This window comes from Lepidochelys kempii, chromosome 19 (assembly GCF_965140285.1).
Source record: "Lepidochelys kempii isolate rLepKem1 chromosome 19, rLepKem1.hap1, whole genome shotgun sequence".
NCBI classification, from domain to species: Eukaryota; Metazoa; Chordata; order Testudines; family Cheloniidae; genus Lepidochelys; species Lepidochelys kempii.
Window position 1 is genome coordinate 9,049,418 of NC_136398.1, and position 72,089 is coordinate 9,121,506.

The 72,089-nt window shown below is 41.5% G+C and overlaps 1 protein-coding gene across 1 annotated transcript; it reads left to right on the plus strand.

Moving 5' to 3' along the window:
- Positions 1-527: 527 nt before the first annotated feature.
- On the plus strand, positions 528-52,102 carry MACO1 (macoilin 1). The gene is made up of 11 exons (XM_073317250.2): positions 528-720; positions 17,678-17,819; positions 19,897-20,023; positions 22,360-22,483; positions 25,802-25,980; positions 29,036-29,534; positions 41,592-41,750; positions 42,888-43,070; positions 46,424-46,544; positions 48,735-48,909; positions 50,281-52,102. The coding sequence occupies exons 1-11, from the start codon at positions 641-643 to the stop codon at positions 50,481-50,483; spliced, it is 1,992 nt and encodes a 663-aa protein (XP_073173351.1). The 5' UTR covers positions 528-640; the 3' UTR covers positions 50,484-52,102.
- The last annotated feature ends 19,987 nt before the right edge of the window (positions 52,103-72,089 follow it).

Genomic DNA, 72,089 nt, shown 5'->3' on the forward strand with positions numbered 1-72,089 from the left:
CTGGGTTTGCGCTCTCGCGTTCCTGATAGCCTATTGGTCAGTGAGGCTGTTAATCAAAACTTGGGGGGTGGGAATCTGTCAGTCAAAGAATAAGGCCTCTTTTTGTCCGTTTCCGAATGGTAAAGTCCCGCCCACTCTTGCTTTTCTCTCTGATTGGTCAACCTTGCTATCACTCATAATGTGGGGCGCGTGCCTGGTGCGAACGCCCGGGTGGGTGGGGTGAGAACAAAATCCCTTCAAGGAATTGGAGGGTGTGCTGTCAATTCACCTTTCTTTCTCTCTTCGAGACGTCACTCAGAGTGTGGGGCGGGCCTGTGACCTGAACGTCATATAAGGGGCGGGATAAACCTTTTGATTGGCTCTGTGGCCCGTCCGTCCGACTCTCGCTGTCGTTGATTGGTTTGACCTCCCGTCGATCCCATTCTGTCAGCCTCGGATTGGGTGTCGTCCGCCGAGGCGGGGCGGGGGCGCGGCGTCTGCGCGCGGGGACGCGGCGGGGAGGGACGGACCTGAAATTATTTTTATTTCTTTGTTTCCAAGAGGGGGGGGGGAGAGAAAAGCGGAAAAAAAAAAAATCTGCCCGGCCTCGACTGGTGGCGCCGTGAGCCGGGCGGGTCCGAGCCAGCGCGGGGCCGGGAGGATGAAGCGGCGGAGCGCGGACTGCAGCAAACTCCGGCGGCCGCTAAAGCGGAACCGCATCACCGAGGGCATCTACGGCAGGTACCGGCCGGGCCCCCGCCGCCCTGCCTCGGCCGGCCCCTCGTCCCCTCCCCCTGCCGCGGGTCCTCCTACCCGCCGTCCCTCCCCGCCCCCTCCCGCCGGGCGCCGGCTCCGCTCCGCTCCGGCTGGCCCCTGCGCTTGCCCCGGCAGGACCCTTCCCCCGGCCCGGCTGCCTCCGGCCCCAGCGCCGCTCGCCCCCCCTCCCCCTCCCCGTGCCCCGCCTCGGGCTCCCCATTCCCGGCCTGTCAGTGGCCGCCCCTCCCCCCGGCAGCTCGCTCCCCACCCGAGGGACGCGGCCTGTCAGGGCGCAGCACCCCCGCCCGCAGCCCGGCTCGCGGCGCCTCGCGCCCCCCTCCCCGGCCTCACCGCGGGCAGCGGGGTCCCGGCCGGCTCGGCAACCGCCGCTAGGCCGCACTCTGGGCCCGGGCGGGTCGGCTCCCCGGCGCTCCTGCCCGGGGCCGAGCCCGAACGGCGCCGCCTCGCGCCCCAGCGCTGAGCCCTCCTGCCCCGTGTCTCCTGCGAGCCCCCCATCGCCGCCTCCCTTCAGCCTCCCCCCAGCCCCCCATCGCCGCCTCCCTTCAGCCTCCCCCCAGCCCCCCATCGCCGCCTCCCTTCAGCCTCCCCCCAGCCCTCCATCACCACCTCCTCCGAGCCTCCCCTACTGCCTTCAGCCTCCCATCGCCTCCCTTCAGCCTCCCCCAGCTCTCCATCATCGCCTCCCTTCAGCCTCCCCCCAGCCCTGCACCACCACCACCTCCCCCCAGCCCCCCATCGCCGCCTCCCTTCAGCCTCCCCCCAGCCCCCCATCGCCGCCTCCCTTCAGCCTCCCCCCAGCCCCCCATCGCCGCCTCCCTTCAGCCTCCCCCCAGCCCTCCATCACCACCTCCTCCGAGCCTCCCCTACTGCCTTCAGCCTCCCATCGCCTCCCTTCAGCCTCCCCCAGCTCTCCATCATCGCCTCCCTTCAGCCTCCCCCCAGCCCTGCACCACCACCACCTCCCCCCAGCCTCCATCACCGCCTCCTCCCAGCCCCCCCTACTGCCTTCAGTCTCCCATCACCTCCCTTCAGCCTCCCCCAGCCCTCCATCACCACCTCCCCCCAGCCTCCCATTGCCTCCCTTCAGCCTCCCCCCAGCCCTGCACCACCACCACCTCCCCCCAGCCCTCCATCACCGCCTCCCTTCAGCCTCCCCCCAGCCTCCCATTGCCTCCCTTCAGCCTCCCCCTAGCCCTGCACCACCACCACCTCCCCCCAGCCTCCATCACCGCCTCCCTTCAGCCTCCCCCCAGCCCTCCATCACCGCCTCCTCCCAGCCCCCCCTACTGCCTTCAGCCTCCCATCACCTCCCTTCAGCCTCCCCCAGCCCTCCATCACCACCTCCCCCCAGCCTCCCATTGCCTCCCTTCAGCCTCCCCCCAGCCCTGCACCACCACCACCTCCCCCCAGCCTCCATCATCTCCCTTCAGCCTCCCCCCAGCCTCCATCATCTCCCTTCAGCCTCCCCCCAGCCCTCCATCACCGCCTCCCTTCAGCCTCCCCCCAGCCCTCCATCACCGCCTCCCTTCAGCCTCCCCCCAGCCTCCATCGCCTCCCTTCAGCCTCCCCCCAGCCCTCCATCACCACCTCCCCCCAGCCTCCCATCGCCTCCCTTCAGCCTCCCCCCAGCCCTCCATCACCACCTCCTCCCAGCCCCCCCTACTGCCTTCAGCCTCCCATCACCTCCCTTCAGCCTCCCCCAGCCCTCCATCACCGCCTCCCTTCAGCCTCCCCCAGCCCTCCATCACCGCCTCCCTTCAGCCTCCCCCCAGCCCTCCATCACCGCCTCCCTTCAGCCTCCCCCCAGCCCTCCATCACTGCCTCCCTTCAGCCTCCCCCCAGTCCTCCGTCACCACCTCCCCCCAGCCCCCCCTACTGCCTTCAGCCTCCCATCACCTCCCTTCAGCCTCCTCCCAGCCCTGCACCACCACCTCCTCCCAGCCTCCATCGCCTCCCTTCAGCCACCCCCCAGCCCTCCATCACCACCTCCCCCCAGCCCCCCTACTGCCTTCAGCCTCCCAGCCTCCATCGCCTCCCTTCAGCCTTCTCCCAGCCCTCCATCACCACCTCCTCCGAGCCCCCCCTACTGCTTTCAGCCTCCCATCACCTCCCTTCAGCCTCCCTCCCCCCTACTGCCTTCAGCCTCCCATCACCTCTCTTCAGCCTCCTCCCAGCCCTCCACCACCACCTTCCCCCAGCCCCCCCTACTGCCTTCAGGCTCCCAGCCTCCATGGCCTCCCTTCAGCCTCCTCCCAGCTCTCCACCCCCAGCCCCCCATTGCCTCCCTTCAGCCTCCCCCCAGCCCCCCATTGCCTCCCTTCAGCCTCCCCCCAGCCCCCCATTGCCTCCCTTCAGCCTCCCCCCAGCCCCCCATTGCCTCCCTTCAGCCTCCCCCCAGCCCCCCATTGCCTCCCTTCAGCCTCCCCCCAGCCCCCCATTGCCTCCCTTCAGCCTCCCCCCAGCCCCCCATTGCCTCCCTTCAGCCTCCCCCCAGCCCCCCATTGCCTCCCTTCAGCCTCCCCCCAGCCCCCCATCGCCTCCCTTCAGCCTCCTCCTAGTTCCCCTCCACTGCCTCCCTTCAGCCCCTTTCCAGCCCCGCATCCCCTCCCTTCAGCCCCCCCATCCATCACCTCCTTCCAGCCATCGCCTCCTCCCTTCAGCCTCCTCTCCCATCACCTCCCTTCAGCCTCCTCCCAGCCCTTTCCCATCACCTCCCTTCAGCCCCCGGTCTTCTCCCAGCCCTTCCCCATCGCCTCCCTTCAGCCCCCCCACTCCCCCAACTGCCTCCTCCCCCATCGCCTCTCTTCAGCCTCCTCCCAGCCCTTCCCCATCACCTCCCTTTAGCCCCGCCACTCCCTTCTCCCAGCCCTCCCCCATCACCTCCCTTTAGGCCCCCCCCAGGTCTTCTCCCAGCCCTCCCCCATCACCTCCCTTTAGGCCCTCCCCACTTCCTTTCAGGTGCAACCATACTTCCTCCCCACCCCCCCCCACTGCCTCCTCCCAGCCCTCCCCCATCGTCTCCCTTTAGCCCCCCCCCTCCTTTCAGGGGCTCCCATACTTCTTCTCTCCCCCCATCTTCTCCCAGCCCTCCCCCATTGCCTCTCTTCAGGGCTGCGCCCCCCTCCCTTCTCGCAGCCCTCCCCCATCACCTCCCTGCAGGGGTTCCCATACTTAGCCTCCTCCCAGCTCCCACACATGCACATTGTCTCCTCATGCCCACCTCCTTCACACATTGTCTCCTCTCAGAGCCACACTCCTCCCTTCAGGACCCCACTCTCTATTCAATTGTCCCCTTGCCTCTCATAACTCCCCCCCCCCACCCCCACACATAGACCCTTCTTAGAGCACCCCCAGTGCCTCCTCTCAAACGTTCCCTTCCCCTCGCATTGCCTCGTCTTCCTGCTCAGGGCCTGACCCCCTTTCCCTTCCTCAACAACTGCCCGAGACCTTTACCCTCCTCCTGTCCTTTTTACAGACTTAGTTGGGACGCTGTTTTGTTTCTATGTAGTGGTTTTCCCCCACCCTATCCTTTTTATATGAACCGGGGTGAGGGTGATTGCGGTGGGTGGGAGCTGCTGGCTAGGGTCCTGTTGGTGCTAATTGAAGGAAGCAACTTGGGGAAGGGGATTTGTTCAGAGTTTTTGCACTCCTTTCCCCCACATTTATCCTTCTGGACCATTACATCTGTGGTTCTCAAACTTTTGTACTGGTGAACCCTTTCACATAGCAAGCCTCTGAGTGTGACTCCCCCTTATAAATTAAACACATTTTTATATATTTAACACCATTATAAATGCTGGAGGCAAAGCGGGGTTTGGAGTGGAGGCTGACAGTTCGCAACCCCCCATGTAATAACCTCATGATCCCCTGAGGGGTCCTGCCCCCCAGTTTGAGAACACCTGCATTACATGGTGTAGTGAGGGGTTTAGTATAATGTGCATATTTCGGGGGGCTGTCCGGTTCAAAACTGACAATTGGGTAGAGTTGTCCACATACCTCAAACAGAGCAGAATAATGTGACTTCAAGAGGTGTAATGTTGTAGATAACTTTCCATAGTGGTTTGACAGCATGAATTTGCATGAGTGGCATTGTGGATGCAAAGTTTTGACGGACGGCAGCATCTAACATGTTAGCAAGGTTAAGGAGTTATTGTTTTTCTGTAGGGTATAAAACCTCTGCTAGAAAGAAGTGAAATTGACATATCACTTACTATGATGATCTTATACTCAGAGAAGTTTATAGGACTTATAAAGAAGCATTTTGAAGAGTAAATTGGCTTACTTTAATCAGAATTAGTGCAAATTGTTTTCTTTAAAGGGACTGTCAATTTAAAAACATAATTCTATATAAAATCTTATAAGAAACATCTAAGTTTAGTGTACCTGAAAAAGATGAGAGGAATACTTGTTTCTTTTTCAGTTTATTTATTTTGTGCTTTTGACAAGCTTTTATAGTCAGTTTCACTGTTTCTCCTGTTTGTGTGGGGATTTTTTAACAACAGAGGAGATGGACATTTTTAAAATATAAGAAGGTATGATTGGGTAAATAAAAAAAAAATGGTAGCAGCCTCAGGTGCAGTCCATGAAACTGACTTAACTCATTTTAAATTTTTTTTACTAGATTACAAGTTCATGTGTCCCTTTTAAACTTGTAGAGTTTTTTGGTGATAAACATGAGTCATACATTAAAACTAGAGTAAGAAAATCTCAGATCGAGAGACCTGTTGACGGTGCTTTACTGTAAACAGTAACATATTTTGGCTTGTGTTCATTAGTGTGTGTGTGTGTGTGTGTGTGCTAGAAATATGATTTTTACAGAGAGAATGGTGAATAGGTAGAATGGGTTTCCCCTTGAGGTAGAGTCAAGTACTACCAATATATTTGGGCAAAAACTGAATGACCATAGAATTTGGTTAGAGTATTAGATATTTTGGTGCTTGGGAGTGACTGATGACACTCTCTTTTGAGGGTGAGGGGATTGTCAGGAGGTATTTTTTGCACATGATACTTCCCCCTTCCTCCCTGATAAGGGTGTATTTGCCCTCCTTTGTCATAATCCTAATATACTAAAGAGCTGTGTCTGCACAGAACTTTTTTATTAACATTTTTATTAAAATTGTGGAGCTGCACCACTAGTAGAAAACATTGGAACGTTTTTCATATGAAGTCATATGTCATTACTGCTCAGAGTAAATCTAGATGACTTGGTGGTAAAAAATGCCAGCAGCTGCCAGCACCTTGTCCACGTTAGAACTTTTGGCTGTGGAGCTGAAACAGTGAGAAACTTTAAGAAACAAGACTTGCTAGACAAATAAGGTAGATAATTTGGTCAAGAACAGTTCTGAATATGCTTGCATTCCATATAATGGCATGAGTCTTGACTTGTTAAATAAATAGCACTAGTTTTATTTTAAACTTTAACTTTAAATAATAATTCATTTGTAAAGATGGAAATTACAAGAATATCTGTACTACTTAGATGGCAAAAGGCACCTGACTCTTATGTGGTGTGAAATAACTGCATGGAACTGACGTGTTCCATATATGATACACATCAAAAAACCATAGAACGTTTTTTTGAACAGCTGTTTTGTAAAAACATGTTTTAATCTTAAGAGTATTTTAAAGAGCACAGTTAATTTAAGTTATACTTTATTTGCGTATTAAACTTGGTAGCTTTCTTAAGTGGACAAGACACTGTCAACTAAAGCCCTAAACAATTAGGAGAAAACAACATTTTTGAGCTAGTGAGAGAGGGATGTCAAATTCAGGTACACAGCAATTATATAATTCTTGACTAAGAGAGAAAATGATCGTCTTGAAACACTTATTGTTGAAAATCATGAGCTGTGATAATATCTCATTTCTATTTATAGTTCAGTTGAGGTCTGTATGTGCAGTAGGTTGAAGATCTGAGCAAATGTGCATAATATCAACATTAGCTTTACAAAAGGGAACCAATTCAAAGTGAACTCTGATATCATGAAATTCCCACAGAGTTTTGCTTCACTTCAGTATGCAAATTGTGATTATTCTGGTTATAGTGACCCTCTGCTTAAAAGAAAGTCGTTCTGTGAGAAATAGCGTCACTATAAAAGGGTTCCTTTGTATTTCTATATTTGGCTGATATCTGAAATCCCTTATCTATAAATCTTATTTACAAATAATATACTGGCACTTGTTTGCTAGTTTAAGAATTTCTTAAACACATTTTTCAGAAAAATATAGATTTTTTACTGCTTACTTCATTGGATTCTTTTGATCCATTCTCTGTTTAGTCTCTTGTTGAGGTCAAATTGACTGAAAATCTAAGGACAATGTTAAATGTAGTAGAATAACAAAATACTTTATTAATTGTTTCAGAGTGTCTATTCTTGAGCAAAATACCATTTGGAAGTTACAAAGTAATTTCATCTTCTGTTTATAGATAATATTTAGGGAGCACCGTCAATTGGAAAATAGTTTATATATAGGCAGACCCTTCTAGAATCCTACGATCAGTTGCTTTTAAACAGAGAATCAACATTATATACCTTCTCTTACATCGGAACAGATTTGGGAGGCAGGGAGGTGGGATGGAATATTGGGTGGGTGGTTGCTTTTTTAAAAGAATCATACACAACTATGCTAGCTGTAGGTGTATCTCCAATACAGAGCATCACATTTCTTGTAATAATTGTTTCTCGTGGAATTCTTTGTTTTACACTTAGTGTTTTCATTTCATATTGATATCTTCTGTTCTGAAAATTCAGACAGCTTCAAAGTACTATTCCAGGAAGAATAGTAGGCTAAGCTAGTATGGAGGATTTGCTGCTTTGGTAACCTAATCAGCAAGAAGTGCTTTATATGGAATGTTCTTTCCTTTTTCCTCATCCCTTCTCTTGTTTCCCTTCCCTCTTACCATTTTCACTCATAGTTCAGTATATCCTGATATTATGTAAGTAGTCTCTGATGTGACTTGACAGAGTTCTTTAACTTTCAAGATTGGTAAGCAGTATCTGTGACCCGCCTAAAAAATGGCAATAATCATTTTATAATATCCGGATGATAACTTAATAGGTTTTAGAGTAGCAGCCATGTTAGTCTGTATCCGCAAGAAGAAAAGGAGGACTTGTGGCACCTTAGAGACTAACAAATTTATTTGAGCATAAGCTTTCGTGAGCTACAGCTCACTTCATCGGATGCATGCATTTGTTAGTCTCTAAGGTGCCACAAGTACTCCTTTTCTTAATAGGTTTTGTGTTTGGTGAAATGGAGCCCCCAAAGCTGATAAGTGAAACAAACAGACCATTGAATACATCCTGACTCTATTAAAAACAAAAAACCTCCATAACGCAATGTTGTCTCCTCGATTTTGTACAGCAACCAAGTGTCATTTATAAGACTCCTGCTCACCCAAGTGCTCAAAGCAGCGATTTTGGTAAAGTGAAGTTTACCCTTGTATGCAAAAAGAACATACTCACACAAAGGAAGAAGAGGGGCCATTCTTGTTCAAAAGGCAAATTGTTGCTTTTAATCTATGTATGACTATGTCTACACCATTTCAGCAACCCAAGATTTTGCAAAATTATTAATGAATTTAGCAATTGTTGCATACTACGAATATTTCTCCATTTGGCTCCTGTTCATGGTTTAACCTCTCTGAGCTCATTGGCAAGACCCCTTACTGTGTTCACACTTAAGTTCCCCTTAAAGACACTTCTGCCCTGCTGCCTATGCAGAATCTAGTTGACTTTTATTAAGAATCTCTATTTGTTTTTCCCCTTCCACTAACCACTGTCTGTATCTGGTAGACTGAGTTCTTTGAGACAGGATTCTGTCGTCTTGGTTGTTTGGAATGTGCCTTACACTATTATTAATATTTTAATTTGTTATACCAGTGGCATCTGAAGGCTCCCAACCAGGGTCAGGATCCCTTGGTGCTAGATATTACCAAAAACAAACAATGATAGCCTATGGTTATTCTTGGATTTGGTGGCTGAACACTAATAATAATATCTAATTGTTAAATATCTGGGATGAAATTGGAGAAGAGAAAACTAAAATTAAGTAATGGTCAAATGGAAAGGACTGTAAGATAGTTTTGAGGAGATGGGTACAATGGTCCCTATGTTTGTTTTTATAAAGATATTCAGATAAACCCAACCTTTATGATAACACTCAGACAGGTATTAGATTTCAATATGAAATTTAATCTGGAATGCATTTGAATTTTTGTTAAAAATTTAACATGAAATTATACTATTTATCTTTCCAAATTTCTGAAGAGGACATGGTGGTTAGTACTTATACGTACCTAAATTTCAGGTAGTTTAAGGTACTCATTGGAAGCTGTATAGTTTAGTGAGTACATGCTAGACAGTTGGAACAAATAAAATTTGGTGATTCTCTCATCTCTCTGCAGTGACTGTTTCTCAGTTTTACGGATGTTGTGGAGCCCCACAATCAATATATTTTCGGCAACAGAAAAGGAATTTATTTCTGCATAAATACCTTGTAGAACAGACCCTCAGAATTGTCTAATCGTAATTTACATGTGAAAATGTGAACTTCCTGTCTCATTGACTGAATACTATATTTGCACACTAACACTTGTGCAATATTTTTACTTAACTAATTAGTTTAAATGTTTAAGGCCTTTAAAATATGGAATTAGCGATATGTAACTGTACTACATACAGTGCTTTTTCTATTGTTCATTCCATACATTAAATCAGCTATTTATGCCTCAGGCCTTCAAGAAAGGGCCATTAAACTCTCAGTCTTTGGGCTGGTCTCCTCTTGTTTTTTTCCCTCTCTGCAATTTTCAGCAGTTGCTCTCCTGCTTCTTCCTTTCTACTGTCCTTTCTTTTCCTTTTTTTCCCCATTTACTCTGGTTCTTCATGTCCGATTTGAAGCTACTTCGGGCCATGATTAAGTGCTGTGTAGCATGGTATGCTGGCACAGTTGCTGACAGCTTTGTGCTTGTGTACTGCAACGGAAGCTTCAGATGCCAGTGGTGCAATCTCACAGTTTAAAATGATCATTGCTTCTGAAGTATTGTGATAATCTGGACAGGCTAAAACTCCATCAATACTATGTGCAAATGTGATAGTTCTGTGCTGTATTGCAGGATTTACTGTACATTTGAAAAGAACTTCACTACAATTTAAGCATACTGTGTTCCCCTAAATCTTCCGGTCAACTTTCTAGACAAGCACTTGCTCTTTTATTTTTCTATGAAATACAGTCAAAAGTCTGCATTTCCATTCTTTAATTACCTATTCCCTATTCCACAATCTTTCTTGAATGGATCAGGTCTTTTACCATTTGTACCGCACATATATTAAAATCTTCTTTATTAATCAAAGTACTCATTGCAATTTGACACTAACTCTTTTTACCTCTCAAGTTTTTTTTCTGTTAGCTTGCTGTTTCTTGGTTTTTAGTAGTCCTCCCAAGCCTCATTCTTTCTTGATCTGTTTAAAATCTTTCAGCTTTGTTGCTGATACTGCTCATTATATCCCTACTTAATCATGTTGACGCTCGATGCCAGTTTTATAGCTGGTTAAGATTTGAGATGAATTCCGAATGTACTCTACAACTGGTTTAACTTCCTCTTCAGCTGACTTTCCTTATATATCGTGGAATTCCAAACAACTTTCCCTAAAGCATTTTGTATGCATTCAATGTTGTTTTTTTTTAATACCATATATTGCCCTCAATCACAGGCATTTCCCTGGGCTGCCAGCCACAGGAATGTTTAGGAGGATGTGTATATGTCTGAAATCTTCAAGTGGGTAGTGAGAGCGCCACATGTGAAGAGGGGACAATATGTGCCTCTGATTGTCCAATACTTTTGTGCTGCTTTTCTTGGTGGCACTTTTTGATAAAATATTCACTATATTCTGTGTTCTGCCTAACTTCTAATTTGGCTTATATCCAAGAGTTAAGCCTTTGACTATGCTGGCAGCTCAATAAACTGTAAGGAAAAACGGTACGTTCTAACTCAAGGAATATGGTCTCATTTTAGGCTTTTTTTAATACATAAAGATTCTTCCCAATGATGATTTAATCTGGCACTTTTTAATAATCATCCTTTAACAGGAAAAACATTTCCTGCTCACCCTTCTCAAACTGCCCTGGAGGTCTGTAACAAGCCAACAGGACTACGTTTTTTGACCTTAACTTAAATCCAGATCTCAAATACAATTGGGCTTAAATTTAAATGTTCTACTATGTCATCCCCAGTATTACAGGTGGTAATGCTTCCCTCTGCATATGTGTCTCATTCTGCACACATTGCAGTTCCTCTACCTGCTTTACTTTTACCTGTTCTGTACTTTGATATTTTCAGCTAAGTTATTTTGTGGGTCTGGGTGTGTCTATTTTTCCAATAATATCATACTCATTGCTGAATGCATTCCTCCAGTTCAGCCATCGTATAACATTTGCTTCCAGAATTTCTGTAAAAGAGATGTAACTTTTCCATTTCATCTTCCCTTACTCTCATTCTTCTTATACACAGATTTTCTCCATCTGATGCACTGATTTAGTACCAGGGCAGATCCCTCTCTGGATTCTTCAAATACCTCTTCCGTATTGTAAAACATTTTCCTTACACATTGCCATATTAGCCTCATTCTGTTTACTTCATGCCATTTGTATGTATTCTATCCTGTATTCTTGTTTACCTGCTGTTCTCCTTATACGCATCTTGTCCCTCCCCATTCTGTATCCCTTCTCTCCCCAAATCACCTTTGCACATATAAAGAATCTTTTTCATCTGAGAATCTCCATTCATATTTTCTAACTATGCAAAGTATTTTGGCTAGACTCGGCTAGACAGGCTTGAGATCTTGCTGACTGACTCTGTGATCTCTGTAGTAATTCTGCATAGGTGCTGCACTTCACCTCTCTGAAGCCTACCTCTGCATTTGGCATTTTGCCAGTTTCAAGATGCCTTCCAGTCCATTGTGATGTGTGAGTCAGACTGCAAAATGAAACATGCCATCAATTCTGGTAAGATTCACTTTGCCGCCTTGGGGACTCACAGATCATGAAGGAATAGAGTGGACCAGTGTAGCTTGCTATTGCTTTGGATTTTGTGTGCACTGCAGATTGTAATATAGTTCTCACCAATTATTTTGGACATTTTTTTACCTTGCAGCACCCACACAATGCAGTGGTGTAGAATAGTCAGGAGAAAATGAAGAATGAGCAAATAAGGGAGCAGCTCCGGCACTTAGGAAAAAATTCAGAAGAATTAACCTTTCGAAAATCTAAAGGGAGAGAGACAATTAATGTGGGGTTTGGAGTAAAACTGCATGTTCATTGTATGAGTATACTAGTAATCAACCTTTTTACTGGGTTTGCTATACTGGATCAAGTCACTGGTCCTTTATGGTCAACACTTCCATCTTTTGTCTTTACCCCCTCCGGCCTTCCATTGTATAATTAGACCCTATGTCACTTTTATAGGGAAAGCCCTGCTCTTGTCAGTTCTTGGGCAGATCGCTGATTTCAGCTTTTTGTATGATGTAACAGACCAGAAAATTGAATATCTAAAATGCAGGGTAATTATCTACAACCAACTTGAGCATGAGAGTTCTTAATATAGAAGAGAAAAAACTACTTGGGGAATTAAAATGGGTGCAGGGTGATGCATTTGAGTCTAAGGTTAGAGAGCATTTTTCTATGTGATAAATATCTGTAAGCGAGGATACTGACACAGCAGCTATCAAAATTGGAGAGACGTGTGGATGTGCTTAGAAAGATCAATGAATATGAGAGGGTCATAGATAATAAATGGCTGATGCTAGACACCAAAGGAATACCAGCTGTTTGACTTGCAGGATGTGCATATTGGAGATGAGGCACAGTAGGGATAGTGACTAAAACAGTGAGAGAATGTAAAGAAGAATAGTGTCCAGAAAATATCAGAGCTTGAAGAGTACAAACGTTAAGGCAGTAGAGGGAAATAGTACAAAGCCAAGGAAAGGAAAGCAGCAATTGAGAAATATTGTTAATAACGCCATAATGGAATATTATTTTTGCATTTTTGTCATAAAGCTAACAAAATTGTGATTCGCCTACCAGAACAAGAGGTCATAGCATATTTTTTTCTAACAGAGCTTAATTTTACATGTACATCCATAGCTATTTGAGACATTTAAAGCGTACGGGCACACCAGCATAGGGGAGAGCACTGTTTGTCTACTTAGCCCCTCTGATTTGGGTGACAAAAACTGTTAAGTAGACAATACAATTTGTCAGGAATAGCAAACATAGGTACACCATATCTGGGTGGAACAAGGGCATGCAAGGGTTCAGGTACTCTCTTTTTACTCCTAAGGATCACTACCATCTGACCTACTAACTGGAAGAAATCACCAGTATCAAAAACAGGATTAGTTTTCTGTCACTCTTTTTAACCCCCAGGTAGGATCATCAGAATGTGCATGTATGCCTCTAATGTATATTGTGTGTGTGTCATGCATATTTAGAATATATTGTACAATGATACTTCTGCTTTCAAAGGCAGGTATTTCTTGAGGCCCATACAAGTGTATAGCATCCCCTTTTTAAAAGAATAACCCCTTTGCATTCCAGTCTTATTTGATGAAGCTCTTAATTATCTTGAGTCCTTGAACAACAATATACATCTGAAAAAATAGACTTTTTAATATTGGTGTGAGCAACCTTATTGTATATGTTACATTGTAAGAGGTCCTCTTAAAAAGATGGGGAAAGTCAGCATGACTTTCAAGAGTTAAATGAGTTTTAATGGCTGTAGTCCAAAGCTCTGCATCAGAAAGAGTTTTAACTCAGAGACACTAAATAATTAGTAGATTTGCATTACATTTGGCAAAACTAATTTGTTAGAGAACATGTCCATTATTATGGACTTCAGCTGCTGAAAAGTGTGCACTGTTTCAAATGTCTTTGTTTCCCAAACAGTGCTATGATGGGGCAGTCAGGTACATTTGGATTGGCAAAGGATATTTTTGTATGTCATTCTCTTTCTTGACTGAAACATTAAAGTATCTAGGAATGGAATTCTCAAATAACACACCTAACCTGAGCAATTACGCTTGTGTCCACCCTGCACATTCAGGTCACCCCCCCCCAGCCTAACCCCAAGTGCAGTGCATGCCCTCCACAGCTGTTTTTTCCAGCCTAGTAGCTATAATAGCATCTGCATGAGGGTTCCTGGCTGTTGGATCTGCTTACGTGCAAATCCAGTGATGTATTCAGAACTGCCATGGATGGTATCTGCTTCCCTGGCACATAAAGTTTCGAGGTTCTACTACAAAACCACAACACCTGTCTCCCCTCGTACCTGAGTATTGCAGAGGTTCCGTGTCATGGAGGGCCTTTGTATAGGTCCTATGTCAAAGGCTGAATTTAACCCCAAAAGAATACAACATAGTGTACAGCCAAAACCCACCTTAGACACTTTTTTAAAAGAAAAAAGTTGAAGTTATGAGATTTTTACAGTCATGCTGCTGCTCTGCTATCCTCTGAGGGCATTATTTGAGTGCAACGCTATTAGCAATGCTGCAGTCACCTAAGAAATGTTAATCTCCTAGGTTAATGCCCTAGCATTTCTGATTACTTTATTAGGGTCATTTTATAGTTGTATTTAAAATGTATGGAAATATTTTCATTCTGTTGTGTAAACGCTTCAACCATAGATACAGGAAAATGTTTTTGAAATTGCTTTTAAAATATTGTTTTTATAGTAAAAAGTTGCATTGCAAATTGACTTAGTCCAGGGGTAGACAATGTTTCGGGTCATGAAGCTTCTTACCTCATTGCCTATTAGATTTCTTATATATCTTGTTTATAAATCTCTTGTTAATTCATTTGAATGGGACTAGTCGCAGTGAGTAAGAGTTGCAGAACTGGACCTTTAGTAGGTAATCTAATAACCTATTAGGTGAGAAGGGAATATCCACAGTTCCTCTGCTCTCCAAGGACAGTGGAGTGAAACAGAAAAGACCATGAGGGTTCAAAAATGTCACTTTCGCATCCCATATAGTAATTTGATTTAACCATATGAACCCAACCATTACAAGAAATTAAGGTGGAGGAAGTATGGTGTTTTCCTAGTCTTAAATCTTGGAATCTGACCTAATTGTAGAGATAAATTGTATGATGCATCACAGGAATGCACAATGTACCTATCCATGCCTGACACCTTTCACTTTAGCTCAGAAGTGGGCAAACTTTTTGGCCTGAGGGCCACATCTGGACATGGACATTGTATGGCAGGCCATACATGCTCACATAATTAACAATTCAGAGATATTCAAATAAAACATATTTAATAAAGATACATTTTAGTGGAAATAAACATAAAACCTTACATTGTTATGAAGGTATATTTATAATAGTAAGTATTACAATAATTACATCAAATTAGCCCCCTTTCCACACTTGGATGTTTCAGGGTGTGAGGTGCATTTGGGTTATGCAGCTGGAGTAACATGCGTGCCCTCACGCCCATCACGCAGGTCCTGAACACGTGGGAGCGCCAGGTGGAGCGGGGCAAGCCCCCAACCCTGCTCCCCGGCGAGAGCACCGGAGAAGGGCAATGGAGCTTGAGGGCCAGATTAAAAGGTCTGATGGGTTGGATGTGGCCCATGGGCTGTAGTTTGCCCACCCCTGCTTTAACTCAGATGCACCCATGGTGTTCAAAGGGAATATTCCTCTTGTAACTTAACTAACTTACTACTGGAGTATCTTCACGCTCATTCATAGTGCAGAGAATCCATCTCTTCATTCATATGAAAGGGGATGAATTACATAATGTATTTCTTCGTATAGTACCAGCTGACTACTAGGCACTTTACAGACAAGTGTGCGTGTATGGGTGTGGGAATCTGATGACTGTATACCTGTGTGCAAGCTTGCATTTCCTACTGACACCACTATAATCACTTCCAAAATACTTTAGCATTTTTGTTGTGGTTAGTAGATTAAAAAGAAAGTGCCACTCTTCCTCCACACCACAGTCATTCCATGGCTGCATACATTTGAAACTTCAGCGTTGCTATTTAAAGAATTGCTGAAATGGTTACAGGTTGTAGGTTTCTGAGATGCACGGAGGGTTGTCTTGTTTAAAATAGTTGCTAATAGAGGCTCTCCAGGGCGTCATCATCTTTGATGTACATAGCAAAAAGATGGGCAATTGCTCAGTAATTAGCCCAGTAAAAACTGTAGGTGGTGCACTTGTGGCACCTTAGAGACTAACAAATTTATTTGAGCATAAACTTTCGTGAGCTACAGCTCACTTCATTGGACACATGCATCCGATGAAGTGAGCTGTAGCGCTCAAAAGCTTATGCTCAAATAAATTTTAGTCTCTAAGGTGCCACAAGTATTCCTTTTTTTTTTTTTTTTTTTTTTTTTGCGGATACAAACTAACATGGCTGCTACTCTGAAACCTGTAGGTGGTGCCTTGCTCTAGAAAAGAATAGTTCTCAGAGACCTGGTAAGCAATAATGGCTTCTCTTTCTGTGATGATTTGCTTCATCACCCTGAGATAAGAACACTGTTGAATTTTAATGAAATGGAATGAAGTGATCTACCTGATAGGCAACAAGCTCAGTAATTTCCACCACTAGCTCTTCAGGGCTAACCGGTATTCAGTTGCTTGTAACCCACTGCTTATGTGTAAATTTGTTCTTCACAGAAGATTTCTTCTCTGTATCTTTTATCAAGACTTATGTAACTTCCCAGATAATATGAATGGCTATGCACAGTACAGAAACTTGAGACAGACAGTCCTACACAACATCGCATGTGTTAATTCTTGGCTGTTTTTCAGTAGACATCCCAGGGCAAAGTCCCATTGAGCTTCCTGACAGTGTGATACAGAGAAAGTGACTGCTTGAGGATATCATGGTAGAGCAGCTCTCTGTTTAAAAAAATTATTTATTTTATGTATATTTATACAAACAACTTATTATACAAGTTAACATAATGCAGTAAGAGGTCAATTTTGAGGTAATGAAGCAAGATAATGGAGCTCTGATTTTCATTGCCTCTGGTACTCTTCACCTTTCCTTCTGCCAGCTTCATTGATGTAGCAGAACATATTAATTAATATGGTAACACTTGTAAGAATGACCTAAATAAGCACTTGAGAGACCACTCAGTGTTTGTCTCAATATCTTGAGACCTGTATTGTCCAGTGGTTAAAGTGTTGGACTGAGAGTCAGGAAATATGGTTTCTTTTTCTGGCTCTTTCAAAGCCTGTGTGATTGTGCCTCCATATTCCCATTTTTTAAATAGACATCTTTACTTTAAAGAGTATTATGAAAAACAATACTTTGGCAGTTTGAAATTGCAACAGAATTCCTTATTGGTTGCCTGTCTTTAATTCGTATGATGCCATGTGAGTTCTAAGTTGTTAACATCGTAACTGTGTGTGCACACATGAGAGAAAGAGAGGATCAAACTTCTGCAGCACTTTCTTGGGGAAAACACAGAAAACTACATGTCCTTTGCAAGCAAATATGAGAGAGAGAAATAGAAAAAATGTGGAGCCTTTCAGCCATGACAGCATTCATTTGAATGATATCCAGCTGCTTACAGAACTTCACTTTTATAAAAAAAAATGATAGAGTGGTAAAGAAAGACGTTGGCCTAAAGCATTTTGTAACAGCAATAAAAGTTTCCTTTTCCACCACTTTGTAAAAACAAAAATTCAAAAGCATTTTTTGTAATTTTAAAGATTCCATTAGCCCAGGCCAGCTTGTGTTTGAACAAACCTCTATTTTGTGTTATAGGTGATCAATCTCATTACAAGAAAACCATTATAAGAAAAAAGCATATGGTACATTTCTTTTGGTCAGAACAATGTTCTCTTGTTGGCATCCCACTCTTCACCAGAAGTGTTGAAATTAATATCAGTTGTCTTTTTTCTTTACAGTACGTTTCTGTACCTGAAATTCCTGGTGGTGTGGGCACTAGTATTGCTGGCAGACTTTGTCCTGGAGTTCAGATTTGAATATCTGTGGCCCTTTTGGCTTTTCATCCGGAGCGTTTACGATTCGTTCAGATACCAGGGTTTGGTAAGTATAAAAGAAAAAACTGATTTTTCTGGTTGTGATAGCAAATACCTTGTAACAGTGGAGGAGTTCTAGGTCTCATAGCAATGGAAAAGTTCCATGAACCCTCATACAACCAACTCAGCATGTGTTTACTGATCATTGCTCTTGAGAGAAACAGTGGTCTAGCAGGGAGGGCACTAGCATAAGACTTCAGAGACCTGGGTTCAAGTTCCTTCTTTGCCACAGACTTTGTATTTTGCCTTGGGCAAATCATTTAGCCTCTCTGTGCCTCAGTTTCCCATCAGTACAATGGGAATAATAGTGCTTTCCTACCACACAGGGGTGTTGCGATTATAAATGCATTATAAAGATCGTGAGGCCCTCCGGTACCATGGCAATGGGGGCCATGTAAGTACCAAAAAAATAAACTGTTGTTATCCTCTTGTCTTTTAAAAAGCTTACTCTTTTGGGAATAGCTTTTAGGTCCTGGTAGTAGATTGAAAGTTAGCTTTGTGTTAAAATGATATTTAGATTGAATGTGTGGCTAGTCTTTTGTTTTGTACTTTCTGTGTGTGTCTGTCTGTCTGTCTCTCTCCTCCCTATCCCCTACTTGAAAAGTTGCAGGCCTTGTAATTGTGCTGCAATTGCCTCAAGTTGATTCCTTTGTTGTAGGAATCTGGCAGCCCTTTAAAAATTGAAAATAAATAGTGAAATCTAAATTCTGTGTTTAAATAATCTGTGATGTTCCTTACATGTGTAAGGAACGTGGTGTTTAAAAATATGGGCTAGGGTTTTACAAGATGCCTTAGGGAGCTAAGTGCCCAGCTCTAATGAATTCCAATAAAATTTGGGCTCTAACTCCCTGGGAAATCCCAGTCATGGCTCCTAACTTGACACTGTCCCTTTAAGTTAAATTGGCTCAAAATCCACGTTTTACTTTACTTGACCTTCCCTAACAGGAAAAGGATAACAATATGTAGGATTTTAATCACAATTATTAAAAATAAATAATAGCCATCCACTAATATTAACTCATAGTTGAAAGTAAGGGAAATAATTATAAAGTATAATTTGTTTTTATGTGAACAAAAGTTATAAAGGTTGGTGGCTTTTTTTTTTACTGAGGATTATATATTTTAAAAGTAGCTGAAAACTATTCTTTTAATGCAAATTGTTACTCAACACTGGTTAATCTTTATCTCAAAAACCTTAGGAGTATATTTCACCGTTTTAAATGCCCACAGCACCTGTTAAAGGGGCAGTTATGCCCATGGGAAGAGAATATATTCCTTTAAATTATAATTTGGTATTTATAAATCACTTAATGGCTTTAACATTTTTATTTCCCAAAGTGCTAAGAAGGGTTTTTGCTGGTTCATGTGAGAAACAAAATCTTGCTGGCCTTTCAGTTGTAGTCAAATAACTGCACACCTCAACTGTAATGAGGCATGAAGTCAAAAGCCAAGTGTCTCCAGCATCTCAGAATAGGAATGATCTCACAATTCTGAGCTCCAGAACCTGGGAAGCATCATACCATATTAGACTAGTGGTCCATCTAGGCGAGTGTCCTATCTAGCAGTGGAAACAAGGAAAGTTTTTTCAGAACTGCTGTTAGTGATTTGGCTTATGTGCTGAAGCATCAGGATTTATATCCTTATATATTTTTATCCCATTAATATAATCTGGATGTTCTCATCCGTTTACATACCTAATCCTTTTTTGTAAGTGTGGTATCACAAAATGGCATTGTTGACATCAAGAGGATAATATAGTAATGCCAAGGCCTGTCAACAGCACAGTTGAAGTCCTACCTGCAGCTGTGTTCACACACACTGATTTTGTTTGAAGACCTGCTGGCAGAGTGGATAGGACGTACACGGTTCTGAGTTGTGTGCTGTTTGTCACATAAATGTATCAGTTAGAACCTTCATTAGCCAATCAGATTGCTCTGTCCCACGTTATAAATAGTAGTAACCTTTTAATGTTGAAATAAGCCGGATGTCATCTACGCTGTACTTCATATTTAGCATATAAAGCAGTAGTTTTCTCTGGATTATAATTGAACCATTAAGATGCTTTCTTTTTTCCCTTTTCTCAGGCCTTTTCAGTATTTTTTGTTTGTGTAGCATTCACATCAAATATAATATGTCTGCTCTTCATACCAATACAATGGCTATTTTTTGCTGCCAGCACGTATGTATGGGTACAGTATGTCTGGCACACAGGTAGGTCAACATTCTTTTAGTTACAACTTATTAGTTAAATATAAATCTTACCATTGCATTGCAAAGTTCAGAAATATAGTTTCTGTGATTTATTAAACTTATTTTTTCAGCTAGAGTTGTGCCTTCCACTTGTTTCACAGATCTGTTTTGTGTCCCTTTTTTATGGGAATGAATTAATTTAGTTTCAAAAGAACCTTAACCCAGTGACTTGTGTTTAAGATTTCTTTGTATGCACTTTTTTTTGTAAATAGTAAGACACCTTAACTAGGGGCTTGAAAAGTGTATCTAGAGGAGTCCCCAGAACAGCAAAAACTAGCTGTGAATGCCTGACCTTGCTGCATAACTGTTTGAACTCAAGAAATTTGGAGCACTAATAAAAAACAAACAAACTGGAGTTTAGTGAAACAATACTAGCACTGTTCTTGCTATTTGGATTAGAGCTGTTTAACTGAGAGATTAACGATGAAGCAAATGTTGTTTCTTTCCCCCCCCTTCACTGGTAAATATAAAATGCTTACCAGAACATGCTGTGTACCTTTTTATTTAAAAGATTACTTTAGCTAGCATCATGGATATTTGCAGGTTAAAGCACTTGTCGCAATAACTATTTTTATTGCAAGGACAGTGTTGCTGACTCCAAGCATTTAAAAAAAGAGTCAGAGTGCAAAAAATCATGATTGGTTTAAAAATCCTCTGAATATTTTAAAAATATATTTGGGGGGGGGGGTTATTTGGCTTCTAAGCCTTTAGGGTGCACTCTAAAGTTTTCAAAATTTTCTCTACAACCATGAGGGCTAGAAACTTTTTTTAATGAAAGTGGAGATTCTCACCTAATCACATACAGTACCTCAAAAAGCTGGGGCTTTAAGAAAAACATCAAATAGCACAAGATGTCAGAAAATCACAAGAGTTAGCAACACTGCAGTGGTCATTTCTCAGCCCACTGGTGGAGGCAGCATCTTGCCAACAATTTTAATCATTTGTAATAATAGCATGTGGGAGCGCAGTGGAAGAAACTGAGAACCAGTTGCTGCCCATTTTTAATAGTGTTTTAAACAATCCTAAAATAACTCTAGGATTTAAAAAAAATATTTAAAATGATTGCCCAAAGTTTTTCTCGTCAAATGATGTCCGTTTTCAGGAAGATGGTTGCCTCTGCCAGTAGACTTGGGAACCCTAAAGCAGTAACTTAAAGGATAGCGTGAGCTTTCCCTATTGAGATCATTTAAAATGTTCCAAGAGTTGCATGGAATTAATCCATAAAACACTTGCAAAGTCAATAGCGGTTCTGTGGTTAAATGCAAATTCTTACTGGTGATTGCTGAGTCAGACTGTCCATCAAATATTGCTGTATTCAGCATGTCGGGATAACCCTAAAGTAGTGGCTCTTCCCTGTTGAAATCTAGCTGGAACTCCCTTCCCATTTAGCAGTTGTGGGCAGGGAGGATGGTGACAACTCCCCTGGAAGTTCATGACCTCCAGGTTGAGAATCCATGCTCTAAAGTTGCATCCATGTAGATGGAAAGCTGTGTAGTAAACTACTGCTGGAGGATATGGATGGTCGACAAAGAACAAAGCGTATTTAAGGTAACAGATTACAATTTAAATTGGCCTATAGTATAATCGCTATATATCAGATTAATAACATTTACAAGTGGCAAATTCTGTTTTCTACTGGCCAAGGAAAGTTATCTCCCTCACTTTGTATGACTCCTAATTGCACTAATGAAAGAGTAAAATGTGAGAGTAGTGCAGAAAAAAGTCATCATGGGCTCCCAAATGCTCAGCCAGTCTGAAATGTGTGTCAAGGAGACTGCTGCCTGCATTTGGGGAAGGAGCTTGGTCTATTGGGTAACCAGTGTTCTGCTTACCCACTCATGTCTTCTCAGCAACCAAATTTGCTCACATGTATTATTTTAGCCATATTTACATCAGGTACTAAGAGGTACCTAAATGGGTATTCAGTCTAATTTAATAACCTTGATATGAAGATCATAAACTATAACATGGCCCCAAAGTTCTGCAGTGTTTCTCATTTGGGCTCACCCATATTGTAGGGGTTTGGGCAAAGGTATCTCATCAGATATGTCTTTCTGTTTTATTTTTCTGAGATACCTAACATTTGAGTCTAGATGATAAAGCAGAGCTTTAGAGCTAAAATCTTAATTAAAACATCTTTTTAGTTTTTTGTTTTGCAAGAGCTAGTCTTTATTTAATTCCATATTTACATCTGGCTTGACTAACTTCCTTTTATTTGAGTCTTCTAAAAGAATAACTTAAAAGTACTGGCTGTCTTTAATGTATTGCTGATGCTTGCATTCCTCTTTTCTCCGTAGAGAGGGGTGTGTGTTTGCCAACAGTATCGCTGTGGATACTTTTTGTTTATATTGAAGCAGCAATTAGATTTAAAGATCTCAAAAACTTTCATGTAGACCTTTGTCGTCCTTTTGCTGCACACTGGTAAGTGTTCCTTCCCTTCTCTTATTTGTAATGAATTTTTATATAACTGCACAATATTAATAAAACTAGCTAAATGTTACAGCCAAAATTACCATCAAGAGGAAAAAACTATCAAGCACGTTAACGACACAGAGATGAAGTACAGATGACTTAAAAGGCAATAAAAATAGAGAATAAGCAGATGCAGGAAATAAACAGAGGACTGGATTCACTCTAGGACTTAGACACCTAACTGTCACTTTCGGCACCTGAATCTCAGAATCAGGTCCCACTGGGATTCACAAAGACCCTGCTCAGCTGCCACTCAACCTTGTAGGTACCTAAACTTGCTCAGCACCTAATTTTTTTCCAATGAAAGCTCCCTAGGCGACTGATGGTTTCCTTCTCTCAGTATGTGCACTGCAGCCCCTCTCCAAGCATCAGGATGCCTAAGCCGCAGTGTAGTGCCTGAACCAGGGCAATGTAGGCATTTGGCTGTCTAACTTGTCGATGTGGCCCAATCCAGTAGGTGTGCTCAGATGAGAGAAGAAGGGGAGGGGAGACAGCACCAGAAGATCCTTCTCTTAGTAGTAAACTTGGTGCCATCGTACAAATTCATGGTAAAATTTCTCACCATTAACTGTCATTAAATATTTTAGACATGAAGTGAGATGAAACTTTATCCAGATGCAACAAACACATTTGGAGACAGTTTGCTTGTGAGATGGAGAGAATTACAATATTTCAAAGAGATCTATACCATTTCTTGAAACTTTTTCATAAACGTACCGTTAAGGTTCCTTCCCCACTCTGAACTCTAGGGTACAGATGTGGGGACCTGCATGAAAGACCCCCTAAGCTTATTCTTACCAGCTTAGGTTAAAAACTTCCCCAATGTACAAACTTTGCCTTGTCCTTGAACTGTAAGCTGCCACCACCAAGCGTTTTAAACAAAGACCTGGGAAAGAGCCCACTTGGAGATGTCTTCCCTGAAAATATCCCCCCAAGCCCTACACCCCCTTTCCTGGGGAAGGCTTGATACGAATCCTCACCAATTTGTACAGGTGAACACAGACCCAAACCCTTGGATCTTAAGAACAATGAAAAATCAATCAGGTTCTTAAAAGAAGAATTTTAATTAAAGAAAAGGTAAAAGAATCACCTCTGTAAAATCAGGATGGTAAATACCTTACAGGGTAATCCGATTCAAAACATGGAGAATCCCTCTAGGCAAAACCTTAAGTTACAAAAAGACACAAAAACAGGAATATACATTCCATCCCGCACATCTTATTTTACCAGCCATTAAACAAAAGGAAATCTAACGCATTTCTAGCTAGATTACTTACTAACTTAACAGGAGTTGTAAGGCTGCATTCCTGATCTGTTCCTGGCAAAAGCATCACACAGACAGACAAACCCTTTGTTCTCTCCCCCGCTTCAGATTTGAAAGTATCTTGTCCCCTCATAGGTCATTTTGGGTCAGGTGGCAGCAAGGTTATCTTAGCTTCTTAACCCTTTACAGGTGAAAGGGTTTTGCTTCTGGCCAGGAGGGATTTTATAGCACTGTATACAGAAAGGTGGTTACCCTTCCCTTTATATTTATAACACATACAATATACATATTTACAGAAAGAGCATATTGGAAAAATTTGTACGGAAATTTTAGCTTGATGTGGGCAAAAGTTTATTGGTGTTACTTGGTTAATTAATACATTTTTCCCTTTGTGAATATCCTGAAGTATCTTTGTGCACAAATAAGGTCTTCAGCTTCTTCCAGGAACAAGGAAGTAAATTTAAATTAAACCAAATTAAGGCCCCTTTAATTCAGAATGAGTTTCCACACACAGATTTAATGCAGTTTAATCTACTTTAAATTCACACCTTTAGTTGATTTGGATTAATTTTCCTGAGTGTCCCCATGAAGACAAGCCCTAACTATATATTGTCCACACTCTGCAATAAATTTCAGGGGTGCTGGAACAAGGGGCCCATGGTCCCATCACTTTTTGCCAGCCATAAGGGTGAGCAACAGGTGTTTAGGGGGCAGAGAGGAGCGAGCAGGGGGGCAGGGCCTCGGGAGGAAGGGGCAGCATGGGGGTGGGGGCCATGATTCAGGTGCTGGTGGCCCCCCTCTCCCCACACACACACACTTTTAGGGAGCTTCCACCACTTCTGGGTTACAGAAGCTCTTGAGAGGTTTTTTGCCTTGTAAATTGGATTAAAACATTCCAGCATGTCATCAGAGTTTTAGAACTGTAGCTACAGGTAGCTTTACACAGTGTCGCAAAGATAACATCAGATATTTATGCAAATAATCTTTGCATCTGGCAGTATGTTTGCAACTCAAATTTATTTACATAGTATATCATTACTAAACAGAAAATAAAAATATTGTATAATGGTTAACCTGCTGCAACTGAGTTTGTTTCTGATCTAGGACACCTGAAGTATGTAAAAAGCTGAGTTCCTAGTGAATGTATGTTTAATCCTAGAAAGTCATCAGTGCCATATCATTGCTGTAGCTTTATTTTAGGGTCTGTTAAGTACTTATATTGGGATAAAGAAACTGATGGGAAGCCTAAAACAAATATTATAAATCCTATAAATATAAAAACTTGCATGAATCTAGTTTATCAGCCTTGATCAGCAGAGTTATACTTTCTGGAAGCAAAGCTATAGATACGGGCATGCCTCTGCGCATTCTTCAAGACCTCTGTTTGGCAGATTATTAGCCTAAATCAATTTAATATGGTTTTATTTGCTAGCAGGTTTCTTTTTTTGCTAGTGGATGAGACTTCTTTCCATTCTCAAATTAAAATAAACACATTTGACATACTCTTATCAAGGGACAGTTTCCCACTGGTTAAGTGTCCTTGTTAGCACAATTAATGGCATGATCTGCTAGCATTCTGTATTGCTCAAATTCCTGTTACTAATAACAATATGTAGGTCTTACATGCTTTACCCCAAGGATATGTAAGTAGTAGTATCCCCATTTTACTGATGTGTGCACTGAAGCGTGAAATAATTTGCCAAAGCCCATATATAAAGTAAGTGGAGAGCTAGGTTTAGAAATCTGAAGTTCCTGGCTCATAGCCCCAGGCTCAAATCTATAGGCCATGTTGTCTCTGTTATCTCCTTAGGTGATGTATGTTGCCCAGTCTGACAGTTAAAAGCTGCCTTTGCTTACCAAAATAAATAAGTCACTACATCTTTAATGATGAATATCAGTATAACAAAAGATCTTTTACCGCTGTAGACCATGTCTTTTGTAACCAGATATATTTATAGCATGCTGTCCATCTTATTAACTTGGTAATATGGTCTTCTTTCTAGTATTGGCTATCCTGTTGTGACTTTGGGCTTTGGCTTCAAAAGTTATGTCAGCTACAAAATGCGATTAAGAAAACAAAAAGAAGTGCAGAAAGAGAATGAATTTTACATGCAGCTTCTCCAGCAAGCTCTCCCCCCAGAGCAACAGATGCTACAAAGGCAAGAGAGAGAGGCAGAGGAAGGTAGGTTATACTGACTACATAGTATTTTGCTGCCACCGTCAGTAATTAAAAGAAATGCTGTGTGTTGTCGGTTGTTGGCTGCGTGTGTGTGCTCTCTGTATGTTGCACTGGCTCAGCTTCAATCAAACTTCCCAAGAAGACCACAGACTCAGTTTAGTGGGGAAGGCACTTGGCCAGGTTTATTGCCAACAAAGCACAGTATTAGTCCTCTGTGTGTGCTACAGGTACACTTAATACAGGTATGCCTGTGACAATGGATCAGCTCAGTGAGTGGTGGGACTTTCTGTTCCTTCCCTCCGCCCCCCACCCCAGGGCCAGAAAAGGACACTTGTCCTGCTTACTCCTCTTTTATACACTGAAACAAACAAGTTACGTATTGCCCCTCTGACATGGTTAGTTACCACCCTATAGCTTGCACCTGCTTGTTCGATCAAAACATCTCCATCCATTACCCTGTTTTCCTGACGTTATCTTTAGGAGGGATCAGTGTGTCCCTATATCATCTTTGGGGAGTGTGTTTATACCATAACTTTGTATCGGGGTGTTCTGGTATTACCCTTCTGGATCTGCTTACATGAATACATAATGCCTAGTACCTGTTATGAGTGTCTGTGTTTTTGCAACACCAGCATGTTCTTGCCAAGTTTATATACCAGACAGTGAACCTGCAAGCCGGCATTTGTTTTGTAACAGGGCCTGATTCTTGCTCATAGCCTGATTCTTGCTGATTCTGCTTTGTTTGAGCAGGGCCTGATTTTAGTTTGGGCCTTAAGCCTTATACCAGGCCCCTCATGTCTAACGCTTTCTTTCTATTCCACTGTGCATGCTAAAGCAGACCTTCACTAATCCACATCGTTTCTATAATTAACACCAAAAATTCCAGACTCTTCCCACTTCAGATTTAATAACAATATGCTGTAGTGAGTGTATTACTCAGATTTCATTATTTTTACCAAAGAGACTATAATACAAATACTAGTACAATATGAAGAACTATTAATTACAATTGAAAAAAGGTGAAATAAAGTACATTTTGTGACAATTATCCTTGCTTTTTTTTAATTTACTTGCTATTTCCCCAAAGAGAGTTGTTTTTTTTAAACAGGTCTCTCAGACATTAATAAGAACTAGCAAAGTCTTTCTGTGTTTATTGAAAACACTTGCATCATTGCCTTGTAGAGGAAAAAAGGGGTCTCAGTTTTAGAAATAGTTAAATAATATTTCTCATATACCTGGTCTTTTCTGTTCTGATAAATGTAGAAGTTTAAAACTTGGCCTTTCCTCTCTGATTAGCTTGCTTAGAATAACTTTACAATGGCAACAGTTAGTTACTTTTTTATTATGTTTTTAAACAAATGTTCATGACAAAACAGCAGGTGAAATGTACCAAATTCATGGTCCATATTGGTCAATTTCATGGTCGTAGGATTTTAAAAATCATAAATTTTTATGATTTCAGCTACTTAAATCTGAAATGTCACGGTGTTGAAATTGTAAGGGTCTTGACCCAAAAAGAAGTTGTGGAGGGGTCAGAAGGTTACTGTAGGGGGGGTTGCGGTACCTCTACCCTTACTTCTGTGCTGCTGCTAGCGGGGTGCTGCCTTCAGAGCTGGGCAGGTGGAGAGCAGCGGCTGCTGGCCGGGATCCCAGCTCTGAAGCCAAAGTTGCTGCCAGCAGCAGCGCAGGAGTAAGGATGGCCTGGTATGGGATTGCCACCCTTACTTCTGCACTGCTGCTAGCGGGGTGCTGCCTTCAGAGCTGGGAGCACTCTCCAGCCACCCAGCTCTGAAGGCAGTGCAGAAGTAAGGGTGGCAATATTGTGACCCCCCATATATCCTTTCAACCCCCCTGCAATTCCCTTTTGGGTCAGAACCCCCAGTTTTAAGAAACACTGGTGTCCCCCTGTAAATCTGTATAGTATAGTGTAAAAGTACACAAAAGGTCAGATTTCACGGTTCCTGATGCGCTTTTCATGGCCATGAATTTGGTAGGGCCCTAACCTTTACCAAAAACAGTGTGAAACTAATTTTACAAAATGGAAAAACCAATTTTATAACACATCTTTTTTTAGAAAAGCCTCCATATGAAGTTTCACCTTTTTGTTTTGTATATTGGTCTAGAAGCTTCATGTAGAAAAGGTGTATTACATTAGTGAGTATCCATTGCCTGACTCTGTTGATGGTATTGGGTATGAAGCAGAACAGAGTTTCTAACCACCAGGAATAACTATCATACACTTCCTGGGCTGTCTAACTGCTGTAATAAAATGGAGATCAATTATACTTACTGGGAATGTTAGACTTGGATATGAACATGAACATTCATCTTAAACCTCTGGAGATCTGTAGTCATTTCATATTCTTAATTAAGATATGTTGGTAAAATCCCCCTTTTCTCCAGATAAAGATAAAATCTTGTCCTCTTTTTAAAAAAACAAGTCTATGAACTTTCAGACTCCTGTCTGACTTTTTTTACCTAGCATCATTACTAGTAACAAGTAAAATTGCGGGGGTGGATCTTTCTGCCTTTGACAGCACTTTATGTGTAGTCAGTTTCACAGTTTCCCCTGCTGAGGTCTTGCACTTAGTAACAAAAGAGAGAAATACTTTAAAAATTTTGTAAAACCACACAAAATGGCAGGGGTTGGAGGGGACTTGAGGCAGAGGAATTAAAAGTAGTTTTAGATAGCACAGGTCTTTTAAAATTGATTAGATTTTAAGTTAATTGTCTCTAAATTTTCATCAATTTAGTAGCAACTTTTGTAATTTGGTCAGTTAGTAGTATTTATTCTTTACCCTTTAGAGTAAGTATCTACAACTGAACTTGTTCTTATAGAATTATGTCTGTACCGAAAAATTACCGAGTTTGTTAAAATTAGTTTTTTAAATATCTACGTGTATTTGATATGTTTTTTCCTAAATATAACCTTGATGGTGGTTGTCACTAAAAAGGATTGCCATTTACTTAATGATTTATTTATTTAAAAAATAGATACACAGTTTATTAAAGCCACAGAACAGATTGATTTAATAATCTCGGTTTCTTGCTATTGCAGCAGCCAAAGGATTATCTGATATGGATTCCTCAGTACTTTTGCAACACAATGGAGGCATTCCAGCCAATAAAAAATTATCCACAACATTGCCAGAGCTAGAATATAGAGAAAAGGGGAAAGAAAAGGACAAGGATGCCAAGAAACACAACCTTGGAATAAATAACAATATTTTACAACCAGTAGACTCTAAAATACAAGAAATTGAATATATGGAAAACCATATCAATAGTAAAAGATTAAATAATGATCTTGTTGGAAGTACAGAAAATCTCTTAAAAGAGGACTCATGCACTGCCTCATCCAAAAATTACAAAAATGCCAGTGGAGTTGTGAACTCCTCACCTCGCAGTCACAGTGCAACTAATGGGAGCATCCCTTCCTCATCTACTAAAACTGAGAAAAAACAGAAATGCACTAGCAAGAGCCCAAGCACACACAAGGACTTAATGGAAAACTGTATTCCTAATAACCAGCTAAGCAAACCAGATGCACTGGTAAGGTAAGTTTGATATGTTCATTGCCTAACAACCTCTTTCTTTCATCATGCTTCTTTTTCAGTAGATTAGAAATCCCTGTTTTAGGAAACCATTAACCAATCAATTTATGGCTTTGTTTGAAAGGCCCCATGGCCTAGTGATTAGACAAATGGACTGGGAGGTGGGTATCTTGTTTCTGTTGCTAACTCTGCTATTGATTTCCTATGTGAGCGTAAGCAAATCACTTTACTGTGCCATGCCTCAGTTTATCCATCTGTAAAATGGGTATACTCACCTACCTCACAGGGTTGTTGTGAGGCATAATAAAGTGTTTTACCAATCCTTTGATTAAAGGCACTATAGAAGTACAAAGTCACATTACAAATTTATTGAACGCTTTTAATCAAGTTCTGCCCTATATGTCTTTTACTTCTCCAGTGCAGAAAGGGTGGCATGGTACTTGAAAGTCTAATGTTGGAAAGGCTTGCTTTAAAAAAAAATAAAAAATCTTCAGTTCACAGGACTGAATGCAAGTCATGAGCTGCTACGTTATCAAAGGAATATATTCACACTCCACCTGCAAGTCTGTTTTACCTTGTTGGTCTGGATATAGTACACAGAAATTTAATTTCACTATCTTATGGACTGTAATGATTTGAAAAGTCACATGTCCTTATGGTTGCTAATCTGAGAGTTAAATAAAGATGGAAAGCTGTTGGGTACTTACAGTGCTATTAGTTGGGGTAGAAATGGGAAGTTGCAAACTTCTCATAGAAAATGAACGTGAACCTCTCAAATTCCTGCCCCAAAGGGGAAAAACAGCTCTTCAGCAGTGAACATTGTGCAGCCTGGTGGCGGTATTTTCTACTAGAGTACCTCTGTGTACCTTTCAAGAATGTGCATGGTAAATGGTATAATGCTGTCTTTGATCAAAGATTCTATTTTACTACACAGTGATACAAGCTAATAACAGAACTGAAGTTGTATTTTGCCTGTGTGTATGTTTTCACTGATGTTTCTTTTTTCCACCCCCCGACTAACAGTCTGGGGAAATAACTAAGTCTAACCATACTACAGGGGTTCTCCAACTTTCATAGCATGCAGTATATTTTAATACAGTAATTGTCTCATGGATAGTCTGTTCATTTGTTTCTTACCTCCGATTTGCAGTCAGATAACATCTCTCTGGCAGGTGTCAACATGGAAAAGTAATATTAGGAGAGCATTTTAATGTATTTTTAATTTTTAATGCTATTTAACAGCTGGAACAAGGAAAGACCACAAGTGCCTTGCAAACCACTGGTAATCCATGGAGCGCAGTTCAGGAATCGCTGCTGTAAAATATAATGGAAAAAGTAAATGTTAAAAAATGTGAACTGCTACAGTTGGGTCCCATTGCTACACACACTGCCTATTTGATATCAACCATAGCTGAGTCATGTTGTTGCTATATTTGCAGACATATCAATTACTTCTGTTGCACTGTTTATCAGAACACTTCTAGGGGAAAAAACAGCAAGAGGGCCATGTTTGCTGTTGATCTGTAAAAAGTGATATCCTGCTATTGAACAACAAAGACCTTCTTCCCCTTAAAGTAAACAAACAAAAAAGACCAAAACCTAATGTAAGGATAACACCTGCTGCAAGCCCTTTACATATTATGTGTAAGCACTGATGCCTAGAATAACTGTCAGTTGTAATTAAGCCAAAAGGAGCAGAGAGCAGCAAATTTGGTATCATGTAGTAGGCAAAAGAGTAGTAAGTGACTCCTCTTCAAACACTGAATGCTCTGTGGTAAAAGATTAGTACCAGAAGACCCTCTGTGTAGCTTCTGTGGAAATCCATCTAAATATCTTATTGTTGCTGCCTTGTTAGCAAATAGAAAATCAAAGTTCTTTGTGTGAGCTCTGTGTGCCACTGCAGATCCATCTGAAGAAAAGAAAACAGCATGTAATTGGATGGAACAGGGATAGGGACCTGTTAGAATAAGTCTGTAGCACCTTTATGCCTTCTCCCTTGCCTCTCTCTTCCTCCCCCCACCACATCTCACTGTTAGCATCTCCTTTTTCTTTTCTGTAGTGTTGCATGCTCATTGGTCTAACTTCAGCAAGTCCTTGTTGGGTAATTTAATTGGCAAGTCAGGCTCACACTTTCCCTGCAGGAACCTTTAGGTAATTGGAATTTTGACTCTAGTTTATCTCTGAAGATTCACAGTATGTGGATACAATTACTTCTATGAAAGTACCCTTTTCACTTCTGATAATGATTATATCCACTAATTGGCATACCTTCTGCTGATTCATATGGCTTCTTCTCATTTCTCTACTTGAAATATTCAGATCAATTCTCACTTACAGTATCTGCAGAATAACTGCATGAATTAGCTAGCTTCTGGCTTGCTTAAACTTACTTGGGAACCAAATTCAGCCCTGTGTTAATGGGATGCAGATGGCAATGCCATCAGTAGAAGTTGTGCCTATATAGTCCAGACAAAGATCAGATAACTCTTCTGCTCGCTGAGGAAAAGAAGAGAGCTGGTCAATGTCCCTAATGTCACAATTAGAGCTGAGTGAATAATTTTCTTTATCTTTTTTTTTTTTTCTGAAACAAAAACACTGAAAAAAATTTGCTAGGGTCAAATGAAACATTTCAGATGTTGATTTGAACTCTTTTGAAACATTTCACTTTGACGCTTCTGAAATTGTTGTTTGCTGGGAGAGAGAGGTTGGCAAAAATTCAACCCAAATTTGAAATAATTTCAGTGCCACAAAAATGCCTTTTTGGGGGGGGGGGGATTTATTATTTGCTGAAAAAAATGTTGCCTGGCTCTAGTCACAATTCCACTATTTACCAATGAACTGATCATAGGGACCAAGAAAAGAGAAGAGCGGTACCAATTCTCCACATTATAGTTTGGCCTGCCAGCCTGTGTATGAAAATATTTTTATTCTGTATGTGTCCATGAGGGACCAGATTTAAGATACAAAATATTTTAATGTGTCTAAATATATGTTGAGATTCTTATATACTGGGCCACAGATGTTAGTTTGCATCAAGTTGTCATTGTGATTACATTGAGATTTTAAAATACTAATTTTCTGTTTGCTGCTGCTTGATATTATTATTACCAATGTAAATAACTGGAACAATGCATCAGTTATTGCTTCTATTTAGACTATCAGTGTAACTCCTAGTTTACATTGGGTCTCTGACTAATGTGTCTTTAGATACATACAAAAATTTGTGTTTTGAAAAAATTTTCCATGTGGAGGGATAGAGTTTAATTTAAATTAAACTCAAGCTGTTTATTTTCACTTGTCACTGCCCTTGTTCCTATATTGTAAAGCATTTATTCATTGTTTTCTCCACTAATTACTGAACTTAATTAATTACTGAACTTCTAACTTGTGTGGTTAAATTGTGACTCTAGTCTAAAAAGCAACTATAAAAAAATGCAGTGTGAGGTTCCATGTTTGTCTCAGTGATTGCTGATCAAATCTGTTCTGTTTTCAAATAAAAAGATGCTTTTCATAACATTCAAACTCACTCTAGGATCTCCAAGCCAAGTTGTGTTCTTTTTTTGTTCACAAATATGGCCCTAAACTAACTGAGCCGTATTAGATGTAGTTAAAGTTCCCCTTATGGTGGCTGTTGAAACAAGATTATTGCTGGTTCTTCAGATACAATAAATATGAATCCCTAAAATGCCATTTTTAATTCACTTTTCAGAGTAAAACTACATGCTCTATAATATTTTCTCTAAGTTGATATTGCATGGTATGCTACAATATTTAAAAGGGCAGTATCAAGTAATTTTTTTTAGTAGCTTAATTTTTTTATGCATATTGTTAGCCCTCTCTGAAGGCAGGACACTTTTTTTGTTCTGTGGTGTATTAAGTTAATAAAAAGAAGCAGGGAAAGCAATTAATAAATTCGGAAGATTTTATCTAGTTAAAATGTTTAAGTAGGTCAAATGTTGACATGGAACTGAAAGTGTCACATTAAGAGAAGTGAAACTTTCCTTGTTTATGTGAAGACAGTTTGCCTGAACTTCTCTGAAAACTGACAAAAAATAACTAACTAGTTTGTTAACGCTTCAGTTTTTGTTCCCAAAGAAACCACTTGATTTCAAATAGTTCACTTTGGTACATAAGCAAACCAAAGCTCAAATACGATACTGAAATGTAGAACCTAATCGCCATCTTTCAAAAATGGGGGTTGTATTTTATTCTGATAAAGAAGGTTTTCAATTTTAATTTATGTATGTGAAACTTATTGTATGAAACTACAGAGATAGTCTTCACTGTTAACTATTTTAGTACTTGTACTTTTCTGGATAAGGAGTTATAGTTCCCTTTTCTTAAAAATGTGTCATTAGGTGTTGCAATTAACATTTCTTTGGCTAATGAAAGGGAATGGTTGTGGTTCAGCTAGCTACAGCAGAGGGATTCTGGGGGTTTAATCCTGGCAGTGGCATTTGTCAGGTCTGCGACACCAACTTCTCTCTGCCTCCATCAGTAAAATGGAGATATTCCCAATCTCTTGTGGATGTTGTGAGACCTGTTTTATGTTTGTAAAAGAACTTGAAATCTTTGTATTTCTGTAGCAACTTTCATCCAAACTGTTCATTTTACATCGTTCTATTAATCAGGCCAATGGAGAGACAGAATCTGGTACCTCTTTACACATCATAGACTCAGATAATTTCCTAATGGCTACCAGAGCAAGCTAGTTTAGCATCCTGTATCTTCTCACTATCCATTCTAGGGGACAGGCAAGTTTTCCCTCCATTTTATGGATTTGGACTGTGTTACAAGTACAAATCATGATCATAGCTAAAGCTTTCGTTCTTCTGTAGTGCAAAAAGGACCAGAAAAGCTGGGGTTTGCCACAACAAGATGCCTCTTTGTAATGATCACAACTTGCTGCTGGCTATTTGCATGCAAAAAGAGAGCCTCTAAAAGCGCAGCTTGACAAAAGTGTTGACATCCACTGAAGTGCTGTCTCCTGGCTTATGAAGTACTGAACCCAGAGAAGCAGCTTACTCTTGCATTAATTATCCTTGTGGGTATCTTTGAATTCTTCAGGTAATTGGGCTACATTTGTACATAGGGGAATATTTGTGGAGCAGGGCATGGCTCATGCCCTTTCTTCCTCCCTGCTCTCACAAGACTTGGGGTTACCCTTAGAGCAAAACTTGAAGGTGTTAAGGTAAATATATTTTCCTGTATTTTAGCTCTAGATTTTTTCCCCATTTTCTATAGCACACTAATGTCCCCAGAGCTTCTGAGCTTATTTTTTCCACACTGCTGCCTGTCTGTCTGAAGTAGCTTTAACATACCCCAGAAGGCTTTTATCCCGTCCGTTACAGTAGGGGACATCCTCAAAGCCTACTGAGGTATAATAGGACTAAGGCAGGCAAGAAAAATAAACCGGCTCAGGAGCTCTGGGAACATACATTGGAAATCGGGGAATGGAAGGAGGTAATTCGATCAGGAATAAAGTGAAGAGTTTATAGCTGGGAGTAGAGTTGGGGTCAACATAAAGAAGGGGTCTAAGTGTTAGGTAGCAGCATTTGTGGAGCCAGGTGCTGGCTGACACGCAAGTTGTTTACTGCTGTGTCACCCTTTCCTTTCAACTCCCATATGTTCAAATGTTGTAGCCAGAGGGATGGTTTGGATCCTGTGATTGGCCTAAAACTGTATGTATCCACCTAACATTGCCTTCCTGCCTTTCCATTTTTACAAGCTACTGCAATATGCACAGTTTCTTCCCCCAAAATGGGATTTGACCCACTTGGGTCCTGTAGTCTCTTTATATTTGGGAGTGGACTGTCCTAACATGTAAATAAAAGAGGTCAAAAACGTCTAACAATGCCATAGGTCCGCAGTTCTCAAACTTCATTGCACCGTGGCCCCCTTCCGACAACAAAATTTATAACACAACCCCAGTAGGAGGGATTGAAGACTAAGCCCCAGCACCCCGGGTGGGGGCCAAAGCTGAAGCCCAAGGGCTTCTGCCTTGGGCGGGGGCATGAACCTTAGCCCTGGGTGGTGGGACTCAGGTTTTGGCTTCAGCCCCGGGAGCTTGGGCTTCAGACTTGCTGGGGCCCAAGGCCAACACCAGCCTTGGCGACTGCATTAAAATGGGGTCCTGGGCCACTTTGGGGTCCTGACCCACAGTTTGAGAACTCCTGCCATAGGTAAAGGAAGAGGGCTATCTTTGCCTCTTGCTTTTTTTTTTTTTTTTTTTTTATATGACCTCCTTTACCCCAACTAGTGTTGGAGTGGCGCTTTTACTGATAGTACAGATTCTCAGTTGTGACAAATCCTGAAGAAGATTCCGTTGCAGACTAGGAACCTGAATTTAACAAATAGATTTACAAAAAGACTTTAGGTTTTGTAGGTTTGGGGAAAAGATGGGTTCAGTGCTAGTGGGATGGTCTGTGTTAGATCAGAAATAGAGTTCTTCCACATTTTGAGAAGACAAATGTGGGAATGGGAGACAGCTGTGTGAGTTCATACAGAGGCAGAAAAGAGTAGGGGTGGGAGGGAGTAGGTAGATAGGAAGGCATGAGGGAACTTCTTTCCACATCTTCTTATATTAAATACACAGTTTAGTGCTGAAGTGTTGTCATTCTTGCCTGACATTTTGAATACTTGATCATTTGCACTTACTCCGGATTTGTCAGTCTCAGAGATTTAGGCAGGGAATAACCCATAATGAAGTTTAAGATTTTCTTTCTGATATTTCTCCCAGGTACAATATTTGTACTTTTTTGGGGGGCAGGATGGGGGGGTTAGCATGTACCACTTGGGAAAGGAAGACGAATCCTAGTAGGCTGTTCCACATCAAGAAACCTGACAGATTCTTGACAGTAATTTCAACCTTTTGGATAACATACAACACAGTTAAAAATGTGTTTGTATCTGTTCATAAATATTACATTCAAATATTTAATTAAAAAATCCATTGAACAGTCCTAAGATGGTTTGGTAACAAATTTCAGTTTTGGGTTACATTTTATGCAGAATACTTTAGCCTGGCTCACGAGCTGAGGTGTTTTTTTTTTTTAATTAAAGGTATTCCTAGGATCCTTTTATATAACTTCCTTGACCCTCCTTCTGCCAAACCATGGACTATTCAAAAACAGCACAACCTTTTGAATTGCTGACCACTTAGAGCAATTCTGACTCTACCTTTTGTTCTAAACAGAACTAAGGTTTCTGTCTCAATTCTGTCTGTAACTGTTTGGTATATAGAAAATGCTCAAGGAAACCACTTATGACAGCATATTACTTGTAGTGGGGAAACTTCAACTTAGTGTAATCATATTGATTGTTTTAAAGTGATAGCATTACTGCAGGGAATATTTATGACAGCAGGTTAGGCAAGAAAAGGAACATAATAAAAAGTCTCATAACACTACGTAGAAGAGCATTTCAGAGTTTGTAACTGAGTCTTTTTATTTATTTATTTTTTTGTTTTTTGGGGGGACTTTATTTTTACATCGTGTTAATGAGTGTAAGATGCCCAGGTGCTTAGAGATTTTGGTTATGTGTAAAGTGAGTAAATAAACTAAGCAACAAGGGATTTTATGCACTAAATGGGTGTAAATATCCAGGAGTCTTTGTCTGAAACAGAGTTATTTTTCAGATCATCCTCTTTTATTTGAAATAAGTATGGAAAGACATCCAATCTTGGGGTGATGGGCTGATGAACTGTTTTAGTATCTGGGATCAAGAAATTGTATCTTGCAGGATCAGGCCTCAGACAAGGAACCCAGAGTGGTAACCAATCTGCAGTTAAGCCCTTATTTTAAAAGTAATTATGTTTCAAGATGATTTGCTGCTTGTACAGCAACAAAAGGAATTGTGCTCTATAAGTCATTTTTTTTTCCTTGTTGGTTTCCTGGTTTACTGGGAAAACACAGTAGGGAAAAAACGTGCAGGGGACCTAAGCAGAAACTAGTGTAGTGGAAAAAATAATGCTGTCTGATTGGGTCATTCATCATTGCAACAATAGTACAAAGTACTGTGGGGCATAGAGACAGAGCACAAGCCTGTCTCTAACTTCTAACAGCAAAAATACCTCTCTGCTATTGCCCTGGTTTACCTTGATAATGTGTTTTGTTTTGGGGAGAGGGAGAATTTTAAAAATCTTGTATTCCCCTTGGAAATGATTTATTCCCCCTGTATATAAGGAAGAACTTTATATACTGGCTCTCTACGTGAGAAAATGTCTAAGCTAGAAATGTTTGTTTGATTAGACTTTGTAAGATGGATGGGCCCTCAGTTGGTGCTAGGGAAAACAAGAAATGGGGGGAAAGGGGGAGGGTTTGAAATGAAACCGTTTTTCTTTTGTGCTGATGTTGGGTTTAATATTTCAGGAAATGTGGTATCCAGGTTTCTTAGTATGGTGGTTTTCTCACATTGTGACAAGATATTAACTTTCCATTATAATGAGATTTTTAATTGTACATTTTAGATGCTCTTGTGACTGCTATAGCAAGTTTTTATTTTCTCTGTAAATTGCATTAATAGTGCTTAAACCTAGAGCTGAGGTTACAATAAAATACAGTATAATGAAAGGGGATAGTTGTAATCTGTTTTTTAAAATGTTGCCCAGATTATTTTTTAAAATAGTTTTTCAGTCAATTCTTTTGTAATTGATGCATTCCCCTGGGATTTTATCAGCCATTGACTTTAAAGAAGCTTGCGTTCCTCTTTATACTGTTTTGTTCTAACCATTCCAGGTTCCTGCACTACTGATTTTTATCTACCATCTTTCAAGTCTGTGGCCATGACCTTTGGACGCTTTGGTCATAGTAATGTTTTTAATATTGATAATTCTGTTTCATGCATGAATACTCTCCATAACTTTCTGGAATTCCTAATTTGTGCTTGGAGGTTTCCATTACATGGCAATCCATTACATTAAAAACACATAATGATGAAGTTTTTCAGAAGCATTTTAAGTCTCTCAGTTAGAGCAGGAACTGAGAGTTAAGGACTCTTAGATTCTATTCCTGACAATACCATAGGCTCAATGTGCTATGTCTGGCAAGTCACTGAACCCTTTGTGCTTCAACTTTCCAACTGTAAAATGGGTTTAATAATCTAATTGGCTTACATGGAATTTACAGGACTTAGTTGTTAAAATGTTTGAATCTCAGATGGTGGACACTCAAGACAATATAAAAAGATTTTAATATGAGTCCATGAGAGTGGGGGAGGTCAGTCATCTAATCTAATTATTTGGGCACCCTTCTGGTGAAAGATTTAATCCTATCCATTGACACATCACTAATGGTTTGAGTGTTCATATAGAAAGGTTTCATGGTCAAAAGTTCTTGGCTCCTTCAGATTCTCAGTGGCTTAATAGTAAGGTTTCCGAGTAGGCTGCGTTTTGTGATTGCTGAGAGAGGAAACAATTTTGCAGAGTAAGAAACTCAGTGTTTTAAGTATAGTGAATCCAAGCAGCACCATCAGCTTTTAAACACTAATATTCTGCTGGAACATAGTTCATTGGACTATGTTTCACCTCAGTGGGCCTTACAGACCTTTCTTAGGCAATAGGGACTCCCAGAGTTGGATCAAAATTTTGTTTCTCTGAAGCTTAATCTCACCAGCTTGTTGGCTGGTAATGAATAACTTAATGAAGGGCAGACTTCTGTCAGATCTCAAGAAGAATTACCCCAAGCCCTTTAAGCTCCTTTAGTATAAAAGGAACTGTGTTTGAGCCTTTGGAGCCCCCTTGTAAACTTAACTGCCAAGTCCCTGGCTCCAAAAAGCTTATGCTACAAACACCCTCCACATGAAACACAAAGTAGTGATGAGAGCTTTATGGGTATGTCCTTGTGTCCAGTTTTAAGTGAGAGCTTGACTCGGGTATTTAAAGGTGGAACTCTGGTTCATACTCTCAGTTTAAAAAAAATACATTCCCACGAGAGTCCATGAATGTGGTTCCATCTGTGGATGGACACTCCAGCCTCCTTCAATAATAGGTTCCAGTTAATAGCTTTAGATATTAATGGTCATGGGGCTTGAAAAACTGACACGCTCACCATCTCCTGAGCGGGAAGTCCTCAGGAATGTAAACAGATCTTCCCTTCCTTCTTTTTGGCCCACTTTGTATATGTTCTGTACTGGTCTTGCAGCCTACTGCTTTCTTTTCAGCTTTATTTGGACCCAGCCCTGCAACTCTCCAAATGTGGAACTTCCATTGCAGCCAGGTGGCTTTCCATATACAGGCAGCTTTAGGAATTGGGCCTAATGTCAATGTCAATACTTCTGTTGCTGTAAAACTACTTGTACTGTGACCTCTTGTTCATTCACACGTAACCAGACCAGTCCTATCTACCTGGGAATCAAGGTTAAAGACACACTCCTTGGGTATTTGGAACAGTTGATGGATGAAGTACCCCCATCCCTCCCCCCCCCAAAAAAAGCATACAAAAACCAAGAACTCCACAGTTAAGAAGGCATTCCAGATTTAAGACATGGTCTGAGCACCAAACAGGAAGTTAAAAACTCCAAGTTCTAATCCCAGTTGTGAAATTGATTCCATTTGTGTCATTGGAGGAGTCAGTTAACCTTTCACAACAAAGCTGTCTGTAAAATGGTGTGTATTAATGCTTCACCTTATGAGGGCATTGTGAACCTTAATGGTAGTGCTTTGAATAGATAATTAAAGTGCTAGATCATCAGTTCTTGGGGAGAGCTGGTATACCCTATTACTAGCCCAAGAGGTGTTAAAGATGGGATTTCAGTATTTGCTATGAATTTCTCGATTTTTATAGAGTTGTGGTTAAGATGAACTCGTAATGTTGTTCTGGTATAATGAACAAATTTGCTTACAAACGTATACAAAGTAAAGAGTGAGATTCTTTCAGGGTTCATAATTGCAGCTTTTAGAGGCTGGTGTATTGCATACCATTCTGTTCCTCTAATAACTTCAAAGCAGTAAAAGAGGAAGGTAGCTGATCAGAATTTTTACTGATTTTTTTTTCTGCTCAAATAATTCTTCAATCATTAAGGTGTTTTCCAAATAGGATTTACCAAATTTACCCAACCGTTAATTTGTCTGCATCATTCATTTCACATATTCTGTTAAAAATTCTGAATATACTGTATTTAGATATCTAGTTTAGTATAGGCATCAAAACATCAGCTGAGAAAATAGGATGGAAGTCTTGAAATGTCTTTTAACTTCTAATTTACTCTTTTCATTGGTTAAAACTAACTTGTTTGCATTTTGTAGTTTAACAAATTACGGGAGAGTGACGGAAGGGACTTCGTAATACGGTTTTATCAAGTAATCAGTGCAGCACGTTTATTTTTGGATGTTTTCACCTTCTAAGCAACTATAGTAAACACAGTAAAACTTAATACATGCATTCTCAATGCATATGGTTTTAGGAAACTAACAGGAATGACATAATGTCTCTAAAGTTACCATATTTGGAATAGTGGCACCTTAGAGACTAATTCCGTAGGATTTGTGTTACAGCGTCACGGTACTTTGTGTGAGGAAACTAGAATACACATGCTACTTTTTGTCAGGATAAATATAAAATTGAAAAAGTTATGAATGTTTATACTGTTTGAGAAGGGAAAAGGAGATTTATCTGTTTGTTGAAAAAAATAGGGATCTTTATTACCGTGCATTTTAAAGATGTAATTCCTGAGGATGGTACTCTGTATCTGTCAATGTAAAAATGTCATACAATACCCCTGTAATGTTGTATATGGGCTGTACTTAATAAGGATACTTATGTTTTTGTTCGGTATCATAGTTGTGCAGTGGTGGTTTATAGGAAAATAAAATTGACAGATTTTTGCTTGCAACCTAAATTGCACATAAAATAGCAAAGGATGACAAAGGATAGGGAAGAGAGGGTATGGCGGGACAAGGGTTACACACAATGGAATATCAGGAGGGATGTTTACTGTGTTTTTTTTATTTTATTTTATTTTTTAAATTGTAAACTTAATATAAAAAATTGGGCCTTGGGAAGGTTGGGGAGTTACAGTTGAAATTCTCTCTTTTTTTTTTTTTAATGCTTTTCCTTATCTTAGGTTGGAACAAGATATTAAAAAGTTAAAGGCTGACCTGCAGGCAAGCAGGCAAACTGAACAGGAGCTGCGGAGTCAGATCAGTTCTCTGACTAGCACGGAGCGGGGAATTCGATCTGAAATCGGACAGCTCCGACAAGAAAATGAGCTGCTTCAGAACAAGTATGTTTTGCTACAGAACTGTATACAGACTATGAACCAAGCAAATGCAGCATGTTCTGCTTTGTTAAAGGCTGGCAGCATACTAACCTGGATACCGGGGCAAATCCTATTTACCTTACTTTCTCACTGGTGCTCCCAGGGTTCATATATGAGTCAGCATAACCTTATCAGAATAAGGCAAGCAGGATTTGTCCATTTTATCTTCAAGGCATCTGATTTATTTAATCATAGGGCAATTTTATTAGAAAGTGGAAATGTGGCCTTCGAAATGTAGCCTTATCATTTTCAATTCTAGTTGAAGATGACACATTTCTAAAACTCCTATAAACTCTCTATCAAAATGTTTTCCTCAGTGAAATTGGTAACCTGTCTTCCCTGCTGTGCCCTCTCATGTTAGAATAGTCTTTCAGCATAAAGTAAGTTTAAAAAAACAAATACGCTCAACCAAGAAGTTAAGGTTTTATACTGTTCAAAATTGGCCATCATATAAACATTTCTTGCCCTCACCTTAAAGGTATTTGAAGCTCTTTGCAAGCAACATAGGTTACATGAGTTTTCCAAAGAATTAAAGAGCTTTATTTTGCCTTCACCATTTACACTTTTGAAGTGACATTGAAAATATATGTACAGAAATGTCTTAAGAGATTGCTTTAAAGGTCATACAACTCATTTTACTTCCTCTTTTGTAGTAGCCTCGTAGAAGTCTGAAAGCTTTTCCATACAGATATTATCTTTATTTGTCAAATAAGAATTCTCCTGTTTTTTCCAGTGGTGATGAAATCAAACACAGTACCTTTTCGTACTGGTATCATTGGGGCCAATCATGCATCTATTCAAGCCAATGGGAGTTTTGTCATTGACAAGAATGGTGGCAGCACCCCTTTTATTGAAGTAGTAATAACAACCAAGTACATGGTTTCTGCTTTCAGCACACCCACTATTAAAATTATTCCAGCACTCCTGCCAATAGGAGTTTAGAATGCGCAGGATTGCCAATAGACACACAGCACCTCCTAAGATAGGGCCCAATGTATACTGCTGCAGAGACTATGGAGACAGTTCTCAGCATTGTGCTGTTGCCTTGTGAATCTTCAGTATCAGAAGCTATTAACAAAGCATATACCTATTATTCCTCAGATTACATAATGCTGTACAAATGAAACAAAAAGACAAGCAAACCATCAGCCAGTTGGAGAAAAAACTGAAAGCAGAGCAAGAGGCACGAGCCTTTGTAGAAAAACAGTTGATGGAGGAAAAGAAAAGAAAGAAGTTGGAAGAAGCAACTGCTGCACGTGCTGTTGCATTTGCTGCTGCTACCAGGTACTTACCTCTATTTTATTCTCTGGGCTTGTCTCCGCTTACTGTGGATCGACGCTGCAGCGATTGATCCATCGGGGGTCAATTTTAGTGGGTCTAGTGAAGACCCGCTGAATCGACTGCAGATTGTTTTCCCGTCGACTCCGATACTCCACCGGAACGAGAAGCATAGTTAAATCAATGGGTAGGGTGACCAGATGTCCCGATTTTTGGGTCTTTTTCTCACATAGGCACCTATTACCCTCCACCTCCTGTCCCGATTTTTGACACTTGCTATCTGGTCAGCCTATCAATGGGAGTTTCTCCCGTCGACCCAGCGCAATGTAGACACCACAATAGTTCAACCTAAGGTACGTCAAATCCAACTATGTTATTCACGTAGCTGGAGTTGTGTAACTTAGGTTGACTTAGCCTCGTAGTGTAGACCTGCCCTACCTTTTGCTTTAATAGGCTTTTCTTTGGGATTGAAGAAACTGAAAAGGCTTTAGATTATTCTACGCACAAAAGCAAGATGTCCTTAGAGAGAGAGAGAGAGTCAGATATTAAAGGGACACCATCAACTTAAAGATCTCACTTTGTGTGCTTTTTTTTCAGCAGTGGCTAAAGTTAAAAGTAATGTCTAAGGCCCCAGTCCTGCAACTGGTTTGCACAGCAGATCCCTGCAAATACATGGAGCATAAAATCAGTGAGGCTCTATGTAGGCACAGGGGTCCACCCATGTAGAGCAACTTGCAAGATTGGGGCCAAAGATTCCTACAGTTGCAAGATGAAAGGGCAAAATATTTTCCCTGATTTATTCATTTTGTTTATATGGTGCATTAAACTGCACTTCCGTGTGAGCATTTTTACAGTTTCCTCTGAATATACAGTTTGCCCTGTCAGTTGTGGGCCCTTTCACAAAGCAAAAGGGAAGAGAAATACATGATTAAAAATAGGAAAATGTGATGTGAGAGAAAATGGCCAGGGGACTTGGCATGGGATGTGTGATGACGGATGTAAAAACTGACTTTTTTAGCTATTATTAAATAGACCAGATTTCTTGTTGGTGGTGCCCCTTTAAGTTGCAAACCATAACAAACTTGCTAGCTTATCACTATATTTTCTTTGTTTGAAGAGAACTTCTTTTGTTTTAGGATTTATATAGTTTATGAAAGGAAGAATATTTGTTTTTGTAAATTGATTTTGAAAATAATTAAAATATTTTACGTAAATCCCACTATGTTTTCACTTATTTTGATCTTAGGTGTGCAGAGTACTATCATACTATAACTCTTACATGAGCTTGGTTTGTATGTAAAAAGTAATTTACATATTGACCTTTGGCATATGTTAATAGAGTATTTAATGGGAAATTGCTTTTTTTCTGAAGGTAAAAAAACCACAAAGGGAATCGTTGCACACATTCAAGAAAGCACCGTTGATCAGAGGTTCAGTGGTGCTCTACTTGTGCTCTCATTCGTTTTTTGAAGAACTATCTTGCTAAATTGAAGCTGGCCTCTAGCTTGCTAAATGTCCAAGAAAAGTTTGGTGTGAATAGGGTAATTGCCAAAGCAATTGACTGTAATTGCATGGCCTACTCCATCTTCACTTAAAATATCGAAAATGTGGTGTTGTAATCTATCATGTAGGGATGGATGAGGGGGAGGAAAGAAGTGGTAGTATATTGGCAGATTCTTTGAGATGAGCTAAAAGTAAATCTTTGATCACTTGGGACTTCTGGTCTCTGGGTTGAAGACAATTGAGTGAGTCACTGAGATATCGCACTTAGTCCCTAAGGGTCAAATCCTGTAGGGCCCACTGAAGATTTATGTGCTCAGCACTGGATTATGTTGTCAAGGGAGATGCTGACAGTATCATATAACCATTTGCTGCCATGAAATGGTATTGATAGCATCTCTGAGAGCAGCCACCTGGTCTACCAGACTACCTGCAAGGAGAATCTTGAAGTTAATGAAGTGCTTCAGGGCAACTGGGTATACCTGAAAGATCATTGATACAAGAGACTTTTTAGAGGCAAAAGGCAAATCTGGGGAACTCCACAAGGGGAATTTTGCTTTAATTTAAATTTCTGGTACTGACATGACCCATTAGTACAAAATTATTAGTTTGTACCATAGAACAGAATCATAAATTTCAGCAACTGTGTTTTTTATCATTCTGGTAACTATCCAGTAGACATGTCTTAGTGAATTCAAGTGTCTAGAAATAAATTACTTTGTGTGCTGAATAAGCATATGAAAATGGGTATAATAAAAATCTTTCTCACAGTAACTTAGACTTTCATCCCTAACACAAAGCTAACGTTTTAATGGGTGAAATAAAATTTGAAGACAAAGCAGTTATATTAGCATCCTCTGTGTAATTTTTCTTCACCCATACTAGGAAACAACTTTTAAAGTCTACATTTTTCATGATTCTAGAGAATTAATCAAAATATCTAAGGCTTGAAAACGAGCCCTGTTAAAGATATTGTAGACTATAGCTGAGTTATAGCTATTGCCACTGACGTGCCTTTCTTCTTTTCTACATAAAGGGGGAATTTCCAGGGAGCTGACTTCGGTTTTTTGGTGGGAGGGGAATCAAATATCTGTCATGGTATCGAATCTTAGTTTATGTAATTTTTTTGCATAAAAGCAGTGGGAGGAAGTAGGAAATGTTTCCTCATGTAGTTCTGGGTGTTGAGTCTTAGCACCCAGCTATAGTAAATTCACGAGATGGTGAATCCTGGTAATGTATATGCTTTACATTGATCAGGTTCATGCAGAGTCATTGTACTATTTGCGTTATGTGCATACCTAAAAAACAAAGGCCCTACCTGTTGTTCTGCATGGATATTAAAGACACTAGAGTTCTTTTTCTATGAATCAAGGTTTGATCCAGCAACCTTGACAAAAATTTCTTCTCTATCTCAGACCTCCACTGTTGTACCCAAGGTGCCATGCTCTGGCTGGTTACCACTCTCCATTCCAGAGGTGGCTGCATTTTGGTGATGCTACAGATAAATAGTTGGAAAGCATTTTGGGATTCTTCAAAATGAAAGGCACTGCATAAACATAGGATGGCTTTAATCCATTGAGCCCCCAAATATCTGAAATACTAATTCCTGCTTTTTCATTTCTACATGGCTCACAAATGTCCCAAACTTCCTAATGTTTAAGGCATAACCTTGGGTAATGTTTTTGCATCCTTTTGTCTTAACTTCACAAGGGAAATTCTCTCATTTAAAAAAAATATTATTCTCCTTTCTCATTTTATTCAGGAATATTCATAGTAACTTGGCTGATCTGAACCTTTCAGGGACAATAATAGAAGTCATTTTTGTTTCACTCTCTTTTCTGATAACACTTTCTTCACAGAGGAGAATGCACTGAAACTTTACGGAATCGTATCAGAGAGCTGGAGACCGAATGCAAGAAGCTAACAATTGATATAAAGCTGAAAGAAGACCAGATACGAGAACTAGAAATGAAAGTTCAGGTAATAAGAAGGCACTCAGGGCTCAGACCTGCAATCTGTTGAGTGCTTCCACCCTCAGTTAAATTGGTGGACCTTCCTAGGAGACTTTCGGCATCTTGCACAATTGAGCCCTTCAGATGTGTTGTGCACGTCTAACATTAGGGTTTTGGGGTGAGGAAAATTAATAGTTTCTTACCTCCTCACCACCTTGTTGTTTACTTGTAGGTTTTTTTCCCCCTAAACCAGCTGATCCAGATAAGTTAACTCAAAATTCTAACCCTGCATGCCCCTATCTAGGAACACGTTGCCAGCCCAGAAGCCCTTGTAAGATTCCTCTTCCCTGATAAGGAATAAGGTTCTTACTACGATTAAATAATGTTTGGTAAAAGTGGAAAAGTTGGAAGGAACAGATTGAAATCAACTCAGCTTTAAAAAACTTTGAAAGCAGAGTCTGAGGCTACATCTCTCCCTGAACCTACCTGGTATTTCTGTTGTTTTGCAGTCAATGGTTTCCCATTATTTATGTTTTCCTCTCCCCTGTTGCTGCTTGAAAGTCCCACACAAACAGAAACTGATTAGACACAGTACAGCCGAAGTAAAACTGAAATAATATTGTTTTCTTTAATTTTTGTTACACACACTTATCTTGCTTGTAACAAAAGTGGGTAAAAAAGTTCAAATGAGTGAGATTTTTTTTTCCCCTTTAAAACACATGCTTCTAAGGGCACAGTCAGATATTGAACTGAGAATTTGTTTGTCAGATCCTTAACTTTGAGATGGGGATATTTTTTTTACTGAGTACTGTCTTCTGACATGTTTTTTAATCTTCATGATCTGACTGTGAACTTTTTACAAATAGCACATACATCCCAGCTTTCCATCGGATTGCCAAAATAGGTATTCTGAAAACCAAGCACAGTCTGTTTTACAAGAATGTTTGTTTTGAAAAATAAGCAGTCATTACCAATCATGACTGGGGTTTGGGGTTTTTTTTGCGTTTTTCAAACTGTTACTTTTATGTAAGTTTTGTTGTCGCATTAATACCTTTTCTGCAGAGCCTTTCTCCATATTTTGTTTTACACATTTCTCTGTTTAAAAATACTAGTTTTTAATATTTCTTTTTTTTAATTGTGAAATATTTATATTTGTATTTCCAGCCTTATTGGTTGGTTGTCTCTGTGCAAAGTAATTATTTTTTTCTTTTAATGGAGTTCTGGATTTGTGAAATAGTTAGAAAGCCCAGAACAGTTCCCAGGTGAATTTAGAAGTGTGGTTACCTCTTGGTTCTTCCTGAGCAACTGTAATAGCTCAGTGTGTCACATTTACTCATTGTCACTTTAAACCATAGGTTTCAACCTTTTCAGACTACTGTACCCCTTTCAGGAGTCTGATTTGTCTTATACCCCAAAATTTCACCTCGCTTAAAAACAACCTACTTACAAAATCAGACGTAAAAATACAAAAGTGTCATAGCACGCTATTATGGAAAAATTGCTTACCTTCTTATTTTTACCATATAATTATAAAATAAACCAATTGGAATATAAATATTGTACTTACATTTCAGTGTATAGTATACAGAGCAGTATAAATAAGTTATTGTCTGTATACAATTTTAGTTTGTACTGACTTTGCTAGTCAGTTTTAAAACTAGGCAAATGGCTAGTTGATGTACCCCCTGGAAGACCTCTTTGTGCCCTCAGGGGTACATGTATCCCTGGTTGAGAACTACCGTTTTAAACGGTATACAGTGGGAGCAGATCTTTTGTTGTCCATTTATCTACATCAGTTCAGCTAGCAATCTAAAGTTCTTTATATAAAATTCAATTTTGGGGGTTCTGTTTCCTCATCCCAAACCGCAGTAGTTCATGTTCCACAGTGAGCAACTCCTACTTCCCCAGCTGGCACTCCAAGGCTGGTGATGAGCTCCAGAGAGAGCAAAGGTTGCAGTAACATAGAGCTGAGGGGTTGGGTGGGGAGAGTAAATGGGTTTTTCTCACATCATTGCATTATGTTTGTACAGTATTCTTACTCACTTGTACAAAGCCACGTGTAATTAAGGGTACTATAATATCACATGCAATAATTAACTACCATTTGACAGCATATTAGGCCCAGTGGTGTGCTAAGGGGGAAAAAAGAAAGATCTGTCTATACATCTCATGCTTAAAGTCCACATGACTTACGTTTTTGTCTTAATTACTTCTTCAGGAACTGCGGAAATACAAGGAAAATGAGAAGGATACTGAGGTGTTAATGTCAGCACTTTCAGCCATGCAAGATAAAACACAGCACTTAGAGAACAGCCTGAGTGCAGAGACAAGAATTAAGTTGGATCTGTTCTCTGCATTAGGAGATGCAAAACGGCAGCTTGAGATAGCCCAAGGTAAAGTACAGTAGTTTTATTCACCTACTACTATTAACTGAAACAGTAGAAAATATACTGTAGGGATTACTCTGTCCTATCTGTAGGGATGAATTAGATGGCCTGGAGGATTCACCTCATTTCCCCCTACTGTTGAATCAAAGACAATAAAGTCCTCTGTTGGCGTGTGTTAGTTATATCTGAATGCATATGTTCCTCATACTGCAGAATTCTCTCTCTAACCAGAGCAACAAAAAGCTTCAAAAAATGTTATTTGCACTGTAGTTGTAGTCATAGTCGTGTCAGTCCCAGGATACTAGAGAGACAAGGTGGGTGAGCTCATATCTTTTATTGGAGCAACTTCCATTGGGGAGAGAGACAAGCTTTTGAGCCACACAGAGCTCTTCTTCAGGTCTGGGAAAGAAGTCATTACCCAAACCTGATGAAGAGCTCGTTGTGGCTCGAAAGCGTGTCTCTCTCAAGAACGGAAGATGGTCCGATAAAAGATAGCTCACCCACCTTGTCTCTCATAAAAAAATTAGAAAGTGTAAAAGGAATTTTGTCAAATACTTTAATACCCAGTTCTCACATCTTAATTACCATAATATTTTAATAACTGTGTGGCAAATATTCTCTAGTTATTTAAAAAGAAGAAAAAAACCCACCATGATATCTTCGAGGAGTGGGAAAGAACAGAGACTGTTTTTAGGATGCGTGCACTGTTGTAGTCTGCCACTGCAGCCAGAAGAGGGAGCAAAACATTAACTAACCAGCCCATTCCCAGACCTGTGTTAATAGCTACTTGTCTCTGCTGTGCAAACAAAGAAGAAAAATGCATTGGATTTTCCATTTAATATTCATCAGAGCAGCCTTGTGGAAGTTTACTTGCCTGCTGCATTTTTTTTTTATTTTTTATTTTTTAATACTAGTAAGGTAGATACTTGTTAGGTTTCAGTCATTGTGGGGTTATTTTTTGCCTGGGCTTATAGTCAGAATGGTCTTGCAAGGATGCATAAACATATTCTACACTTAAAATAGAAAAACCAGTCCCTTCACGTTTCTTGCTCCATCTGGGTGCTAGTGAAGGGCAAACTGAGGAAGTGTGGACATCCAGATGATAACGTTGTGCTGAAAGATTGTTTCTGCTACTGAATTCTAATAGTTTAAACTCTGACCGTCGTTATGGAGGAGTACAAATCGACATTAACTTTTGTTCAATTTTAATAAACCAGTCTGTGTGGATTGCCAAGATGGTGTTAGAACCCTGAATTTCCTTTGGCTGTTTTGCTTGGTCAGTTTCTCTCTCCGCTTTTCTCAAACTATCGTCTGCGGGCTGCCAGTGGTGGATGAAAATGTGCTGCTTGTTCTAAGTGACACTCTTTGCTGTTCCAGGGCAAATCATTCAAAAAGACCAGGAAATCAAGGACCTAAAACAGAGGATAGCAGAAGTTATGGCAGTGATGCCCAGCATAACATACAATGCAGCCACCAGCACCCTGAGTCCTGTTTCCCCACATTACTCTTCCAAATTTGTGGAGACCAGCCCTTCTGGACTTGATCCCAATGCCTCCGTTTATCAACCCTTGAAAAAATGAATGCCAACTTTCTTTTTGCCCAACAATTTTGTCAAACTGAAGGCATCGCACAGGAGTATCTCTTGCAGTCAAGATGAAATTGTATTGTGTGAGACTGTATTTGTCATTTAAAACAGAAAGGGGGGAAAAAAGAACATCAATATTTGACTAGAACTGCCCATTGTTTTTTCTTGTAAATTTTTAGAAAACCTCACAGAACTTTGCAATTTATTTTTCTTGGCCAATGCATTAAAAACAACTCTTGGTTTTCAAGTAGCCGATTTTGCCTTTTTATGTACTCTTGCATGGTTTCCTCTTGAAAAACACAGGGCTTTGCTTGATTCTGAACCCTTTCTTTTTTTTAATAATCAAGCTAAAATTGCAAATCAGAGTCAGAAGGGATAATGATGAAAATTCTTTAGTTTTTAGAGTGAAAGGGTTAAATAATCTAACAAAGCTTTGATTTATAGATGTATTAAATAAAGGTATGTCATGTTGCAGAAAATAATTTGATTACCCCTCAAAGGACCAAACACATTTAAGGGGCATCATTTAAGGGAAAGAATAAGTAATGAGAATAGATGATGTGACGGTGGTTGTTGTGTGAAATATAAATATTCCCATTGGTGTTTCTAGTCATTGAGAATTGCTAACAGTCTTGTTCACAGTGCCTTGGGAGAAGACATTTCAAGAGGAAACTTGATAGTTAAACTATTTTTTCCCCCTTCACTGTCATCTAGCATATATATATATCAAGCTCATTACAGAGTCTACTGCAAATTGTTCATGGTAATTTGGATGTTCATTAAAAACCATGGCTACATCTTCTGTTTATTTTGATACAAAATCAGCAGTGTTCTGTAACTTGCCTTGATTATAATACATCTGAGAAGGCACAATATTAATACAGGAAGCATTATTGTGAAGGCAGAATTGTGCAATGTATTGTATACAAGAGACTGCAAAGCTGGCTAATAAATCTGCAGTTCTGGGGTTTTTTTTAATTTTATTCAGCTGTGATTTATATTTACAACATCTTGTATTTGACAATTTAAATGGAGTTGAATATTTCTCAGCTGTTGTGCCAAGGAGTTTTAAAGAGTTTTTAAAAGCAACTCATAAATTGCACAAAGATTTCAGTAAAAATGTATATTATACATTGGTAGAAAGTGCTTGCACTGGCAACTTCTGAAGGGTTTAAGATTGGGGTGGGGAAGGGGGGGAAGCAAAATTGTATTGGAAACTAGCAAAATTACAAACCAAACATTATGATTTTGCAAACCTGCAGTGGACTCTGGAAGGACAAAGTTCTTCTTTTAAAAAAAAAAAAATAAAGGTTTCGTGTTAATTGGCATGTATGCCTCATTTAAAAAATGAAGTAGGACAAGAAAATCAATCAAATAGAAGTATTAAAGATTCATCATTTTAATCACAGTTATTCTTTTGGGATAAAACTTCTAGCTTTAGCCAGGTGTGCATGTTGCTGTCATTTGCATTTTTGAATCATCTTGTGTAATTGTCACCATGAAAGTGTTACTCAGAAATGTCATAGGTTTTTCATCTTTGTGCAAAACATGAAATATTGTCACTGACTTTTTGTGTTGAGGTTCCCCCATTTTGCTGCCTTTCTGGCACTACTTTCGTTAAATACTTGGTCTTGGCTGCATTATTTTTTCTGTGGGGTTTACAAAGAATAAACATTTTCTTGCAGATAAAAAAAACAAACAAACTTTGCCTTTTTGACTGACCTGATTAGCCGGATATGACAGGTTCATTTTGTTTAAAGAGTTATCTAAAATTGGTAACTAATCTTTTTGCACATTATTTCTCTGCTACTCCAGGTAAGAATTCATCTGTGCAGTATGACTTCACTGTTATAAAGCAGAAAGAAGAGCATAAGTTTCTTATATCCTGATAGGCCATATAAACCCAGCATATCGTTTCTGTGTGTGGAGGCTTTTTTACCATTATCTCTTTAGAATCAAAACAACATGTTCTGTGAGGTTGGGTGGCAGATCCAACCCATTGCTGTTATAGTCCTTTTCCTTCTCTGACATCAGACACATGGAGAAAACTTTGAAGTATAATCATTGTCCTTGTCTAGGACAAGATATGAAAGAGAACCAACCCCCCAGCTTCTGGCTATATCTGCTTGAGGGGAGTCCTTTGCTACTGGATCTTCATTTGCTTTCACCCATAGGCTCGCTTCTTCTATATTGAGACCTCTTCATCTGCCTTTGTTAGTTTCTTTTAGGAAAGCCAGCTGTCTGTCTAGTACATCTTCTCGTTTTGGCTGCTGTGGTAGGTGATCCTAGTTTGGAAATTCTTTTTAGGCCCCTCAAACTTTGAGCTCCCGCTCTTGGTCCCATTTTGATTCTCAGCAGTTAGGTCTCCTCAGAGAGACTTGCCTTGGTCCTTTACATTCTGCAATGCCAATATACCCCCCTTATTCCTGGAGGAGATTCTGATCCATTTTCCTTTTCATATGACAGGGGATGTCTCATTCCTTTAGGGCTTTTTCTGTGAAAGTGTGCAAAGAAAAGAAGTTTATAAATATACTTTAGGTAAACTTGTGGTGATAAAAATCACATTGCGCTGCAGTGGAAGATGGATTCTCCACTATCTCCCTCTGGATGATTGGGAAGGATAATTTGCGTTGTTCCAATTTAAAATAATTACTTAAAGGTGAAATTGTTTGCGGAAGTCTGACAGCTATATCATTTAACCAAGATAAGTGGTATGAGTGGAATGAGTTCATTTTAAACCGTCAAAACTTATATTGACCAACCTTTGAGCTGTAAATATTTAACTGCTTGAAATGGAGAATATCTTAATGGTTGATCATAAATGGTATTTGTAAGACTAATGTGCAGTGGATTTAAGAAACTAAGACTAGAGAAGGGGCTTAGATTCTAACAAATCAGTTGGAAATAGCACTTGGTAAATAAATCTAAAGAGATCTGCTAAAGTAAAATGTAATATTTCTCCTGAAACCACTAACCACTTCCAAACAAAACTTTACCTGTACTTGGAAACCAAATCATGTGAAGAAAGAATCACTATCAACCTTATTTGTAACATTTAATTAAGTACTTCAGGACTGGATGAGCACCTCATTGATTGAATTTTTAAATGAAATCTGAACAAAATACATAATTTTATACTGCATATTGAAAGAAATTATCCTCCTTGATTCATAGATGCCATTGCACTAATTTTATTAGGATAAATTATAGCTCCCTTTTTAAAACTCTTTTTCTGGAGCCAGACATAATGAATTCCGGCTTACTGCCTTAAACAGCTAACCTTGAGGAGTCTGAGGAATAAAAGCTGTTGATTCAGCTGAGCCACCATTTATGGGCCGCTGAAAATGGGACTTAATTTATGAACCCGGCAGTATGGAACTTCCATGTGTGGCTGTAAGCAAACTTCTACCCAACTTAATGTCGGTACCTCATGAAAATATTTAATGTTAAAAAACTGATGTTTCTTCTGATGGTCAGAGCAGGTTGGAAAGTTGCTTAGTCTCTGACACTTGATCTGGGCAATTCTAAGGGGCCAATCACATTAATATCTAGGTATAAGACAGTTTTTAAAGCCAAAAGGACCATACTTTCCAACCATTCCTCATTAAACTGCTTTCTTCAATGGGATTGTAGTTGGCCATCTCTGGCAGCTGGCTGTCCTATATTTACCACTGTTGGTGAAAGGTGTTTGCAGAGATGGGGCTTTTCGCTTCAAGGTGACGAGAGTTGGGCTCATTCAGATCTCAATTAGTAAGGAGTTCCACAGAAGGCCTTCCACTGGCCTCAGAGTTTAATCCAAGGTTCCTGTACCCAATACTGTAGCATCTTTTATTATTTATTTTGATTGCCATGGAGAATGAGACTTTCCAAGATGAGGACTAAGACCCTTAAACTTTATAGGGAGCCACTATGGGGTGGAAGAGGTTCTTACACCCAAAAAACCCACCTCATTTGACATCGCCCATGGGGGCTTGCATACTGCCAGCATTCCAGTGGCATAGTCTGGCAGCACGTAGCTTCATACCTTCAGCAGTAGGTTCATACCTGCTAGTCATAGTCATGAAGTTCATTATCAAAACGGTGTCAGAGTTTATCACATAGAAGTGCTTCTTGCCTAGTGCGTGGGAGAGAAAGCAGCTCTTTTCCTTTGACTGCACTTGCTTTTTATTAGTATTTCTAGAATCAAAGCCAAAAAAAGAGAGAGAGCGAACTTACGCAAATTGCAGTACGAATTAATGTATAATAGATTACAAAAAGGGAATCTGAGATGTCTCATATCTTAATTGAATCAGAGCTGCTATAATATGCTGTAGCAATACCGCAAAAGCATTCAAGCAAATCATTTCTCATAAAGGAGGGGGGGAAGGAGAGAACTCTATCCAATCAAATTGGAAGTTAAGTGGCTCATTTATATATAATTTTCCGTGTGTGTGGCACTTGGACTCAGTTATAGGGGCATGTTGTCATGTTCAGTAAATCCTCATTACTGCTTACAGAAAATTCCTTTTCTCTTTAAATTGGGTCTACGATCCTTGTATAATTAAAATGCAGTTATTTCCCTTAGAATTTATCTGGGTTTGGATAATGATGGCTCTGTTACACAAAATAAAAGTTTCAGGGAGATAGATGCTTTCTTTTCCCTTTAGGTATCTGGAAATGCTCCAAGAATATTAATTTGTTTTTTACCATGAATTCAGGTTTTCATGTAGTAGCCCTGAAGTATAAACCTAAGCCTCTGTTGTCTAATAAACATCTCTTTCTTACCCAACAAACCAACTTTGACATGATCAACTGCCTTGGTCTCACAGAAAGATCCAGATTAATTCTCTTGTGCTTTCTCCTGAGTATCTGTCTATTGGGACAAAGTCCAATTCTGGTGGTTCTTATGGAAAATGTCTGGCAGGCCATTGGGACAAAATCCAGTGATTATGTTTCCTATGGCAAATGTCTGGGAAGTCTTTCAAATTCACCAGATCATCTCCTTCGACACCATAACGAAGCAAAGGGATTCTTACAAGTACATTAATTAGCACTTTCAAAACCTCCCATTCTTTTTATAATTGCTGGCTTAAACTGGACTGTATTTTCTGCCATATTTGCTACTGTGTCCTAATTTTCAATAATCTTAATTAAACAATCGATCTCTTTATGCTCTTTTCAGGCAGTCTTCCTAATTTTTTTTAGACTCTTCAGGTGTATCTTAATTTTCCAAGCATTTGCTGATCTATAATTCCTTCTAAATAGCTTTGTTTCTGCTTAGATTCTCCTCCAAAAGAATTAATGCAATATAGAATGGTTGCACGCAATTTTAGCATTAAAAGACTTTTAAAGTCTGCTTGTAATTGCAGATATCAAAGAATTTACCAAATTGACTAGGTAGGACACCTTACAGAGACTTATTCCCATTAGTAAAGAAAGATTTCTGCTTTCAGAAAATGTTGATACATCCAGTGAACATTTAACATTTAGAGCATACAGCTACAGTATGGAACTCTAATACTTTTACTCAAACTGTTTCTTCTGTGGGATTTGGTAGATTATTTCAGTGGGAAGGAAGGGTATTCTACTTGGACTTAATCCCAACCAATATCTAATTGCTTACCCAATCTTGAAGGGTCAAGACTAAGCAGAAGTAAGAGCAGGATAAATTTACCTGTAGATTTCGCTTCAGTGAGCTCTCCTGTCCAGTTGGACCCACACACATTTTCGAAGACGGAAGGAGGAAAAGGAGACGTCTTTTTAATGTTTGGTTTTGTACTCTGTGTTTTAGAGAGTCACTGCTTTTGGGAAAAGTTGAAACTGATCTTGATACTAAAGGACTGTTTGCCTAGTGGTTATAGCCAACTGTGGGGATTCAGGACTCCTGTGTTCCCTTCTGACTCCCTGTGAGTCCTAGGTCAGGTCACTTAAACTCTCTGCTTCAGTTTCCCTATCTGTAAAATGAGTCTAACACTGCTCTACCTTATTGGGGTATTGTGAGGCTTAGTTGTCTGTAAAACACTGAGATTTTCCGATGAAAAATGTTAGAGAAGCGCTCAGTAGTAGTAGTTGGCTATCTGAGATTAGCGCAAACCAAAACCCCAGATCTGAACATCTCTGAACTTGGAGTAAATTTGGATCTGGGATCTAAATCTAGCAGTTCATATCTATCTCTGATTATCATGAAAACAACCTGGGATTTTACTGGAAATGTACTTTTTGCAGAAAGGAAATGTACTTTTTGCAGAAATAACCACAAGAGGGCCCATGACACCTATGGTAGACGAGACACTCTGATTAAAATGTGAAACATGAACATTTATTCAATAGCTAAAATATTTTTAAAACTCCCTTCTTTTTTTAAACAGGCATCTCAAAATTTTATTTCTCGGAAACTTTTGATGTGATGGAGTGTCAAATTCAGTACAGGCATGCACACGTGCCTTGATTTGTGTATGGATTATATTTTTGTTATAAGTACATTTTCCTTTATGAATGCGGCTATATACTTATTTAAAAACTGCTTCCCACAGTATATTCAGAAGCTTTCTTTTAAAGCAATGGAAGCAAATGTAGACTCTCTTGTTTGAAGCTTACTATCGATGCAGGTAACTATATATTGCTGCATATGTGCATGACGAATTTCAAACGTGTCTCCCATATATAGTGGTAGTATCCATATGATAAATTACATTTATTTTGCACCTCTGCCCTTTTCAGCTGCATTCTGCCCATTATCTATCGCCCTCAGGACAACTTGTAGCATTACAAACCCCTAATCATAGTCAGCTTTCAAGGAGCTGCTGCTATGTTGAAACCCGCCAGCCTTAATGCTGTTTCCATAAAAATGTGGCCCCCTCCCCAGAAGGAAGTTACTGTTCAGAAGTGCAAATGGACAATATTTAATCCAGCATCAGTGACTAGTTTAAAGGCCCAATAGCTCATGCATCTTGAGGGCTAGAAACAGGAGGAAAGGAGCTGGGAATCTCCTCCATTTGCAATGGGATACAGCACTTTCTCTAGCTTTGAGGGATAATTGAGTTTAATCATATTTACTTATACAGAAAAGCTATTTTAGACCCATTTCAAACATTTGTCATGGTTAATTAATTTTCTTCCTTCAAGATCTGTACAGTTGGACTCATACTAATGAAGATAATCAGCTTTCAAGGTGGAGCAGACAAAAAGTACAGATTTTTTTTAAAAACAATTCAAAAATAGTCTCCAACGAAAGCATTAAAAATACACACAGTTCTTGTATGATGGTTTTATTGGCATTTGTGGGAGTGATCTACATCTGCTCACTCCTGGCTTCTCTACTGCAATCGTGCACAACTCATGCCTTTAAAACCTTTTCAGTGCAACACCAACACAGCCGTGCATGTCTGATTAGGACTCAACCAAAACTGGGGCTCTTTTGTGCCAAGTGGTGTATGTGTACACAGAGAGAGAAAGTGCATTGAAAAGTAAAAGTCTGAAAAGACACACAAAAGAAGCAATAGTTATTCCCATTTGACAGATTGGGAATTGAGGTGCTGAGACACTGCCAGATCTTTCTAAAGAGCTCCGCACAAAATTGCTACCATGGTGGTCTGATTGTCAGAAGAGCTTCAGCATCTATTTGGGTGCTTGGATGTTCTTCTGAAAATCTGGCCTTAAGTGGCTTGCTCAGATTCACACAGGAAGTCCGTGGCAGAGCTGGGAATTAAATTCACAGCCGAGTTTAGTAGCATGTTTCACCATTCGTCTGTGAAGTGTTCTGTGTAGCAGTGTGTGTGCTGTGTGCATATGTAAAAAACTGACTGACTTATATTTGCAAAAATCTCTGAGCCCCACCCTTGTGTTGTATAGAACCAGCAAGGTGAGGCCTTAAAGTTCATTCTATTTGAGCAAAGCTGGTGTGATAAATACAAGCAGCTCTGTTAATTTTCAGGGAGAACATTTTTCAAGTGCATGGCGTTCAGCTATGCAGAATGCAGTCAAGGGCCATTAGTCTGTGTATATATAAACCTATATATTTCTAGAGCGCCAGTCACCATGGTATCCAGATGCACTACAAATACATAGATAAAGGAGATCTGCCTGCATTGTGCATATCTGCATAACACAGGTGTTTGAAATAGGGCCTTGTTTTTAAATATATATTAAAAGAATCCTTTGTAATTGTTGAAATACGTGGTTCAGCTAACCGGAATCTCGTCCTTAGCATTATGTCATCTCATCCGATAGACTTATAATTAAAAATCCATTTTTATGATGTCCAATCTGTTCTGGATTTGTTATAATTCCTTGGTTACATATTGGGCTGCAGAGCGTTGAATTCAACATTTAATAAGATCTAGGAGCCAGGAATTTCTGAAGTCTAATTCCAGCTCCCTCGCTGACTACTGGGTGACCTCAGGGAAATCACTTAACCTTTCTGTATCTGTTTCCCCATCTGTAAAAAGGGAATCTTATTTACTTTCCTGCCTTTTGGGGGGGGGGGGCAGGGAGGGAAGAGGTGATGCTGGGGATGTTAGGAAGATCAGTTAATGTTTTTGTCCAGCACTTTAAAAGTTCAGAACCCTGGGTAAGTGCTAAGTATTCATGAGGTGGTATTCTACTAAACCAGGCACGAGGGATTGTATACTGGTCTACATGAGGGAATTTATCTCCCTTAAAGATGAAGACTACTTGGCTTTCCCATGTGATGTGACTTGGCAGCAGCAAAAAATTTACTGAGAAGAAAAAAAACCTAAATTTATATATTAGCAAAAGAGTTTGATGCCTTCTGGTGCCTCTATTTTAATTTGTTTTTGATTTACGATAGCTCAAAAGAAGGAGGGAAGGAAATGCTGCAATGTGATGGAGAACAGCAGGAATCCCACTTAGGTACTGACAGGGGAGAAGCTGGAGAAATTGAAACCAGGAGTTTGACTCTGGTTTTATGACTTGAAGTAATGCATTACCAATCCTGATTCTCATGCTATGATTCTAACTGGCAACAATACTTAGAAAGACAAAATGTGTCTCAACACAAAGGCAAAGGTTAGTCGCTGCTCAATAATTATCGGACATGTTCCCAATCAACTTTCATACTAAAAACGCAGAATTATCTAGGGGCTAAAGTATAGGTCTGCAAAGTCCTGCGATGTAGGTACCATTCCTACTTCTGGCACCTTAAAGACTAACAAATGTATTGGAGCATAAGCTTTCATGAGCTACAGCTCAATTCATCAGATGCATTCAGTGGAAAATACAGCGGGGAGATTTATATACACAGAGAACATGAAACAATGGGTGTTACCATACACACTGTAACCAGAGTGATCACTTAAGGTGAGTTTTTACCAGCAAGAGGGAGAGGGAGGGGAACCTTTCGTAGTGATAATCAAGGTGGGCCATTTCCAGCAGTTGACAAGAACGTCTGAGAAACAGTGGGGGGTGGGGGGGTATAAACATGGGGAAATAGTTTTACTTTGTGTAATGACCCATGCACTCCCAGTCTCTATTCAAGCCTAAGTTAATTGTATCCACTTTGCAAATTAATTCCAATTCAGCAGTCTCGTTGGAGTCTGTTTTTGAAGTTTTTTTTTGTTGAAGTATTGCAACTTTTAGGTCTGTAATCGACTGACCAGAGAGACTGAAGTGTTCTCCAACTGGTTTTTGAATGTTATAATTCTTGACGTCTGATTTGTGTCCATTTATTCTTTTACGTAGAGACTGTCCAGTTTGCCCAATGGACATGGCAGAGGAGCATTGCTGGCACATGATGGCATATATCACATTGGTAGATGTGAAGGTGAACGAGCCTCTGATAGTGTGGCTGATGTGATTAGGCCCTATGATGGTGTCCCCTGAATAGATATGTGGACACATTTGGCAACAGGCTTTGTTGCAAGGAAAGGTTCCTGGGTTAGTGGTTCTGTTGTGTAGTGTGTGGTTGCTGGTGAGTATTTGCTTCAGGTTGGGGGGCTGTCTGTAAGCAAGGACGGGCCTGTCTCCCAAGATCTGTGAGAGTGTTGGGTCATCCTTCAGGATAGGTTGTAGATCCTTAATAATGCACTGGAGGGGTTTTAGTTGGGGGCTGAAGGTGACGGCTAGTGGCGTTCTGTTGTTTTCTTTGTTGGGCCTGTCCTGTAGTAGGTGACTTCTGGGTACTCTTCTGGCTCTTTCAATCTGTTTCTTCACTTCAGCAGGTGGGTATTGTAGTTGTAAGAATGCTTGATAGAGATCTTGTAGGTGTTTGTCTCTGTCTGAGGGGTTGGAGCAAATGCGGTTGTATCGTAGAGCTTGGTTGTAGACAATGGATCGTGTGGTGTGGTCTGGATGAAAGCTGGAGGCATGTAGGTAGGAATAGCGGTCAGTAGGTTTCCGGTATAGGGTGGTGTTTATGTGACCATCGCTTATTAGCACCGTGGTGTCCAGGAAGTGGATCTCTTGTGTGGACTAGTCCAGGCTGAGGTTGATGGTGGGATGGAAATTGTTGAAATCATGGTGGAATTCCTCAAGGGCTTCGTTTCTATGAGTCCAGATGATGAAGATGTCATCAATGTAGCACAAGTAGAGTAGGGGCATTAGGGGACAAGAGCTGACAAAGCGTTGTTTTAAGTCAGCCATAAAAAGGTTGGCATACTGTGGGGCCATACGGGTACCCATAGCAGTGCCGCTGATTTGAAGGTATACATTGTCCCCAAATGTGAAATAGTTATGGGTGAGGACAAAGTTCAGCCAGCAGGTTTGCCGTGACATTATCGGGGATACTGTTCCTGACAGCTTGTAGTCCATCTTTGTGTGGAATGTTGGTGTAAAGGGCTTCTACATCCATAGTGGCCAGGATGGTGTTTTCAGGAAGATCACCGATTGACTGTAGGTTTCAGAGTAGCAGCCGTGTTAGTCTGTATTCGCAAAAAGAAAAGGAGTACTTGTGGCACCTTAGAGACTAACAAATTTATTTGAGCATAAGCTTTCGTGAGCTACAGCTCACTTCATGGATTGTAGTTTGCTTAGGAAGTCAGTGGTGTCTCGAAGATAGCTGGGAGTGCTGGTAGCGTAGGGCCTGAGGAGGGAGTCTACATAGCCAATGAAGTGAGCTGTAGCTCAGAAAGCTTATGCTCAAATAAATTGGTTAGTCTCTAAGGTGCCACAAGTCCTCCTTTTCTTTTTGTGAATACAAACTAACACGGCTGCTACTCTGAAACCTTTGATCTAGCTGGCTCTGTTAACAATAGCAGTGAAGCCATGGCAGCGAGGGCTGCAGAAGACCTTTGGGTATCCACTGGAGGGGCTAGCCCGGGCTGTCCCTGCTATGGTTATTTGATTAGCCAATCTAGCTCTGAGCTTGCTGTGTCTACAGGTGCTGCAGTCAGACCTCTGGTTGACTGCTGTGTTGACATATCTTTAGGTGACAAGGTGGGGAAAGTGGATACATTGAATAGTGCCCGGTTTTTATAGTCACTATTTTTTTTTTTGATTTGTTGTTAAACACACCTCAGCTCTGCCTGACAGCAGCAGGAAATGAGAGGGAGAATTTTCAGCAGGTGGCTTTCCCACTCCATGGGTTTCCACTTCAAAGAACAAGGCCCCTCCACCTACTCCCCAATTTTTTGTGGGCATCGTGGAAAAAGTGAGCCGGGGGCGAGCGGCCTTACAGGTCAGTTCAAGCAGCGTGTTCCACATTCAGGGGGCAACATAGAAGAGTCAAGTGGAAGTGGATGATGGGGCAGCCAAGCTCCTTGGGCAGGAAGAGGGGGTGATGATAATAAGAGACAAGGGTAGATAAGTGGGGAGGGACAGAATTTTGAAGTTCCGGGGGGCGTGGGGGGAGTCAAGGAGGTTGGGCCTGATGCAGTAGAGAACAGGGAGCCAGTGGAGGGGTTCTAGAAGAGCAGGGTGGTGCAGTGAGGTCAGAACCGTAGGCAGGGAAGATGAGCATCGCTACGTTCTGCCTGGTCCTTGCTTGTCTTGCCTGCTCCCAAGCCCACTGCGAAAGGTGCAGCAGCTATTCAGAGAAGGCAGGTTCTGTGGACGTCACTGGGGTGGGCCGCAGCCAGCTGCGTCTCCCTTCACCTCGGTTATTGGCCACCCCCTGGCAACTATTGATGTGCACCCGACTGTGATCCTGGAGGGGCTGCTAGTGGCCCTGTTGCCATGGGCCGGGAGAAGGTGACTTGTCCCTGCTGCTGGTCTGTCTTAGTGGGAGAAGAAGGGGCCTTTTATGGGCTACCCTAGGGAGGTGAAGAAGGGGTCTAGCGCAGGGATGACTGGTGGAGATTTGTTGCCCAATCTCAGCTCCAAGAAGGGAGGGCTAAGTGATTCCCTCTCTACAAGCTCATTAAACTGCTTTTACATTTGTATTGCAGCTGCCCTTAGAACCCCTTGTCACGGACCAGGACCCCGTCGTGCCAGGCGCTGCACGAACACAGACCAAAAAAGTCCCTGCTTGGAAACACTTGCAATCTAAGTAGTGAAATCCTTTTCTTGCTTAGTTCAGGCTATCTGCCACCCTGCAGGTAGGAATTACCTGTGCCACACGTGAACAGAATACATTTGGGTGTTTCTCTCTCCACTCTGTTTGCTCTGTAAAAAAAAGACTCTACCCTTCTTCCTAGAGGAGCTCATTAGTCCCCCAGGTGCTGATGTCCCCCTCTGTCTCCCTTTCTTTTGCTGATAATAAGCGACTGATGAAGCTTCGGATCTCTGAAAGTTTGTGGCTACCCGTGCTCCTTTCTCTGAGTTTCTGCTTCAGAAATCCCTGCCCTTATGTTTGGCGGCTCAGTTAATGAGCTACACAATTACAGTTCTAGGAGCGAATCCAGTCCCTTTAGGAAACGCAGTGGGCTGTCGCTGCCCCCCTCCCTTCCCTTCTCCATCTTGAAATGGCTTCTCCCCGACGGAGCAGAAATGGCAATGAAATTAATTTGAGAGACTTGTGATTGGAAATGGAGCTTGTGGATTAATAAAAGTGTCAATTATTAAAGGCTGCAAATGCTCCCTCAGGATTGTGTTGCTGCAAAGTTAATGTTTGATTGGAGAAGGTCCATTTGCAAAAACCTGTTTCTGGCATAGCAGGTGAGAGCACAGTTATCTTCTTTTCCTCCTGCCGACTGCTGGCTCCTCTCACAGGGTTCCCCGGTCTCCTGAATATCATCCACCTTCCGGAACAATGATCTCTCCGAAAGAGAGCTGTTTTGCCACAAGCCAGCGGCAACTCGAAAGGTCACCCTTTTAATTAGGTGGGAGCAATTACATCTGCTTATGTGCCTCCAGCAGCGGGAGCAGCCTCATTCTGCACTCCTACCTGGACATGAACTGCAAGCTCAGGGCAGCTGCAGACGTGTCCCCGAATGGCTGCGAAGCAGGCAACTTCCAAAGACCTCGGTTTAAGAAGACCTCGGCTGCAGAAGTGAAGAAGACACAAGCAGACGTCGCGTTTCGCAGCCAGGATCTGTGCGGAAACAGCCAAAGCTTCGAAATGCCTTGCAATTTTCTCTAGCTGTTGTAACAAATCCAGGCCCTCCTCTGCTATGGTGATGCTTATGGTATAAAAACCTACGCCGACATCTGCCCACCTAGGAATTTGATGTTTGTCACCATGCTGCATGCTCTGGCCACTCAGAACATCTTGGCAATAGCAGGAGTCCTCCTCCAAAAGTCCAGGTGCCTGTCACTTCAGCTGTCACTTCACAACAGAATCTCCTCTGTTAACATTATGGGGCTGATAACATGTAGTTTAAGCTGGTCTGATTCCATCTGTGAAGGGCAGGTTGCAAATACAGACTAGCCGTCAGTTCATGATAGTACTTCAATATCTTAAACTCTTCTTTGACTGTTTTCTTTTCTTGAAGGTGAATTGAAAGGGCCTTTAGACCTAGCAAGAAGCTAGCTCAAGGTTTTGATTTTCTTGAGACAAAACCTGGTGCCCCTAACAGAGCATGGTGGATGGTCACCTGGGTTCTATTCCTGCCTCTGCCACTCACTCACTGCCTGGCTTCCGGCAAGTCACTTAACTTTCCCTCCTTTAACGGTCTGCTGTGTAAACGGTGGGTGGTAATATGGGACTACGGGAAAAGCATTCTGAGGTCCTTTCAGGAAAGGCTTTATTCTAAAGCTTCCAAGTTCTGGTGGTGGTCCCCTGCTCCCAACAACAGCTGTTTAACTCCCTGATTCATCACATTAGAGCAGAGAGTTGCATTGAACTGCTTGGTTTTAGGTGTTAATGATGTTACAAACTCTTGCAAGCCCAAATTATGTTGATTTTAGCTGAGAGATGAAGCCAGTGTGTTTTGCGAGAGGAAGTCTAATAATAGAATGGACTTCAAGAGGTGAGAGTGTGCTGGCAATGAGCTGTCAGTAAGGGGATCGGAGAAGCTGCTTCTGAAAGGAAAAGGGCATGTACCTGCCTAGATGCAGATCCTTGCCACAGCTCTGGGTAAAAGGGGACCTGAAAATGGGGTTCCAGCTCCAGGAGGGGACCAGCTGGGCACCACCAGATTCTGCTCATCTCCCCAGCCGCAAAGGCACCAAGATCAGCAGCCTAAATTTAAGGCAGATCAACCAATTCCCTCTCCATCGTCCAAAAAATCCGTCACCTGACCCTAGAGAGTTGTGATCAGGGAAGCCACAGATTGCTCAGCTCCTAGAGGAGCTATGTTGTCTAGGAGTGGCATTGCAAGGGCCCTCCAAATTGAGGCCTGGATATCTGGGTTATGGGGGAGGTGGGGAAGGCTTAACCGCTTCCATAAAGGACAAACTTTGCTCCCACTGGAAGAATTCAAAGGAGAGGGTCTAAATTTCAGCAACTGAAGTTTCCATTTTCCTGAGCAAGAATGACCCACGCTGCAGAGAATGACTGCCTACAGTGGAAAGGTTGGTCTTGCGGTTTAACGCGCTAGCCCGGGAGGCTAGTGAGATCTGGCCTCGAGAACACTGACGTCATCGCTGGTCACTGCCAGCCAGCACCTTTTGAGTTATGTTGCCTCCTGCACATCGAGCTGTGAAGCCGGGTGAGGACGCTGCTCGGTCAAGTACTGGCGGAAGTCACCCAAGATTCACCTGGCTGCACCAGCTCAGTAATAAATCCAAGGCGCCCAGTATAAAGCCGTACAGTGTGGTCACCCGGCGCTATGGACCTCTGGTGCTGTTGTCCTAGAAGCCAGAAGTCTCCACATGAGCACAGATTTTCTGTTACTTTGGGCAGTTCCCTTCGCCTCTCTCTGCCTCAATATCCCCGGATGTAAAATGTGAGAGACACAGGTGGTTTGAGGTTTAACCCACCAACGCTTGTAACGCACATTGAGAGCGTAGGAGGAGAGGTGCCGGAGGAATGCAAATAATCATTATGAAATAAGATTGGAAGCTCTTTGGGGGAGGAGCTGTCTGTCTTTGTACAGCGCCTTGCACAACGGGTCTCCTAGGCACTATCGCAATATGAATAATCATCATGGAGGAACTCAGTGCTTTGATCCTTTTCTCGCCCTAAGCAGGATAATCCGTGTATGAGCCTGAATCAGAAAGGGGCACAAGGGACAGCTTTGCTGACAACGAAGTCTTCCACTAAAAGCATGGTGATGCTGTTATCCCACCAGTCAAAACCAATAAGGTTCTCCCAAGCTCTCAATATGGAAACAGTGCACCCCAGGAGACAGCAGATGAAGCTGCCTGATGCATCTCCTTTGACATGTGACATTAGAAGAAGCTGCATCAATCCAGGAGAGATCATTCAGCAGGGAAAGAATGAAAACTCCCTTCAGCCGAGGAACGCTTCTGCCCTTGATGGATTGCCAGTGAAATTGTTGGAAAACCTTTGGGGATCTCTTCGTTTAACCTTTTGGCTGTTCATAAGAAGGCTCTACCAGGCAGCTCTAACCCCTTCTGACTTGGCCTCCTCATTCCATGACTTTAACCTAGCCAGCAAAGAATAATCACATAGAATCCAAGGTGCACAGGCCCCTGTCTTAGTTAAATAGAAACTTCCAGATGGATTCTGGCAGCTAGAATGGATGTAGGCCACTCGTCTGGTTTTAAACCAGACAGTCCTGTTTTTCTATGGCTTGTCCCCTGTCCAGTACTGAGACAAAATCACATGTGGCATTGCCCGGTATTACACAAGGACCACACCGTTTTGAAGTGCGCCCTGCCTCCTCCCCCATAGTGTGACCCTTGCACACACTGCGTGTGCAAGGTCATGGCAGTGTGGTGGAGTAGCTCAAAAGGCATCCTCCCTGTGGCAAGATCTTGTGCACACCATAAATGGAAGTCGTGGCAGTCTTTAATTAAAAATACACACAGTTAAAGCAGCCCGGTTGAGATTTATCTGCACTCTTCTTGCTATAATTCATAGGCATGTGGGAATGGTTCCGTTGCAATGGCATTATCCAGGCACTGGAAAATCAGTTGCCTCCATGAGCTGGAGGGGAGTGGGTTTCTTTTTCATAGCTGTAAATACCATGAGCTTGGGAGCAAGTATAACGCCCGGCCCGTCCATTCCTTAGGTTTGATTTTAGCCTCTATCAGCCCTCTTTAAATTACTACCTAGGCACAGCTTCAGGTTCTTGTCTCTTTCTCCCCCTCTCTCTGATCTAATTTACGTTGGCCATTGATCATGCAGCAGCCTGAACTCAACTATTTCACTCGGCGTGAGGCAGCAAGGTCAGGAAGGGGAGGCAGAGCTCTTGGCTTGCACTTCAGTAATTCTTTGTGCTGCAGAGAGGCCTGTCCTTTGTGGATCTCAATGGACTTTACAACACTCCGTGCAGTAGGTCAATATTTTGGATGGTACGCTCTTTACCATTTGTAATGGGTTCATACAGCGCCTAGCACAACGGGGGCCAACCTGAAGATGCTAAAGGCAATATAAAATAAACACACAATCCTTCACACATGGGGAAATGAGGCACAAAGAGCCACAGTGGCTTGCCCAAGGCGACTCAGTCTGGGATAGAGCTCAAAACAGAGCCCAGAACTCCTGCCTCCCGTTGGAGTGCTTCAGCCACAAGACTACGCTCCCGCCCGCTGGAGTTTATTTCTGAAGGGTTCCTTTTTCTGGGGCCTTTCAGGCTTATCCTGAGCCATTCTTCACAGCCAGCTTTCTTTTCTGAGTTTAGTCAGCAGGGAAAAAAAGGCCAAAAAAATGTCTAGGCAGAGAATTGCCTCTGAAGGCCATGTCCAATTGAAACAGCAGGGGAATCAAGGTTGGCAGAACATAATTACCCACATTGGAATTTGGCCAGGGGACTGCGGCTCGCACTTCTCTTGTGAGAAGTGCCATGGGATTGTCAATGACTGGAATGGGTTTAATCCTTGGGTTTTGTCTCCTCTGAAAGGCCAATGCTCCTTGCCCTACTCTAGGGCCATGGTTCAGAAGGCAAAGCACCACCTCCATGTTCTCTTAACGCCGCAACCTGCAGCATCCGGGTTTTCCTCTGTGATCTCCCATCCAAGTATTGACTAAGCCTGCTCCTGTTTAGCATATAGAAAAGGAGTCGTTGTGGCACCTTAGAGACTAACCAGAAGTGAGCTGTAGCTCACGAAAGTTTATGCTCAAATAAATTGGTTAGTCTCTAAGGTGCCACAAGTCCTCCTTTTCTTTTTGCGGATACAGACTAATACGGCTGCTACTCTGAAACCTGTTTAGCATATGAAAGTTGAGTGGATCACAGCCCGAGGTGGTATGGCTGCAGGCTCTTATTATAGCTTTGCCTTTATCATTGCAATTGCAGCAAGAAGGCAGCTGGTACTTTGATCCACTTCGCCCAGGAGAAGTTGAACACTGGGCCCTGACGGACTCTGGTGGTGGGGAAGGGACTGTGGGTGGTCGGATTTGCAGGTTACTCTCTGTGTCCTGCCTTAGACCAAAACAAAGCAATGGATATAGAATAAATCTGTTGTCCCTAGACAACAGTTTTGGAATCTGATCCTGAGTGTGATAGTTATGCTCTCATATCCCCATTTGGAGATTAACATGACAGCTTCTTTCTGGCCAGTGTTACAAACAATTACTGTAGGGCCCAATCCTGTGAACGAAAAACATCCTCTACTGCTAGTGAAGTTCAAATTTTGCTGACCTCTGAGTAGGAGTTCCCGACTGAAAGTCAAATGGCACATTTTAAGATAAGGGGGCTAGTACTGACAAGAAGTTTGTCATCTCTCTGATGCTTCTTCCTAATCATTATAGACCAAATTCTAGCCTGAATAGGAATATATGAAGGCAGAGTTTGTCCATAAGGATAGTTTTTTCATATAATGCAGCATCAGTCCGGAGGCACATTGGGTACAGTTCCTGAGTAGCTGTATATTCACACAAATATCGATATTTGAATTTGCAATCGGGACACCTGCTTCTAAGAGTTAGACTCATCCAGTCAGGAACCAGGCACATACCATCTGCCATTGAAAAAATGGGGGTTTGTTTTTGTGATTTCTTTTTTTTTTTTTGGGGGGGGGGGGGAGGTTGTTTTATAAATCTGTTCCATATTATTCTCCCACCTCTAGAAACAGTCACGTTTCTAGCCTGTTCCCACTGACATCTGTACCTATTGCACCTCGTTGGCCCCTTTGCAGGCGGTCCAAGCTGAGAGGCGCGGTAATGAATGGGTTGCGGACACACCAGTTTCTTCTCACGCTTCAATGCTCACCAGCAAAACGCAGCATTTCCATCTCCTGGGCTGTGCGTCCCCTGTTTCAACCCTGTGACCTGCACCCCCATCTCTATTTCCGCATCTTTTGTCCCCCTGTAATTGGTTGATTTCTGGGTTCTGCGGCCCCCCTCCCTCACCTGCATGGGTGGGGCTTTTGTTGCTTTGCCGGGTTCCATCTGCCAATCCCGGTTATAAAATAGGGTCGCACCCACGCACCCAGTTAGCGTCCATGGCTATGTGACAAACCCTGGGGACAGCTGGGCTGCTAGGATGGGCCTGTCCCAGGCTGTGTCCCCGCCGTGTCACAGCTGCCAGAACCCACCCAAAAAGTTCTTGCTCGCTAATTCATTAGCGTGACTATTTCATGTGACCCAGGTAAATCCCCGGCGTGGCTGCTCCACGCACGCCCAACGTGGGTCGTGTGAATGATCCCTGCCCTCGGGGGCTGCATTCCGCAGCCACCTGGCTGAAACCCACACCAAGGGGCCAGGCAGGGGGTGGGAGACCTGTGAGGCGGGGATGAAACTGACACATGAAGCTGGGGAAAGGGACCAGAGCTACCATGCAGCCTTCCCTCCAGCCTATCAACTGCTGTGCCTCTGGATCTGTGGGGCAGCAGATCCCAAATCCCATCACCCAGCTCCTGATCCCTGGGGGCTCTGGGTGTGCTAGGAGGGCAGGTCCCCGCCCAAAAAGGGTTAGAGTAGGAAGAGAGGAAGCAACAGCTAAGGTTGGCTAGAGGGATGAATATAATAAATAAGGCTCAGGTGAGAGAGAGGAAATGAGGTAAGTGGTAGTTTTAAGAATAGACAGTGCTGACCGAGTGAATGCAAATATGAAAAAGCTTGTTGTCACGGAGTTACCGGGCTCTGGAACGACTCCCTGCGAAGCCAGGCAGGACTCTGGGGGAGCCTCCTCTCTCTGAGCAGACTGTCTCCAGGGCAAGAAGCTTCCACCTTCCGGGGTCTGACCTCAGAGCATTTAGCATCCCCTTCCACAGGGTGTGCTTCCTGCAGGGAGTCTGCCCAGGTGGGGCTCCTGGGAAAGCCAGAGGGCCCTGCCCCCCATCCCCTGCACTCAGCAGTGACTCAGGCAGTGTGTAGAACAAAGGTTTATTAGTTGACAGGAACACAGTGTAGAACAGAGCTTGCTATCACACAGATCAGTGACTTTCAGCCAAGTCCACCTTGGGGAGTCCTGGGCCAGACGGCCTGGACTCCCCAGTCTTCCAGTCTCCCCAAGCAGACTGCCAAGCTACCAGTGACCCAACCTCTGACGCCCCCGTTCCTCCTCCTTCTCTTCCTCTTTGTCCTGCTTCCTGGGCAAAAGGTGTCACCTGGTCGCATCCCCCGCCTGGGTCTCAGGTTACGAAGGGCACCAGCCATAGCATCCGTGCAGACAGCTGGGCAGCCTCACCTGCCCCAAGGGCCACAGCAAAAATCACACACCCAATTCCCACCCCCAAAATATTGGTGCAGTACACAGGGAAACCGAGGCACACACAGTATTTGTATAGGACAGTCAGACTCCCATGCAGCATAACAAGATGAATAAACCCCCACTTTGTCACACTTGTAAAGCGGAGACACACCGACTGGTAAGAGCCAGGAAGTCTGAGTTGGCCTGTCCCCTAGAAGGCCGTGTCGACACTAGTGGAAAAAGTGTATTTTTAACACATTAACTAATGTTCAAACAGGCAACTCGTCATTTTAACACATTAGCTGGTCCGGGCAAATCCCAGGGGGAACCCACTGCAACCGCAACTTGCCCTGTCTACACCAGGATTTAACATCCTTTAGTTAATGCATGTAAAACACGCCTTTTTCCCCCTTGTGAAGACAAGCCCTTATGGCTGGTTCTGCAGTGAGGAGGCTGTGGTGGAAATGGAGCGCTGGACTTACTCTTTTCAATGCAAATTGAAGAGCTCCTTTCCTAAGACCTGAGCCCCTGTCCATCCAATCTCTTCCACTGATTTGAGTGGGCTTTGGCTGGAACCTTAAAGAATAATAGACAACCCAACTAGGTTTATATATATTGGCGGGGTCATGGTCTAGGAGCTAGAGGCTGGAGATGCTTTCAGATAGTCAGCCTGCTATGCAGGGACTGTCTCTCTCTGTCTGTACAGCACCCAACACAATGGGGCCCTAATCCTGATTAGTTGCTACCATAATATAAATGTTTAACAATCAGCTTGATTCTATTCTGCCCTGCACAAGCTGGGTGAACTTGAACAAGTTACATCATCTCTCTATACCTCAGTTTCCGCATCTGTCAAAATGGCTATAAATTTGACATACAGATTTTTAGAAGACTAGGAACATACCAACCCAGGAATAAGATTTTGCATTTGCAAAATTCACCTTCTCTCTATTTGAGCTGTTCTAAAATGCCATGTGAGCCATTAAAAGTTTTTTTTTTTTTTTTTTACTGAGGCCACCAATAGCATAACTAATATCCTCTGTTTTTAGCAGGCCCATCGTGTCTGAGCTGGCTGTTGTTTTACCAGGTTTAAACCCTTGGCAATTAAGTGACTCGTAATGGGAGCAACCACAAAGGAGTGCTACAACGGTCCAGCTGTTAAATCAAGCGATTCTTCCAGTTAGAGGGATACGGCTATGCGTTAATAGTGTGATCAGAGCGAGGGGGCAGCAGGCAAGCATAGATGGGAGATAAGTGCTCTCGCTGCTTCATTTTAACTCCTCTTCTATCTTATTCTCACCGCTACCTCATCAGCACCAAGAATAGCATTTGCGGTTGTTAAAAGCATCCATCTGTCCATTTTGCCAGTGCAGCTGGTGCTAGCCTCCATCTGTCTGTCTCTTGCTCCTGATGTGTTGAATCTGCACCTCCCGAGTGATCAACAGGGGGTGCTAATTTAAACTGGAGAGGCGCCGATTGACATTGGCTATAGCAGAGAAGACCTACAGAGATATTAAAATTCTACCTAAAAAGGGGATGAGAACAGAGAACTGATTGGCTGGCCTGCTCCTCCTACAGAGCTGCAG

What these genes read in the sequence shown, in the direction of transcription:
- MACO1 (XM_073317250.2), top strand. Translation starts at nt 641, where the DNA reads ATGAAGCGGCGGAGCGCGGACTGCAGCAAACTCCGGCGGCCGCTAAAG. An exon ending in GCATTTGCTGCTGCTACCAG is followed by an intron (nt 43,071 to 46,423) that starts GTACTTACCTCT and finishes CTTTCTTCACAG; the next exon opens with AGGAGAATGCACTGAAACTT. An exon ending in AACTAGAAATGAAAGTTCAG is followed by an intron (nt 46,545 to 48,734) that starts GTAATAAGAAGG and finishes TTACTTCTTCAG; the next exon opens with GAACTGCGGAAATACAAGGA.